The 69915-nt window shown below is 51.0% G+C and overlaps 2 protein-coding genes across 6 annotated transcripts; one reads left to right on the forward strand and one right to left on the reverse strand.

The window, feature by feature from the left end:
- Nucleotides 1-733: 733 nt before the first annotated feature.
- On the reverse strand, nt 734-21014 carry Taf5l (TATA-box binding protein associated factor 5 like). Of its 4 annotated transcripts, none has more exons than XM_076831757.1 (5): nt 20948-21014; nt 13738-13882; nt 12089-12193; nt 7742-8463; nt 734-2653 (listed from the first exon to the last, which is right to left on the reverse strand). In XM_076831757.1, the coding sequence occupies exons 2-5, from the start codon at nt 13877-13879 to the stop codon at nt 1856-1858; spliced, it is 1767 nt and encodes a 588-aa protein (XP_076687872.1). In that variant the 5' UTR covers nt 13880-13882; nt 20948-21014; the 3' UTR covers nt 734-1855. The 4 variants fall into 4 exon arrangements, with proteins under 4 accessions (XP_076687872.1, XP_076687873.1, XP_076687871.1 ...); XM_076831758.1 differs by lacking the exon at nt 20948-21014 and adding an exon at nt 20738-20786; XM_076831756.1 differs by lacking the exon at nt 20948-21014 and having other exon boundaries at nt 13738-15202.
- Nucleotides 21015-21253: 239 nt separating this feature from the next.
- Urb2 (URB2 ribosome biogenesis homolog) lies at nt 21254-43485 on the forward strand. Of its 2 annotated transcripts, XM_076873159.1 has the most exons (10): nt 21254-21273; nt 22756-22894; nt 24287-24463; nt 26250-29559; nt 32757-32917; nt 34412-34522; nt 35761-36003; nt 38102-38189; nt 40668-40807; nt 42917-43485. In XM_076873159.1, the coding sequence occupies exons 2-10, from the start codon at nt 22769-22771 to the stop codon at nt 43112-43114; spliced, it is 4554 nt and encodes a 1517-aa protein (XP_076729274.1). In that variant the 5' UTR covers nt 21254-21273; nt 22756-22768; the 3' UTR covers nt 43115-43485. The 2 variants fall into 2 exon arrangements, with proteins under 2 accessions (XP_076729274.1, XP_076729275.1); XM_076873160.1 differs by lacking the exons at nt 38102-38189; nt 40668-40807; nt 42917-43485 and having other exon boundaries at nt 32757-32921; nt 35761-35908.
- The last annotated feature ends 26430 nt before the right edge of the window (nt 43486-69915 follow it).

The following is a 69915-nucleotide window of genomic DNA, read 5'->3' on the forward strand; positions in this document are numbered from 1 at the left end:
TCCCCACAGAGCACATGAGGGTGGCCTGAGGGCTGGGTTGCACAGAATGCTCCTTATGTCTCAGACAGGCTTCAGGCATCACAGCACTCCCAGGTATTAGCAGTGCAGGTCAAGCTAAAAATCAGGAATAACATGCCCGTATTCCTATGAAATTTTTTGACAATTCTTGTGTTATTTCAAAGTACACTACTTTTTTAAAAACTGAAACTAGCCTTATGGTTTCACTTACCTGTACTATTTTATGAGAGTGTAAACATAGGAATCATGTCTCAAGGCACAGAGAAGGAACTACATCATTCTCTACCAAATGAGGCTGCTGATTTGAGACAACTCTAGGCAACAGGGCCTCCAGCCTCTGACCACAGGGCATCTACTCCATCAGGGCTTACTAGCATCAATTTCAATTTTGGCATCATTTAGAAACCTCTGAGTCCTTATCCAGAATTGTCTATAAGTTCAAGTTTATGAAATGACCTAGTTCTTATGCTCCTTACAGATCTTCAGAGGGTCTTTCAAGGAGCTGGAAGGAGGGCTTTCCCAACGACTCCACAGGTGGTAGAATATGTGCTTCCCAGGATGCGGACAGTGTGGAATGCCAACAGCAATCCAGGCGAAGGTCTAGAGCAACTGCACCTGAAGTGAACCCCACAGAACCCAAGAACAGATACGATGCCATGCCTGGGACTGTCCTGGCTGCCACCTGCCTTGCCACGGCCAAAAAGAGGAGACACTGTTTGTTGAAACTAAATACATTTTAATAGAAAACAAAATACAAAATAACTCTTTTCAGAAAACAGAAATATTTAACCCTTTTTCCACATGTCAGAACTTGCTTTACCCTCAGCATAGCTGGGATTGGCATGCCCTCGGGGCGGGCGCGACAAAACAGGGCAGGACAGCGCAGCGTGGCCGCCGCCAGAGGAAGACGCTGAGGGCTACCTTGACAAACAGTCCTTTGGAGACTCCATGTCTTGTGACTTATTCCAAATTGTTTTTTATCATAATTTTTTTATCTGGTGCTGGGGACTGAACCCGGGGCCTCACGCCTGCTAGGCAAGCGGTTTGCTGCCAAGTCACACCAGCCCACCATCATCTCTCTTTTTAGGGGAGAATTTCTGACAAAAGTGCAGCTGAGAAAAGGACTTTCCCTTCCCAGGGCCACTACAGAGCCAGCGCTCAGCGCCCTTACCTGCTTCTAGAAACAGGTCCCTGGTACCACCAGGCCACACAGAGACTTCCCTTCTCCCGACACACTGTGCTGCCAGCTTCTGAGAGTTCCCTGAACCTTAAAATTCCCAGGATCACAGCCAGTGCCAGGAGTCAAACCTGAAAGATTAAAGCAGAGAAGGGTCCCTCTGCCAGTGCTAGTTTCCTCTTCTCAATAATAATAATAATAATAATAATTATAATAACAAAATAAAAAAAATCCTGGTTCTCTGTCATGAAGGAAAAGGAAAGACTCTGCCAGGATGAGCCCTCCCCAGGCCCCACCCTAGCCTCCAACAGGAGCCCCCGAGAAGCGAGGGGTGGCCAAAGTGACACTGCGCTGCTGCTGTGGGCACTCTGCAGCCTGCGGACAGGAGAAGGCAGGTCAGTCGGGGAGGAGAGGGAGGCGCAGGAGGTCCCAGGGGTCCTCAAGGCCAGCAGCTGCCCTGGGAGTGGGCCAGTCCTCAGCCCATGCCCAGGCACCAATGCTCTGCTCACCCCACGAGCCCCATGGGCCTGCAGCGTGGTTGGGGCCCAGCAGGAAGGGAGGGGCTCTGTCATAGTCCATCAGTGATTCGGTCTCCACACGTCCACGGCTGCAGCCAGAGGCCTCTGCTACGGCTCAGTCCACCCTAACCAAGATAAAAGGCTAATGCTCCTGATTTTCCTGTGTGATCCCCGTCACTAGGAGGAGGTTGCAGGCCATGAACTGCACACCCAGGACGCTGCTCATGGGCCCCGTGTACACGCCCACCAGCTCGCTAGAGGAGCCATCGGCAGGCGCACTGCCGCAGGCACTCCTGATGTCCCAGACGCGCACAGAGTTGTCCATGGAGGCAGAGGCCACCAAGCCGCTGTCTGGGCTGAAGGCAAGGCTGGTGATGCTGTCTGTGTGGCCTCTCAGCTCCTTGAAGAGGGTCCCGGAGGCCAAGTCCCACAGCTTCAACCGCTGGTCCTCACCTGCGGAAGCCAAGTACTTCCCATTGGGAGAGAAGGCAACAGCCAGCACAGGCCCACGGTGGCCCGTGAAGAGCCGCACAGAGTTCCCCTGCTGGGCGCTCCACAGCCGGACAGTCTTATCGGTTGAGCCTGTAGCCAGGTAATTGGAGTTCGGGTGGAACTTGACACAGTCCACATCCGCCAGGTGACCTGCGTATATCCTCAGGGGGTACGTCCGATCCAGTGACCACAGCCTGGCGGTGCGGTCGTGGGACCCGCTGGCAAAGTACAGGCTATAGGGGCTGACGTCCAAGTCCCACACCGGGTAGGCGTGCCCCTGGTACAGCACAGTGTTGCTGAAAGTGCCCAGGTCCCAGTATCGGATGGACATATCTTCAGAGCAAGAGAGCAGCCCTGAGCCGTCTGCGAGGAAGCGTGTGCTGTACACAGGTCCGCAGTGGCCCCGCAGCGTCTTCATCTCCGTGCCCGTGCTGTCATCCTCAGTGTCCTGGGTGTGGGGGTGGCAGGAAAGAAAACACATACGAGAGAGCGGTTAGTGGTCTTGTAGGCGAGGATCAGGAGAGGGAAAGGCAACGTGCAGGGTTCCTGGGAGACGCAGCTGTGACCCTGAAGGGCAGTCAGGGACGGGACAACGAACCGCTCTCACCACTTACCAACTAACCAAGTAACTGGTCTTGTAGCCAGGGTACCGAGAGAGAGAGACAGAGACAGAGACAGAGACAGAGAGAGAGAGAGAGAGAGAGAGAGAAGCAGGGTCCCTGCCAAGAGCACTGAGCCCAGCCCACACCCAGGTGAGGGCAGCTACACATCTCAAAGCTTGATCCAGAGGCAGCCCTTAGGGCCCCCTCCACACACTATCTCCTCATCAGCCCTGGCTGCTTTATGCCCCCATGCCCTGCCGCCTCTGGGGGTCAGTGATGAGGAAGCACCGGGAGCACACAAGCCTCGCCTCAGGGCTCAGGCACAACTCAGGAGGCTTTAGCCAAAACAGAGCCTGGCTGTGTGAGGCAGCAAGGGCAGCTGTCAGCATCAGGATCCCCCCACCACTCTGGTCCAAGGATGGAAAGGAGATGGCCGCCCCGATGCTCAGAGGACAACCTGCTTCAAGGCTTTATGTGGTGCTGGGAATTGAAACCAGTGCTTCACACATGCTAGGCAAGTGCTCTACCACTGAGCCACAACCCTGAGAAGCATTTTTTAAGGATGCTCTTTTTCCTACTTGAAAGTGGAAATCAATGTCTCCACTGGGCATGTTTCTAGGAAGTTAAAAGAATCAACACTGGTGTCCAAGAATGCTCCAATGGCAACTGTAGACACTCCAGGTTAAAAACATGTCTGCTCTTGGGAGCTCAGCGTTTTACCAAGGGCTGCCCAGAATATCAGCAATTTCCTCTCTCAAGAGGTTACAGTAACACTTAGAAATTCCAAGCACGATTCACTGCCCTGCCATGGAAGTCGCTGAGGACTATGGAACCAAAGGAGACCCTGGGCACATGAGCAAAAACCCTTGGGAATGGACTGTGGGCTAAGGCATGAGGGTCTCCACCTCACCGAGCACTGAGCATATGCCTGAAGAAGAGACAATGCGCAGGCACTGGGCAGCCTGCCCCACAGATGTCCTCAACTGTCCCAGGCCTGGAGATGTGTCTGCCTGACTGCAGAGGCCAGGAACCAGGCACCAGAACATGCCTGTCAGCCATCACTGTCAGCCCTCTGCCAGGACCACGGCCCCCAGGCATGCCTCATACATACCCCAGTGCCGGGGCTCTGGCTCCCAACAGTGTTGACATAGCACCCCACAGTAAACAGGCATGCACCCCAAGCACAAGTGTCAGCTTGCAGTTTTTCATATAATAATCAGCTACACTATGTACACTGGCACCCCAAGCACAAGTGTCAGCTTGCAGTTTTTCATATAATAATCAGCTACACTATGTACACTGGGAACTTCGCAACAGATGGAGATCTAAAGGTTAAGGGACCAGGCATGGTAGATCCTCACATCATCTCAGGCACTGGGGGCTGTGGATTGCTGGCCCCTCCTAGGCCACAGCTGCCCAGGCTGCCTGCAACTGCACTGGCAATGGGGCAATGGCTCACACTCGTGTCTCCTGGGGCAGATGCATTCCTGGGGTCTGCACTGCAGCTGGCAGTGTCACCTGTGGCGGGGCCCGTGAGGAGTGAAATGGGGCAAGCCCACCAAACATGAATCTATGGCTGCCTGACCCGTGGCAGCATTGGCGCCTGCGTGTGATCATGGCTCATGGCTCCCGAGACTAGAATGGGAAGAGACCACCGTTTCACTGATGGCTTCATGATACCAACACGATTGGACCATGACATTTTGTCCATGCTGGATCAAATAAAACACACTGTTAAAATAGATTCTGACACTTTTAACCTTTTCTAAAGCAACTATTAGACCACTCAGGTATAGGGCTCATATCATGTGCCCACCGCAGACCTAAGGGACAGTTTCAGGTATATATTACAGGGCTGACTGAAACTCTGACCTCTTTATTTTTCAAATTCAAGGATGGAGGGGGGAGGGGGGAGGGCAGGGCAGGAGTCCCCAGGCCTAAAGGACTGTGCAGAGGTGCTATGCTGGCAACCCCAGCTTGGAGTCTGCAGCCCTGCCCTGTGGCCAGCAAGGGCCAGAGGCAGGCGTGGTTCTTCCTGGTGTCGCACGGAGCACAGGCAGAGAATGGAGGACTTGGAAAGCAGAGGTCTCACCCTGGGCACATGGCCCTGGGGGAGCAGGCCCTGCCTGGCCAATCGTACAATTTCACAGCCACGTGGGCATTGCCAAGTGGGGAACCGAGGAATGGGCTAGCGCTGCAGATCGTCATCAGACCCTTCTTGCCTAGAGACGATTGACACATGTGAGAGTTTTGGTTACTGTCTTATTATGATGATCGTTATTTAGAATTTTCTTGTGGTGCTAGGGGTTGAAGCCAGGGCCTTACGCTTGCTGAGCAAGCACCTGGCACCAGGCTGCACACCAGTCCTACTGTCAACCTCTAAGCTGAGAACCCACAGACTGTCAGATCCACATTTCTGAAAAATAGAGCACCAGGACTCTGTGCACATGTGGCCATTACCACTACCTGCCAAGACTGCCATGGCCTCATCTAGAAACCCTGCCTGGCATGGTCAACCGGTCCTCTGTGTGCCAGCAGTCCTGCACAATGTCTCCCATGTGACTGCCAAGCTCCACCCTCCGGGTCACGGGGAGATGGCAACATGCTTCTCCCCAATGGCCATTTCTTTCACACAGGACGAGTCTTCCAGGCTCATCTTGCCGGTGTGTGGTGACCTGGATTTCCCAGTGGGGTGGCCATGCCCTGTATCTGTCTGCTGAAGGACGTTTGGGCTGCAGCCTCCTTCTTTGGCTACCGTGAACAACGCTATGAAGGTTCTTATACCAGTTCTCAGAGGATTTACATCTTCACCTCCCCTGGTATACACATGGAAACGGGACTGCAAAGTTGGGACACTTTCAGCCTGCCGTCAAAACCTCAAGTCCACTAATTCATGCAACAACTGCGTCAGAAAGAGCAAAGCAGAGGCTGCGTGCTGGCCTTGTAACCTGGTTTCCATGGTTTTCTCTTGCTTCTTATCACCTGTCTCCAGCTTCAGGGCTTCATCTTGACTTTTACCTGTTGCCTTCCAAGGGCATGTGAGCTGGTGACCCCCACAGTACAAGTCTTACTTTTAACTATAAATTCTACAAGGAAAAAGCCAAGTCCAAGTTCTCACTGGAGAAACAACTACCAGAACAAAATCATTCTTGGCTTTTCCCAAGATGCTCCTTGTTAGAAATCAGACACTTCCCCAAACCACTATGACAAACGGGTGGAGTGCAGAAACTCAAGCAGGAAGCCCTCAGCATCAGCTCCTTGGCTAGAGGCACTTGAGCCTAGTGAAGCAGAGGCAGTGTCTGTAGCACCTTTGGTAAGAGTGGGCACGTGGGCAGCACACCCCAGTGTGTCCCACAGAGTGCCCTCCTGCTCCCCCACTTGCCTATCACCCTACAACTGGGCTCTGCCCCATACCACTTCTTTCCCACGGCTGCAGCCCCGGCTCAGCTACCAGGACTGGGGGAGGCACAGCTGCAGGCTTCTTGGCCCACCCCAGCTACAATCACCCATCATTCCTGTCTATTCCTGGAGTCCCTCCCGCTAGTCCTTAAACCTGGACCTTAAACACACCTCCTCTGACTCCTAAAAACCCCAAAGTCATCATCCTTTATGTTAATTTTGAACACCAGAATTGTCTGCAAAGCCAGCATCACCAAGCTCCACAGGAATGTTTTTCTTTTTCCTTTACAGAAAACTTAAGTCACGGGCTGGGGTTGTAGCTCAGTGGTGGAGTGCTTACCTAGCATGTGTGAGGCAGAGGGTTTAATCCTCTGCACCACATAAACACAAATAAATAAAGGCTAAATTCTTTTTTTTTTTAAAAATATTTATTTTTCAGTTATCGGCGGACACAACATCTTTGTTTGTATGTGGTGCTGAGGATCGAACCCGGGCTGCACGCATGCCAGGCGAGCACGCTACCGCTTGAGCCACATCCCCAGCCCCAAGGCTAAATTCTTAAAAAAAAAAATCAAGTGGCGGAGGGCAGTGGCACTCAGCTCTAGGTGAATAGCAGCTGGAACTGCTCCAATGGAGGAAAGTCTGAAAATTCAAATTCAAGAGCAGTAAAAAGCGTGCTAAGGGCACTGCAGACCAGGGAACAGCGTGGGGTCCAGTCCCTTCCTGGCGGGAGACCTTCCCTTCCTGGGTGCAGCGGGGAGACCGCTGCATTGCCTCAGAACCTCAGGGCCAGGGGCTCAAGGCAGAGCGGGAGCCAGCTCTCGAGGCGCTCAGGAGGTCCTGATGTCTTTGACAGCAACTTCCATGTGCCCAGAGTGACTTCCCTGCTAAGTGTCTCCACACTGTGCAGAGCTCCTACCCAGGTACTTTGAGGCCATGCCACCTGGGTCAGTGGTGACAGGACAACACCACCCTGTCCCATGCCCTCCTAAGGTAGTGATGATGGTGACCAGGACCTTGGCCCTGGGCATTTCACCACCAACTCAAAGCAGTAACAGGTTGACAAGAGCTGCTACACTGCTTGAGGGGCAGGGAGGCTCTGCCTGGGTCAGAGGGTGGATCCCTCCACACCAAGTTCTAGTGTGCTGCTGCGGTGTCTACAGCACTACTGCCTTGTGAGAGAAACACTACCCAGCACAAGCACAGACCTGGCCCCGCAGCCCACCTGCACTGCCACACACGCCCACACACGCCCAGGGTCACCCAGACGCAGCCTCATCCAGTTTTGGCAAGAGGTCTTCAATGCCGCTTTCGGAAGGGGTAGGTATTGACCTCTGGTTAACAGTGCTACATAATGCCGTGAGAAACGGCACCTAATCCTGGGCTGGGCATGGGCAGGACTCAGTGGCTAAGGCACGAGGCATGAGAACGGCTCTGTGCATGATAGGAGCAGGGGTGTCTGCTCTCTGGGAACTCCGTCAGATTTGGGCAGACACTAGCAGTCAGGAAGGATGTGTGGGGAGTGGTGCTCCTACCTCCTCCTCTAAAGTGTCACAAGCCAGGCGGATGCGTGATGTGTCCACCTGGTGGGGCTCCGCCTTCAACTTCTTGGACCGCAGACTCCAGAGCTTGATGCAGGAGTTGTCAAACCCGGCAGCCAGCAGCCTGCTGTCGGGGGAAACCTCGGCGGTGTTGAGCAGCTGCTCCGTGTTGTAGAAGGCGTAGAAGCAGATGGTGGTGAGGGAGGGAGGCCCGTCCTTTACGCGCTTGATGCTGTCCTGCAAGACCTCCAAGGCGGCCTCATTCTGTAAGAGAGGGCTGGGCACATCTGGGGGCTCCAGGCTACCGCTCTCACCACGGGGGCCGCCACTGGCATAGAGCTGGTAGTCTGTCCTCTTGGCAGGCTGCACGTCCAGGTGGATGTGGACAGCCAGCACCCTGCACAGTGCAGTGTTGTTGTCGCTCTGGAGGTAGCGCACCAGGTAGTTGTAGCTGTCCTCCGGCAGGCGGACCACGTACTTGTTGTCCAGGAATGCGCGGAGCCTGGAGTCGGACAGGACGTCTTGGACCGTTCGAGTGGTCTGCAGCTGCTCAATGACCTCTTTCTGGCCTGCATTCTGCAGGAACATCCCATGAAAACGGCTATAGAAACTCTCCACCGTGCTCTTGGGGCTGTTCTGGACCAGGTTGAGATGGAGGTAGACGAAGAGGGGGTAGAGGAGGGGCATCACTTCATGGCTGTGCTGGGAATCAGAATCTGCAATGAGAAACAGAGAGGGCTTTCAAGATGCAGCATGTGCAGACAAGGTAACCTGGCTGGGGAGCCCTGCCACACCGCTCCTCCTCCAACTGTGCCCTGATGTGGCAGCCCAATGGAACTCTGGACTTCAAAGTTTTTCTGATGGAGGAAGGAAAAGCAAGGGCCCTAGGGCCCAGCCTGGCCCTAAATGTATTTTTGGGAGAATGAATTCTAAATGGATGGCGATCACCTTAAAAACAATGAACACAAGTTCATTCAACACTCACATGGCCATGTGGCAAGAAGTTCTGGCAAGAGCAAATGGGTCTCCAGCTCCTCTTCCTCAAGCACTCTAGCTGCACACAGCTGGACTGAGGCTAGAGCACTACTCAATGGGCATCCAACATGCCCACTCTCCAGACTGAAGTGTCCTGACACTGAATCAACCTACACCCAAAACCACCCATCTGCATCCTCATATAGACATTGCTGGTTAAAATATAATTTTTTCTTTTCAGTTCTAGAAATTGAACCCTTTTTGTTTTGAGACTGGGTCTCACTGAGATGGTGAGGCTGGCTTTGAACTTTGATCCTCCTGCCCAGCCTCCTGGGTCACTGGGATGTGTGCCATAAAATCTAATACTTTTTCAGTGGTAATTTACAAAGGAGACATCCTGATGCCATTAGGACCACACTACTCACTTTACTACTGAGACACTGAGACTTCACTACTGGGACACTACATGACTAAGAAGGTGAAACACTAAGTGCTCATGCTGTCAGGCTGGGCAGCCAAGCGAGAAAGTAGGGCAGCAGTATGGCTACATGGCCACCAGGGCCACATGGACACGGGCACAGTGGCAGTAAAATCCAGTTGCTTGCTGTACTTCGAGCTCCGCTGACTACTTTGACTTTACTTGTCCTCATCTGCAGTGAGTTTGGGTTTGTACAGACACAGCAGGTATGAGGGTCACATGCAGCATAATGTCTGTTCCTATGAAGACAGGTCACACAGCACTCCAAGTCAGCACTGTGCTCTGCAGGCCTTTCCTTGGCACAAGCAGGCATGCTGAGTGGGAGAACCCGCCTGCCTCACCTGGCAACAGCAATCCCCACAGTTCCCTCTGAACGTCCACCTCCTGAGACAGGGAACAGTGCCAGGTATGGTGTAGGCAGCCATCCCCTCCTCCACAGAGAGACCACTGTCCACAGTGACAACAAACGCCCCCACTGCCTGGGGTGAGATGCCTGACTACTGTGCTGCTGGCACCTCTAGCCCCAGGTGAAGCTCAGAGCCTCTGGCTGGTCAGGGCACAGCACCACTGCCCAGGGGAGCTGGATGGCTTTTCCATGTAAGGCAAGGAAGACCACATGGCTGAAGTCACCTTCTATCTCTCAGCAAGGCTGTCCCATCAGCCCATGAAAACCACAGCCCAGTGCAGGTGGAGTGTGTTCGGCATAGCCCCTCCAGGCAATAGGCCTGGCTCAGCCTATAGGCTGTGGCCAGCTGCAGGTATGTGACTGTCCCTATCTCCTATTTTTCCTGTTTAGCTCCTGAAGGGTGCTTTTCTAGAGAGGGAGCATGCTGGAGGCCACACACGGCACGCAGGTGCAAGGTGGAGTGAATCTGTGTGTTCAGCTAGCTGAGCCACAGCACCGAACGTTTGGTCAGACGTTATTCTAGACTGCTTCTGTGGAGGCATTTTTTGCAAGCAAGTAGTTTCTAAGTCAGCTGACCTAACGGCTAAACAGACTTCAAGTAACAGACCTCCATAATGTGAGTGAGTCTCATTCAATCAGTTGAAGGCCTCAGTAGAAAAGAACCCAGGTGCTCCAGAAATGAATTCTGACCATAACCCCAGCTGTCCCTGGACCCATAGCACTGCCTGAGACAACTCCTCAAACTCCTCTCTGCATATCCTGTTAGTTCTGCTTCTCTGGGAACCCAGCTGATACAGATTCTGATGCTTCTTTAACTATTGCAATTTGCGATGAGCTTTATGTACCAACTATAGGAACAGAAGCCCCAATCCTGCCTAACCTCCAGCAAGTCCTGCAGAGATGCAGGTTGTTCTGACTCCTTAGGATCTTGATTTTAGGCTTACTTGCAAAACAAGAGGCATTTACTTTAGCTCAGCAAGCCCGGGGAAACCTAGTTACCACTGCTCAGCACCCACTGATATTGCTTCTGTTCCCTCTGCACGTGGCCACGTGCTCAGACAGGCCACTGGCAGGACCTGGGGATGGCGAGGCACTCCCACCATAGACCCTGCTCCTGCAGTGACGTTTTCTTACTCTGATGAGCTCCTCTCCATGGGGGCACTTGCCCTCCGACCAGCGTGTGCCTTCTTCCACCCGTCTCTCCCTGTGGAAGAGCAACAGCGCCAGCTCGTGCCAAGCAAGTATGACTGTGCTGAGGCGTGGGCCCTCTGCAGGGCATGTGGGCAGAATGTGCTTATTGGGGTCGTCAGAGGAGGCTGCCCAGGGCAGATGGTATTCATGACAGCACCCACTGAAGGTGTGGAGGAGGAGTGGGAGGCTTTGGCAAGTGACAGCCATGGGCCCGGCGACAGAGGTGGTGGCCAGATTTGTTGGTCCTAGGGTTTTTAGGGTGGACGTAAATTATGCAAAGAAAACTAGGATAATCTACTCGTGTATACGTCCAGGGGCATCATTTTATTTGTGGGTCTCCTCAAACGCATCGTTACCATTAAAAATTATTAACACGTGAATTGTTCAAATAAAAATAGAACAAGTGCCAGGTGTGGTGGCGCAAGCTGGTAATGCTCAGGAGGTTGAGGCAGGAGGATCATGAGTTCAAAGCCAGACTCAGCAAAATCGAGGCACTAAGCAATTCAGTGAGATCTGTCTCTAAATAAAATATAAAATAGAGCTGGGGATGTGGCTCAGTGGGCCAGTACCCCTGAGTTCAATCCCTAGCACTTAAAAAAAAAAAAAAAAGGCTCCAAGTTTTAAACCAAAGGTGGTTCAAGGGTGGGGCAGGCTCCCCACTTCCTACAAGGGGCTCTGCACAGAGGGCACACGACAGATGACACCAGCCGCTCACTGCTTTCTCTGCTGCCACCTCCTAGCACCACAAGGGCACCAGGCACCTAAGGCTGTAGGGACGGGTAGGTTCAGCCTTCGATTGCCGATGTCCCAGACAGGTTAAGTGGGACTTGTCTTTCAACAGTGGCTGCATTGAGTTGGCCTCATGGTGATAAAGGAGCAGATGGAATGCCCGTCTATCGACTTGCATTACAGAGATCACTTGTCCCTGTGCGTGTCCAGCCTCTGCTGATCCAGGAGGACTGCAATCTCCCACTTTTGGAAACACAGGACTGAGACCACCTCAAGACATGCTGTGACTGGCGCAATACCTAGGGGCATTCCCCATGCTGGACCTGCTTCGAGCTACTCAGCACACATCATACCCCTGTGCTGAGGGCTGTGGCAAGACAGAACAAGCACCTGAGCTCTCTTCTGGACTCTGTGAACTTTAGCCTCAAGAACTTCAACTCCCTTGCCAATTCCATGAGGCTTATCTGCACACAGTCTCAACACTGTGCCCACTATATGACAAGCTCTGAGAAAAATTTGCACTGCTCAATCTTAGGAAAGGTTCCCACAGCTGAGCACTCACCAGTGAGAAAATTCCGCAGCCGTCCGAACTGTACTTCATATTGCTGGGGCTCTGCCTGGCAAGGGGCTGCAGACACTATGTTGGCACAACCCGATTCAGACTGGACTGAGGAGGAAAAGAGAAAGGCAGGAAGGAGATTAATAGCAGGACAGGTGGAGGGCCAGGGGAGGTGTTGGGCTGTCCCAGCAGCGCAGGCAGTCCATAGGTGGCCGCCAGTGTGCTGCTGACCTGTCTGCCCCCGCTTTCCTAACAAACTACTGTGAGGGCAGAGGAATGGAAAGGCAGAGAGCATGGGACCCATGAAAGGGAAGAGGACAGCCTGTCACGTTGCTAAGGCACATCTGGAAATGCCAGGTCTGAGTTCCCCGTGCTACAGCATGCAGTGGTGCGGGGAGTGGGGGGTCTTATCACTTCCTTGGAGGCCTCCTTGACTTTCAGTCCTCTGCCAAGTTCTCCTTTCCACTTCCACGTGTTTGGTTCTCCTTCCCCAAACAGCACTCTCCTCTTATCTCAAGCTAGAATCAGGCTGCACTGTCTGCTCCCCATCACTGCACCACAGCCACAGGCGAGGTCAACTCAGGCTGCTCCAGGAGACCAGGCCCTTTAACCTGCACCACACTAGCACCTGGCTCCATCTTGTCCAGGATGACAGTCTAAAGATCCCTGGGCCCACGAGAGCCTCAGAGGGAGCCGGGAACCTGCCTGAGATGTCCTCGGGTTTCACCATCCCATCTTCTTCCTGTAGCAAAGTCAACCCACCCTTGAAGCAGGGAGGCCGGGTACTGACAGCAGAGTGAGGGGAGCAGGGATGGAAGATGGGGATGGGGTCTGCAAGAGCAGAAGTACAGGAATAGAGAGAGAAGGTGCTGCTCCTACTCCACCTCCACATAGCCACCAGGCCCTTGGCCCACACCCCAGCCCCAGCACTGGGCAGGGACTCAGCCGAGAAAGTCACATTACAGAGAAGCCTGAACTCAAAATGGCTGAGCAATCACCAGTTGCTATTCCAGGTAAAGGACAGGTTTTTCTACAAAACCTGATTTCAGAACAATAAGACCTTTTTAAAAATTTATTATTTACTTATCACTTTTGCAGTACCGATGACTGAGCCCATGGTCTTATATAGCATGCTAGGCAAGTGCTCTACCACTGAGCTACACCCCAGCCCTAATATTACAGAACAGCACTTGGTCCCCCATTAATATGCACAACTTTTATGGTTTTGTATATTAGTTAAGTTTGTTTTTTTGTACTGGGGATTTGGTATAGGGGCACTTAACCATGGAGCCACATCCCCAGCCTTTTATATATTTTACTTAGAGACAAGGTCTCACTAAGTTGCTTAGGGTCTCACTAAGTTGTTGAGGCTCATTTTTTGAAATTCGTTCTACTTAATTATACATGACTACAGATGCATTTCAATTCATTGTACACAAATAGAACACAACGTTCCAAGTCTCTGGTTGTACACAGAAAGATCTTTTAAAAAACACAGTCCTCAAAGTGCTCATTCGCCCTGCAAACTGCTTCTCACCAGTGAAGGGGACCTGCCCCTCAGGGTCTTGGGGGCAAAGAGGCTGTACAAACCATCAGGTACAGGTAAAGCAGAGGAGCCCAGCTCCAGGCCACCTGCAGGGGCCCAGCATCACCTGAGAGGTTGGCCGCCATCTCCTCTGCACTCTGTGATAGCCGCAGGCCTTGCTTCAAGGGGCCATCGGAGTCCACGTACTGCCGGCGTTTGAGGTAGCAGGACACTGCCGTCTGGAGCTGCTCCGTGCGCACACGTTTCATGACCTTCATGGGGGAAGTACAGGTGGGACTGTAAGGGCGACGGGCCACTGCACCAGAGATCGGCTGGGGCCAGGAAGACTGGCCATGCGGCCGCACGTGCAGCCTAAGCCAGCTGCCCACTGCATGCTCCTCCACTTCATCTGTTTCCCATGATCACATCGCCAACATCAGTCGTGGAAGTGGGAACAGCAGCACAACAGACTCATAGGCCACCCCAACACCATTACTTCAGTCAGCCCCTGGACCCCATATCAGAGCAGCTGACAGGCAGCGGGCCAGGCCTGTCTCTTCCCCGCCTGAGTGGTGTGAATCAGCAGCAAGACCACTAAACGTGGGCAGAGGCAGCAGAGAACCCAAGACACAAAACCCACAACTGGTCAGGAAGTCCTGCCAGCGCCACAGCGAGGGTCAAGACACTGTGCTTTCATGCGAAACAAATCACTTCTGTGCAAATTGTCTGAACCACAGGCACAGAAAAGCGCCACAGCTGCTAGAGGGCAAGTAAGTATGTGGAACGCCTCAGGTCTCTTCAGGCAAGAAGAAAAGTGGCAGGAAATGAGCTGAATGGGGCAAACTATGTTTTAATAATTTGTAATAATCTGAACTCATTCCAGGGTGTGTTTTCTCTCTCTCTCTCTCTCTCTCACACACACACACACACACACACACACAAAGGGAACGAGCAGAGGAATTATTTTCCTTCATTACTAAATTTACTTTCAAGAACTAAAGGAACCTCTAGCATTGCCATGGCCACAAATGCAACTTTGCAGGAATCTAAGACACTATCATGTGATGACCTTAGACAGTGGGACGAACAACACTTGGTCCCCCATTAATATGCACAGGGAGTAGCCTGCTTCCAGCATCGGGGCATGGGCCACCACTACAGTGCCCCACAGGTACCTCGACCCCAGTGGGCTCCTGAGAACCAGGGCTGCAGGGCGTGGAGCCTGCCTCTGACCCACACCACTGGGTCCACCTTCCAGATGGACCATGGCAGTCTTCTCCTGAGTGCTCTCATTATTTAAGAATGAAAAATTCTACCTTTTCCAGAAAATTGTCTTCCATCTGCAGTTTCTTAGAGCATGGCCTGTGGTGAGGAGCTCCCCTGGACCCCTGCGGCCAGCACAACCTTCCTCCATGCTGACTGGTGATGCTCTGCAGGCACCTGGCTCAACTCTCAGGGCCTCCTGGCAGGGAGGTGGGAGGCTGGACAGACATGCCCACACCCACATCCATGCAGCAGAGGACAGCACTCTGCTACACCACAAGCACTGAGACGGTGCCACCCAGAACTCCACTCCAGGGGACTGCAAGGAACACAAAGCACACCTGGAAAGGAGCAGCACTGAGGGTGCTGGATCGTGGCTTGGCAGTACAGGAAGAAGCCCGGATGACCTGCAGAGGCTGTCTCACCATGAAGCCCACCTTTCTTCCCTGGCTGACATTCCTAATTGCTGACATAGTTCTGATGCTTTGGAAGTGACCTTCCGCTCTCAGCATCACCCATCCACCTTGAGGACAGACCACTAGTCACCACATTAGGATGCACGAGGTCAGCGACTGTGCCTGTAGTTCTCCATGGTCCCTAACCTGTTGTGTGAGTCTCCTGGGGTGTGTGCACCAGTGACATCAGCCCTGGACTAGATTCTGACTCGGAGTCACACAGCACCTGCGGGAGATGCTTTCTTGCTGTCCACACCAGGACAACCTGCTTATGAGATGCAGGACCAACCAACCAGTGGGAGGCCAGATTCTGCAAAGACGCAGGTGGCCCGACACAGGGGATCTATAGAGGAGGGAAAAAGCCAGATGTTCTGAAAGGACAAACACAAGACTGCCATTGGTGCAGAATGGCTGCATTTGGGCAAGAAGCCAGTGTGCCAACACCTGGCCCAAGGGCACCCTGTCTGATCCATGCCAGAACTTGGGGCAAGGACCCCTCTGCAGGTGGGTATGGATCAACTGTGCGGTTGCAGATCTCAGGGTAGGCATTTGGTGTGACTCCTTTGGCCATGCAGACTGAAGCCAGGGCCAAGGTGCAACTGCCCCTGCTGGTGTGATCCCCAGGCCATACTTGGAGAGGAATAAATGAGAAGGTACCTCAGAGAAATCAGCCCCAGGCTGCGTTCCACAGGTCGATGCCCGCAGATAAGAACCTCCTTACGACACCCTCCACTCCAGGCTCAGAACCCGCCTAGCACTGCACTTTCCATTGCCCACCTCATGTTTCCTGGAGCTACAGAACCCCTTCAGTGGACACCAGGTCTGGACATAACTGTACACCCCTTGCTGAAATTTTAAATTTCCTGTATTTTCAACTTAAAGGCAAAACATAGGTCAAACACCTTTCTTTTTATGTGGTTTGTATTTCTAGAAATCAGAAAGAAGGTTCAGACAGTGTGTTTTTCTCCTATTGCTCCACCTACACTCCATGTTGCCCCAAGACCCCAGCATGATGACCTCAATTGAAGCAACGGGTGGCTCTGGACGACCACCTTGGAGATGTGGGCCAGAATCCTGGAGCCCTGACTCCTGCCCATGATGGGCCTCAGGCTTGGCCACACACTGCATGTGAACCCCTCCCACCTGGTGCACATATGAATGGCTGACAGGGGGTCTGGGAGCACCCCCAGGCCACCATGTCCCAGCTGAGCATCATGAATCACACAAAGCTGTCACATGGAGGCCAATCCTTCACAAGGTGGCAGTCTGAGCAGGGTGGTTCAGAATAAACCCTTGGCTCAGCTCCCAGGAGTCTCTGACCAATGGCTAGTGGGTGTAATTTCTGTTGTTGTCAAGTAAATATATTTTTCCCACTGTAAATTTATGCTTAAAACAGATGAGAAGTCACTTTGTACTTTGGCTGAATGAGGTCAAGTGCCCATGAGGTGCTTAACACTAGTTCTCCACTAAGTGGTATGTCGAAAGGTCATTCTAGGTAGGACCTCAACGCAGAGTGCTGCACTCATGGTTAGACAAGTGTGTTCACCTGGCTGAGAAACACCACTAGAGCTGAGAGTAAGGAACCGCCCCTGCTCGCTGAGCAAGGCTAATCCCACAACCATGCTGGCTTTCCCAGACCCTTCTGCCCAGCTGACAGCCACACCTGAACTATATAGGCTGTGCTCCTGCCCAAGGTGTCCACAGGCAAAGGCAGAGAACCACAGCAGATGCCACCAGAAACCGCAGGTAGTTGGAACAACCACAATGCTCTGCACCCCACCCTGGCTGCTTTCAACAGTCGCCAGTCTCCTCACCTGGCTTTATGGTCCCACCTGACTATGACCTTGACTACCCAACTCTTGGCCAACCCAAGTTGCCTCTCAGCACTGTGTTGTCCCTGGTGGGCTTGTGGCTGACAGGACTGTGCTGGGCGCACTTCCTCCCTCAGACTCTCCTTGGTCACTCACTGTGAGCAGGTCCTCTGCTGTCCCCCATTCTTCATTGTCCCAGCATCGAACCACCCTCAGGAGACTCAGTCTTCAGACAGGCCACCCTCCTGAGCAAGAGGCTGGCAAGACACTTGCATGTGGACGATGCAGATGCAAGACTCATGTGCACAGACTGAGTCTTACCTTCAGACCCTCCTTAACCAGCACTCCTGGAGAGCAAGAGGCCTGGCCTTCAGGCTCCCCTCCCCCTCCCTCATTTCCTGCCCTGCTCCCTGCCCACAGCACAGGTCCTTCTCCACTGGGCGGGGCACTCCCACCCAGATCACTCCTGGATACTGCCAGAGTAAACAACAGTTCCACCTTCATCCCACCCCTGGGGTCCCTGCTCCTCCCTCTCCCCAAGCAGGTGTAGCACCCTGGGGAAAATTCTTCTCACCTTTGGAGAAGAATTAATGGAGCACTGTCCAGCTTTTGCTGGAAATTCCTGATGGTTCCCTTTAGCTTGTGGTCTTTTGTGATTTCTATAAAATGAAAAGGCCACACATTTTATTCCTCCTTAAGTACTGATTCCATAACATAGAAAAGCTGACCCGTACACAGCCTTGTTACCATGGCAGATGGAGATGTCCACTTAGGGTATTTATATACCTCTGCCTATGTCTGCCACAGATGAAACGCTGGTGTGTGCTGTTACCAACGCAGGTAAGACACATAGTGCTCAGCGTGGGGAATAGGGTGAGTGCTTCCTGTGCTCACCACTGCTCCCAAGGTTGAATTAAATGCACATGAGATTTCAAATGCCTTAGTGACATTAGGACATCCACGTGAGTGAGCCTGGAACAGGACAGTCCTCAGGTGTCCATCCTCGGTCCACACAGGTTGTCACCGCAGACACGAGCCGTGCTAGTTCTGAGCATGTGTGGCCACTGCACCTGAGGAGCTGTGTCTGAACTCTAGCAGCCACATGTGCAGACCAAGGAGCTCCGGACACACTCACTCAGTGAAACAGAAGCATTGCACCTGAGCTGAAAATGCTGGCTCATGACACTTCTAATCACAAACTGTCCCTAAGCTGGCATTTTGATTGTAAAGACAGAGCTATCTTTACCACTGACAAACATCACATCACAGGGTAAGACACTTCAACACGTCTAAACAGGAAGGAAGGAAGGATGCTCAACCAAAAGGTAGGCTCAGCCTGCCTCACTCTTACAAATGGGAAGTGGAAAGAAATCTTTTTAGTCATCTTAAAACATGGAAATTAACAATAGTAAGAGCTGTATGCATTGTAGATGAAGGATAAATGTTTAATTTTAATCTCTATTAGTTTACCCATATTTAAAAATACTTACGACAACATGCTAATTAATGAAAAACTTTTACTCTATCCATTTGCGTACATCTCAAACACCAGTAACCATGACCAGTTAAACCACTCTGAACATCAAATTCCACTTTTCAGAGCACCTCACCTTCACAAGCACCAACTCATTTACTGTAGAAACATCCTGAATCCACATGATGCTCTTACTGGAAATCTTATCCCAAGCCATCAACCCATGCAAGTGGATGGCACTTTTTCCACTAATCACTTACTGTACTGACCCTGCCCCCCACCTGCACAAGCTGTTTCCAGTGGCACCTGACACTTTCACTATGAGGCACTAAGCAATAGTTGCTAAACCCTTCCTGGTTTTTCCTTCACACAATTGATTTGGTAAGACCGAAGAACTATTTGACTTAGTTCATCTTTCTTATACAGCGCCCTTTCAGGATGGTGACTTAGGTACCGTGCAGTAGGACAGCCCTCAAGCTGGGGTGGCATCCTCTATGGGCAGTCATCAGACATGCCAGAATGCACTCTTCAGGGGGAAGCTGCCTGGATAGCCCAGCAGCTGCTCTGTGTCTTCTGTCAGTGCTCTCTACACTTCCAGATGGTTTTGGAAGCCCATCTATGGAAGCCATCATTTCCTTTCAGACTCTAGATAGATGCAAAGTTACTAGAATAAGTAATCATGGTCTTTCCCACTTCCAAACCAAGGCCAAGAAGTAGCTAGGCACCATCTTCCTGAAAGGTTAATGTGAGGCTTAAAAGCCTCTACTGCTTCCATTGCTGTGGAGAATAAGAAATCCCATTCTGACTGAGTCATTTCAGGGTCTACTCACATGGACAGACCCTTAGCATCTAAGAGGCGCCCACACACCTCCCAATTCCAGAGGTTCTAGGCACCCTCACACTGGCACTCCAATCAAGTTTAGTTAAGTCCTACTGAGATGTACAACTCAACCTAGCCACCTCTTCTCTCTACCCACAGAACCCAGGAACACCATGCCACAAGTGTCTCCTACACCACCATTAGGAGCTCACACCTACTGACAACACAGCACTGGTGCTTCAGTATCTCCTCTAAGCTTGCAACCAGTCTATGAGGCAGGCAATCTTTTTCAGATGGGAAGCTGAGGCCCACAGAAGTCATAAAATTTGCCCAAGGTCACACAGTTTCTACATGGGAACTGAGGCTAACTGGCTGCAGGATCTGGGCCCCAGCTCTCTGCAGGACCTTGCAGCTCCACAGATCTCACATGGGCTTCCTGGGGGAGCAAGAACGAAGAATGCAGACCAGACACTAGCTAAGAGAGAGCAGCACAATCCCACAGGGGATGCTGATGGCTAGAGGAAGGGGCTGGAATGTGACAGCCAGTACTGCACACTGAATAGTACTAGCTTAACAACTGACTGACTCCTAGGACCCTCTCAGCTAACACCAATCAAGAAAAAATGACTTTTTCCTGAGATGTCTTTCATAGATAGAAATACACTGACTACAGAAACAAAAATAAGATCAGCTACCAAGTAGTCAGATGAAGCCTCTACCTAACTTCACAGTGACAGACCACACCCAAACCTCACAGTTAGAAGCAGGGACAGGGCAGGAACAAGGCCTTCCTGAGATATCCTAACCCAATCTTTGATGGCAAGGAAGACGCTCACACAAGCCCACAATTGGTGTCCTGGATAAACACTAACGTTTAAGGCAGAAAGGCTTTATAATAAACAGAAAAAAGAAAGTCAGCATGCATAACATTCAACACAAGAAAATTAGGCCTACCGGGAACCTAAAAGGTACTTAGCCCCAAAGAAAGTCACAGCAGCTCCTAAGAGTGCTTTCTGCACGCCAGGTTGCACCCTGATATGGATACCTTCGAAAAGGTCCAGGCGAGTTACCGTCCTGGCTTACAGATGAGGAAACCAGGACTGGGAAAGGCTACACCACAGCTAGCCGGCTACAAGGTTGCAATCGGGGTCCCGGGTCCCCGGGTTCCGTCCGCCGCCAGGGATTCCCCGGGCTTCCCGGCGTTGAGCGTGGACGGAGCTCGCCCACGGGCCCGCGCCCCTGCCCCGCGCACGTGTCGCCAGCCAAGCGCAGCGGCCACGGCCCTCGCCCGCCCCGGGACTCACCTCCCGCCGCCGGAACCTCCGCGCCCGCGAGGTCCGCGCCGCCGCCCACTTCCGCCGGCCGAGCGCGGCCCAGCGCGCAGCCGCCTCCCGCCGCGCCCCGGTGCCCGCCGCCCGCGCCGCGCAGGCGCCCCGCCGCCACGTGCGGCCCCCGCCGCGGGGACCCGGCCGCGCAGGTGCCGCCCCGGGAGCCCGCCCCCCGCCCGCGCTCACTGAGCATGCCAGGCGGCCGCGGCTGCCCCGCCGTCCGCGACCGGCCGCCTCCGCCGCAGTGCCTCGCTCCGCCGCCGCTAGCCCGGGCCCCGCGCCCCGCGCCCCGCCGCGCCCGCGGCTCTGCGCGGCCGCCCCATGACCGCCAGACGGAGCGGGCGCGCCGGGCTGGGCCGCCGACGCCGACGCCGCGGCCAGGGCGCACTCGGCGCTCGGCTGGCGATGCCTGCGCGCCAGCTCGCCCCGCCTCGCCCCGCCCTGTCGGCGTCGCGTCAGCGTCGGCCGGAAGCGCCCGCAGCGCATGGGGCGCGGAGCGGCGGAGCGGCCAGGTGAGTGCCTCGTGGCCGGCGTGCTCGGCCAGGGCTGTCCCTGCGGGTGGGGGCTGCAGGGCTGAGAGAGCCCCGCCCGCGGTGGGACCCCCAAAGGATGGACCTCTCCGGGACGAGGCCCCCGCGGGATGAGCCTCCGCCCGCGGGGCTACCCCGGCCTGTGATAACAGCCCAAGAGATGAACCTCCCCAGGAATGAGCACCCCAAGCAACGAACCGCCCCAGGAATAAGCTACCCCCCATAATGCCTCCAAGGGATGAGTTATCCACCCAGGAGCCCTCCAGGAATTGAGCCCCCGCCCACGGGGCGATCCCTGCCTGTGATGACACTCCCAAGGGATGGACCCTCCCAGGAATGGCCTCCCCGCAAGGGATGACAACCCCCCAATACCTCCCCAAGGAATGAACCACCCCCAAGAAATGAATCTCCTTCCTGGAATGAGACCCCCACCCCCATCCCCGGGATCCCCACAGCCCAGCGATAAGCCTTGCCTCCAACCAAGGGATGAGTGCCGGCGCCCCACCCCACCCCCGCGTTGAATCTCCCCCAAGGGGTGAGCCCCCTTCCCCCATTTTAGTCTTCTTCGCTCAGGGCTGGGCCCCACCAGAGGGAGAACCCACCAGAACTGAGCCTCACCTGCTCTCCTCTCTGGTGGCTCTGGGCCAGCTTGGGGGCTTGGAGGTGGCCACGCCCCCGGGAGGGATGCCCCTGCCAGGTGACTGCATTGCAGCAGCCCTCAAGGTAGAGGTTCCTTTGGTTTGACCGAAAGATAAAAATCACTGTGATGTTTTTTCAGTTCTTGAGTTAGTCTGTTTTGTTTTTATTTATGATAACTATTTGTATGTAGTGTATCAAAAAGTTTTTTCTCTTGAGCTAAATTGCTCATTTTTTATGATGAAAATAACATTTTACTTATGACTTAAATCCAAAGCTGCTTGCCTCAGTTTTATATAACTGTGGGTGTATCTGTTGTAGTCTTCTCTGCAGATATGTATGTTGGGGTGTGTGGGGTGTGTAAATTTCTTTGTGAGTACTGACTTTACAGTGGGGAGTTACTGTTGCAGCAGAGATAACAGTGTTTCTCTTGGGATGAGTTAATGCCCTCTCTTTTCCTTGGAGAAACATCTTTTTCTAATACTATATTGCATATTTATTTCTTTGCACTGCTTAACATAATTTATCTTAACAGGTGATACATAGTACACTTTAGAGGTTATGTGAAGAGTTGATGATTCTTTCCATTCCAGTGGTTTGGTTTTGCCTTGTTTGCACACTTACCTCTGGGCGTGTGTTCACAGCAGAAATATTTGTAACATGTCTTCTGCACAATTTTATTTGAATTTCCCCTAGGAAATTTGTCATTGATGTGTTTTAATTTGTTAAAATGTTTAATAGTACACAATAAGACCCCTGCTGTTTCTTTTCTGATGCCTGTTAAGTTTGATCTTGTTGTAATACAACTTTCTGTTGTTTTGATTATAGATAACTTGTGGCAATGGCTGCTGTATATTCTGGCATTTCCCTTAAGCTTAAGAGCAAGACGACTTCCTGGGAAGATAAACTAAAGCTTGCTCACTTTGCTTGGGTTTCCCACCAGTGCTTCCTTCCAAATAAAGAACAAGTAAGTTTAATGTGACACTTACATTTTTATGATATAAAATGATCACTATACAAATTGCATATTGGTATTTATTTAAAAGAAAAAAAGATTAGAAAAGTTGGGAAGGAAACTTTGCTGGAGATTGATTAAAGGTAACGTCAGTGAAAAAAGGAGTCAGATCTTCCTGACTTCTTTCAGGTTGAAGGTTGGGAAGTGGAAAAGTGTTAGTATTAATCTGTATAGAGAAGGGGTGGAGATATAGATTAGTGGCAGATCATTTGCCTAGCATTGGGTCTAATCCCCAGTATTGTGGGGTGCGTGGAGAAAGCCATGCTGGAAATAGGCTGGTCCCATGGACATTGCTCTTTGCTCAAGCTTATTTGGCTAAAAATGGGATAACAGTAGGATGGCAGACTAAAGACTCATGAGATTGGACTGACACACATCCTGATACTGGTATTAAAGGAGGCAGCATAAGACATTGGAGATGGATCATGTTGTGGAAGTGCTCAGGGGAAATCTGCTCACCTGGTTGCACATGGAGTCATCCTCGCAGTTTGGTGGTTGCCTGGCTGGTGCTGCTCAGGGTCGGATATGGGGAGCCTGACAGGCTGTGTGATCGGAATCTTCACCATCCTTACCTTGAGAGTTTTCCCCTTCTGCTTGACCCCTCTTCCTACTATTCCTGGCAGCTCTGGGATTTCTGGCACTCCAACCAGAGGCCTCACCACTTCTTGCAGCTCTCACATGGACAGTCATGGAGGGCACATGTGTGCATCCCCTCTTGTCCAGCCCTGTGCGTCAGTCCACACTGACTGTCTCCTGGCTGCGCTGAAGGTGGACTGGGGAAGCACCCAGGGTTCTGACTCTTTTTGCCTTTGCTTTCTGTGTGTGATTCACTTGTGGCCACCTTCCGAGCAGTCGAGCTTCTACCTCTTAAAACTCAGCACAGTGTGGGAAAGAGGATAAGATGTTAGCATTTCTTCTGGAATTTTTAATTGGTCCCAGATGAAGACAAAGTTGGCTGTTTTTCCCTTTCTTTTCCTTTTTGGGGTATTGAACCCAAGTGCACTTTATCATTGAGCTACATCCTCAAATCCTTTTGTTGTTGTTGTTGTTTTTGTTTTTGGTACTGTTTTGAGACTATCTTCAAATTTGGGATCTTCTTGCCTTAGCACCCTAGTTGATGAGATGACAGGCATGAGCCACCAGGCCTGACCCTTCTTATTCTTCTAAAAGCAAATGTGTTAAGATGCCCTGGCGTTGACATGATGTAATTTTACCACAAGTGAATTTTCCAGGAGAGTGTTCTCCTTGCAATTGGATTTGGTTGCATGTTCCTAGAGTGTTCAACATCTTTCTCTCTTGTAGAAGAAATTCATTTACTTAAGAGTATGTTTCCTTCAAATTCAGGTTTTACTTGATTGGGCAAGACAGTCGTTGGTTGCATTTTATAAGAAAAAACTTGAACTGACGGAAGATGTTGTTGAAAGGCTTTGGGCCTATATAGATAACATTCTACATAGCAGAAAATTGCAGAATCTTTTCAAGAATGGAAAGACAATCAATCTTCAGATCTCCCTCGTCAAGGTAACTTGTGAACATTCAGGAAATTTCAGGTGACTTATTGATTTATTTCAAGTGGTCTGGACTGTGCTAATAAGCTTTTTATAATATGTAATGTTAAAGAAGAGCTTAGACTGGCACAATTGTGCACACCTGTAATCCTAGAGGTTTGGGAGGTTGAGGCAGGAGGATCATGAATTCAAAGCCGGCCTTAGCAACTCAGCGAGATCCTATCTTTAAATAAAAATATTAAAAAGGACTGGGGATGTGGCTCAGTGGTTAAGTGCCCCTGGGTTCAGTCAATAAATAAGAGCTTAGAACTATTTCAGAACAGATTTTGATTACCTTTTTAATTGGAAAAAGTAGCCAGCAAATTATGCTAGTCTTAATTTTTACCTTCAATACAGAGGATTAAACTCAGGGGCACTTTACCACTTAGCTACATTCCAGCCCTTTTAATCTCTTATTTTGAGACACAGCCTCACTAAATTGCCCAGGCTGGCCTGGAACTTGTGATCTTCCTGCCTCGGCTCCTGGCTAGCTAAGATTACAGGTGTTTGCTACAACCCCTGGCCCTCAAAGGTTTTTGACTGAAAGTAATTTTGAAAGCTGAAGTCAGAGATGTGAATTTCATTGTCAGCATAGTACTTTGAAATGCCATGAGAATAGCTGATTACACAAGGACTACTACTAAGGAGTATTTTGTATGGGACAGGCTCAAAGAGGTTACATAACTTGCCTCCCATCACGTGGGTGGTATGAGGTAGAGTTGGAATTTGAACCAGCTGGAGCTGATCACAAAGCCTGCCGTCAGATCAAAGCCTCACCCTCATGGGTGCATGGGCAGAGGGGAAGTAAGTGGAGGAGAATGCCATGAGCTGCAGGTGGTTCTTGGGATGAGGCCCTCCACTGTGTGCTTTGAAGTAACAGACAGTGGGTCATTCTGAACCATCCTTTGGAGCATGGAAGGAATATTTAGAACATCTCAATGTTCAAGAAACCACACTTACTACACTTAAATTTTTAAAGTGGGAGATATTTTTACTGATGAGCCCATGGGGGTACATTGACTTCTAAGGACTCAGCATGTCTGCTGCAGCTTTCCAGAGCAGCCCTGAAGTTCGGAGTCAGCCTTGCTATGTGGAAGTCACGGTGCTTCTCGTAGGTAGCGTAGCATCCTGGACAGGTTGGATTCTTACCTCCCATAAGGAGCGAGTCACTCTGCCTATCAGTGAATTTAGGAATCTGCTTGGCTCTCATTTCTTTTGTCTTTGAATTTTGGAATTTTGAGAGCAGCAGATAGTGGGTCTGCTGTATAGTGATAAGCAGTGACTGGCAATTTGCTTTCCTTTATAGAGTATCTTTTTTTTTTTTTTTTTTTTTTTAAAGAAGGAAACATATAATTGACTATAAAAACATGTCAGATCACACGGTCATGATCCAAGTGCCACTGTCTACCTACCTGGTATTATCAGAGCTGAGTTAACAGATTCAGGGGCTGAGAAGAAGTGACTGCTGACATTTAAACCTTTTAAAGCCTAGCTTTTAAAAAATGGCGAGCAAACCTACAAAGGCACTAATCCTGTTTGGAGTTGATACTGGCAAAAGGTGGGTGTGTGAATGAATCAAAGCAGGCGCTTGGCTGCTTTTCAGTGCTCTAAGCAAATGTCAAGTTCACGTAGATATGATAGGCTGGACATCTCTTTCTTACCACATGTGGGAGAAGAACGAGCTGATTGGTTCTGTGGTACTATTTTGTGTAATTACGAATTTAGGGAAGTAATGAGCTTTCTTTCTCTCTTAATCTCAGATCATCAATGAGAGAATAGCTGAGTTCTCTCTTTCAGGATCCCAAAGAAACATCTCTGCTGTCCTGAGCAGCTGCCGGGGCATCCTCTCGACGCCTGCCCTGGCTGTCATCTACACGGCCAAACAAGAACTGCTGGTGGCCTTGCTGAGCCAGTTGTGCTGGTCAGCCTGTAGGCAGCCAGAGGGAGCTGTGGCAGTCCCACTACTTGAGGTCATTCACCTGGCCCTGGGCCACTACCTCTTGATTCAGCAGCAGCAGGCGAACCCAAGACGTGTCTTTGGGGAAGTGACCGGGCACCTGCTCCAGCCCTGCCTGATCCTGAGGCACCTTCTCTCTGGGGGCACCTGGACACAGGCTGGCCAGGGCCAGGTGCCCCAGGTGCTCAGCCGGGAAGTCAGGAGTAAGCTTGAGGCTGTGCTTCGAGGGGGAGTTTTTCAGCCTGATATGCTCTCTTCCTACACAGAGGAGCTCCTGGGCCAGCAGCAAAGAGACACAAAGATCGGGACCCCAAAGAGTCTTCTCACTCCCCTGGACACAGTGGTGACCGGACTGCTGGATGCTGGCCACTGTGAACTGCACCTTCATGCCACCGTTGTGGCCACCTCGGTCGCTGTGTTGTACAAGCTCTTTCTGGATTCTTACCTCAAGGAAGGAAACCAGTTTCTCTGCTTCCAGGCTCTCCCCAGGCTGTTTGGCTGCCTGCGAATTTCACACCTTCAAGAGGAGCCAGGGAAAGCCATGTCCATACCAGATTGGACCACAGAGCTTCTGGTAGTGGAGCAGCTGCTAAGCTCCGTGGCTAGCAGCAGCATCTACAATGTGGCTACTGACAGGATCCGACACGGGGAGGCGCAGTTCCACTTCTACCGTGGGGTGGCTGAGCTGTTGATAAACCACCCACAAGCACCTGTGCCAGCCTGGTTCCGCTGCCTCAAGATTTTGATATCTCTCAATCATTTGATTTTGGAGCCAGATCTAGATGACCTGTTGTCTTCAGCTTGGATTGATGCGGAAGTAACAGAGTTTCGAACCAAAAAAGCCCAGGAGGTGCTTATTCACACCCTCTTCCAGACATATGCCAAACTCCGACAGGTGCCACGGTTGTTTGAGGAACTTTTGGGAGTGATCTGCCGTCCAGCTGCAGAGGCACTGAGGCAGCCTGTGCTGGCTGCGGGCCCCTCTGCTGCACTCTGTGCATGCCTCCTGGAACTGCCACCAAGTCAGGTCCTGGACATGTGGTCCCTTGTGCTGGACAAGTTCCAGTCTTTAATCCTGCCCTGTTTGCAAAGTGATGTTGACATGGCCCTGAAGTCCTTGTCCCTCAGCTCACTGCTACACTGCGTCATGTTCAACATGCCCACCCTGGACAGTAGCACACCCCTGCCTGTCATCCGGCGGGCACAGTGTATGATGGAGAGGGTGCTGGGAGAGCTCGTGAAGCCCCTTCTGGCCTTTCTCCTGGACACCCCAGGCCCAGAGTCTGAGCTGTGGCTACAGAAGGTGAGTGACTCTGCACTCCTGCTGTCTTATACCTGGGCCCAGGTGGATGCCATGCTCAGTTTGAACTGTGGCCAGTATTGCTCTGTGGCTGGGACCCAGCTGGAGATCTCCAACTGCCCTTCGTTACTCCCAGGTGTGGAAACACGGCTTTGGAAGAAGGTCGAGAAGTTTACAGCCCAGTCCAAATCTCTTGGTAGATATTGCTTGGAACAGCTCTACCTGCAGAAAATGAGAAGGACACTAATGCAGACTAGCTCCCGGTCCGAGCAAGTCCTCCAGACTTTGAGGTGTGATGCTGCCTACATTCTTGGTTCTGGCAGGGGCAGCTTGAGTTTAAGGATGACAGCTTCCTGGGACGGGCAGGTAGGAACAGTGAGTGCATCTACATATCCTGCAGCACACTGGCACTTGTTAGTGTCAAACCTCCCAATATTAATATCCTACTTATGTCTGGATGATGTCAGATACCTGGCCAGGGTCCTGTTAAGAACTTTGCCAACCAGCCAAGCCCAGGGAGCCTCTGCAGATGAAGAGCCATCCATCACACTTGAGCGAGTGTCCACATCCCTCCTTCATAGCCCTCTCTTTCCAGAGGTGCAGTCCCTCCATTCTGCCTTCCTGAGGAGCGTAGCTACAAGGTGTTCCAGTATTCTGTGCTCTGGTTCCCAGAGTGGCCCGGGTTCTCTCAGCCAGCAGTTACCCTGGCTTTTGGAAAAGGACCACACAGTTATGGCTCACTGGGAATCCAGATTTGCAAAAGCTGGACCTGAAGGTGTAGAACCAAGAGGAGAAATTGCCCAGAACTTTCTGTCCCTGCTCAAGAGTGACTTTCCCATCCAGCTGGAGGATGAACAGTTAGGAGACCTCCTGGGGCTTCTGAACATTATTTCTGCTCTGCACCTGGACAGCCTCTTGCCACCCCATCATCTGCATTACTTTCTTTTGCTACTGACCATGGCTGTCAGCACACAGGGGCGTTCCTGTTCCTCCCTGGCCCTCCAGTTCCTGACGACCTGCTACCAGCTTCTTGGTTGCCTGCAGAGGGGAAGGAATGCCCGCTGTGTGTTCAGGGTCATGTACGTCAGTGATATTTTTGAGATTGTGCTAACCTCGTTGTTGCCAACCAGTGGTGGATTCTGCCTTGAAGTGGATGACCCCTCTTGGCTGCAGTTCCTCCAGGTGGTGGGGTCATTCTTGGAGCAGCTAATGCAGATGCTCATCCAGAGCAGACTGAGCTTGGTGCTCAATTTTGGGAAAATCACCACATTCCTCTCAAGGTGTAAATTGCATACTGAGGCAGCTTTCAGTGAGCAGTTGGGAAACCAGAGCCCTCTGAGCAGCCAGCTGCTTCTGGTGTGTCTAACCAAGTTGTGCCAAGTCCTGGGGCCTCTTGTCAAGGACCGGAGGCAGCTGCAGGAGGCACCAGCATCACTGCCCGAGTTGCTGCAGCAGGCTATGCTGCAGATGGCCACTGGTCTGCAGCCATGCTTGGTGCCAGGGACCAGGGGCCACTGCCTGCCCTTAGCCCTCCTCTCGGCTGTTGCCACGCTTTTGGAAGTGGACCTAAGCCAGCACCCAGATTGGGTTGGGATTGCACAAGGGATGGACAGAGTAGTGCCCACCAACGCTGCCCTCTACCGGAGTGTTTACTCCCGACTGCTGTTGGAGTTGCCAGCCCTGGCAAGGGACACTCTGTCTTTCCAGGCAGCTTTGCAGTTTCTAACTCTGTTCTTTTCGGCCCCTGTGCTCCATCCCCCAGAAGGACCTGTTTTTGTCTCTATACTTCATGCCGTGAGGACAGTTCTTGCAGGTAAGATGTCTTCTCCTGAGCAGGGGCTTGGGCAGCTGGAGCCCTGTCACCAGCATGCCTCTCCTTTTGGTCAAGGAGTGATACCTGCTGTCTTTGCAAGGTGCCCCACAGGGACAGTGGGAAGGGTGCCCTCCCAGTGCTGGCCCCAGGGTTTCCTTTTCTGTTTACACCGCAGGCAGGCATGAACAGTGGGTCTGTGGCTCTCCCACAGCACAGCACGGCCTGCAGGTGTGCCCCTTAGTGCCTTGTTCCTCACTGACTCTGGAGAAGGTCCTGTGTGTGTGTGTGTGTGGGGGGGGGGGTTTCCTTAGTACTGGGACTGAACCCAGGGCCTCACATCCACTGGGCAGATGCTTCACCGCTGCTCTGCTCTGCTGGCCCTTGTGTGTGTTTTGAAATCTAGCCCCCCTTTCTCTTTTGGCCTTTATCTGGCTATGGATGCCTGGCATTAGTTAATTTCACCCTCCCTAGACTCTCAGGGCTATACCTTGATTTTGTTTTTTGATTTTGTGTGTGTGTGGTGCTTGGGATTTAACTCAAGACCTTGTGTAGGTGAGGCAAGCACTCTACTAACTGAGCTATATCCCCAGCCCTTGATTTTTAATAGATGTAAAATCTGCCAACTCAAAAAATTGCAAATGGCTCAGTTTGTAGGGGCCTCCTATGGCTCCTTAATGACAGTGCCACCTTCCCAGCCCCACTCCTCATGCTGCCTGTGGCTCATTGCAGGATGTTAGTGGAGGTTGCCCTATGGACCAGCTAGCCAGGACCTCAAACAGCTCAGCGAGAAAGAGCTGGTGTCTCCCTCCATCTCAGGGCTGAGGTTAATGGGTCACTGAAACCCTACAATGATAACTACGGAGGCGCTTTAGAACTAGTGGGCAAGCATCAGTGTTAAGCCAGAATCCCACAACATAAAAGTGCTAAATGTGCTATCATTACAACTACAGAAAGTGTACATGTATGTATACAAGGGTTGGAAGCACATGCAGAACTTAGAACAGCCATGTGTTCAAGTGTTGTGGCAATGCCATGCTCTCTTCGTATACCATTTTCACACTGATGTAGTAATGGATAAACACTTTTCTTCTATGACTTAGTTTACTATAAGCAAGGATAGATTAGTGGTTTTGAGCGCCTCTTTCAAGCCTATGTAAAAACAAGTAGATAATGCAATAAGAAATCATGAAAATCTATTACAGTCACTAGTATATAAAAATAATATGGACCTTTAATTCTCTCCAAAGGCTAAGAAAGGTTAGTGGGTCCAGAGTCTGTCCTGTTTTAAGACAGCTCACCATGGTTGGCATAGGGCTTTGCTAAAGGACTGGGCTAGGACAGTCTTGTCTTTATAGTACTGGGGACTCAACCCAGGATGCTCTACCATTGAGCTACACCTACAGAACCTTTTTGTTTTGTTTTGAGACAGAGCCTTGCTAAGTTGCTGAGGCTGGCCTTGAGCCTGTGATCCTCCTGTCTCAGCCTCCTGAGTGTCTAAAATTGCAGTCATGGCCACCACACCCACCTAAGACAAGTCTTTTGAGGTGAAGCTGAGGATTTGGGCCCAGCCTGACCCTCAGTATGTGCTGAGCTCCCTTTTCCACAGAGAAGCTGTGAGGGTCAGTGGGGCCTTGGAAGTAAAGCCACCTGGTCTGCCTGGGTCTGTGCCAAATCTGAAGTTGGTCTGAACAAGGCTGCCATTGTCAGTGCCCTTCTTCTCCAGCTGGACTGTGGGTCAGCTGAAGGAGCTCAGCATGATGTTGTATCTTCCTGTCAGCTAGTCTTTCAAGGAGTGGTGTTCCCCTTCCTACAGGGGTTAACACTAAGCCTTTCACTCAGACCAGCAGTAGCCTCCTATGTGGGCTTCCCAGGCAACAGCAGCTGGGGTCTGGAGCTCTGGCCTCTTTGCCCTTTTGTTAACAGAATGTCTTATCCCCCATCCCCTGCAAGCCGTGGCAAGTTGAGGCAGTCTTTAAGCTCTGACTCTTGTGTCCTTGTGCAGGTAGTGCCTCTGACCTCAGGACAGAGCCTCAGCTATGGTGAGACCAGTGTGCTGCCTGTCCCTATTCCAGCCCTCACACCTGAGCCATGTGACTGTCCAAGGAAGTGCCAGAGTAGAGAGCCATCCGGAGAGATGCCATGCAAGGAGTGGCTCAAGGCACTAGCAAGGAACAGGGAATGTAAAGGTGGTCTCAGAGAACTGAAGAGTGGCCACACAGGTTACCTTGTGGAGATCCCTGTCTCCTTAGTGGCTCAGGTGTGGCTTTTGGCTTGGACACATGAGCCTTTATGAAGAATCCTTCCTGGCAGTGAACGACTTCCTCCCTGGGGTCACAGAAGCCAGCTTTACCGTTGGTCCTTCTGGGTGTAGAACTGTCTCCTGCTCTGAAGCAGTGAGCCGCTGGCTTTGGTCTGAGAAGTGACAGCGTCTTCGTGGATCCCAGGAGAGAGGCCATGAGATTCTAGACACCCAGCCAGGACTTGGGGACACCACGCAGCCAAGCCTAGCTGTGTGAAGGGTGGTGGGCGGGTGGAGGGGAGCATGCACGAGAGGGCTCACCATGGCATCCTCCTCTTTGCCAGCTGCAGGAGTATGCTGTAGTGCCTACTTCACTAATGAGGGGATTAAGGCTGAGTGGCCAGGAGTTAGGGTCTCACAGCTTGTAGGAGACTCAGACCTACCTCTGTCTCATAGAATTTCTGGTCCCTTGCCCCCAGCTCTGAGAGTAGTGGGCACACACTGGCCAGTGGAAGGCATTCTGGCAAGATGGGGTGGTCAGTCAGCTGGAGGATCAAGCTGGGGCCAGAGAAGGAAGGCTGGAGGACTCAGGTGGCATTCTTGGGGGTTAAGTTTCTCTTGCTCTTTCCAGTACTCCTGTCTAGTGAAAAGTACATTCCCACTCCTGCCCCTAACTGAATTTATATGACTCACCAAGGAAATAGGCACCAGTTGCCAGGCTGCCAAGGGCAGAGTGCACTGTTGCTGAGCCTGCTGTTGGTGACTGGCATGTGTACTGTGTGTGCACACTTCGCCTGGTGTAGCTCTATGTCAGTTGCACCGCCAGGGTTGTGTTCACCAGCACTTGAGTGTCCCAGGCCCCTCGAGCTGGGATTGCTAGTCTGCGTGGCTGCTCACAGCCTCCCACAGCCACTCTGGCTTTTGTCCCTTCTTTACACCTTGGATTCTTTTCCTACAGATCCTGCCATCCCTGCTCTGGCTGCCCAGGACATTGAGCCTCACTTGGGAGCCCTATTCACCCAGATGTTGGAGGCTGGGACGATGGAGGACTTTGGGCTGGTGGTCCAGTCTGTTCTCCAGGGACTGGACATCCGTCATATGTGGATGGCAGACCTGCAGGCAGGTACCCTCCCTCTGCCTGCATGGCAGGCTCACATATTGTCGGCCAGTGGGCTTGTTTAGGATTCCATTCATCCTTAAAGTAAGCAAGCACATCCCCGCTGAGAACAGAAGCTCAGCCATGGGAGGAACCCTTGATTTCAAAGGGGACTGTCCTAGGTTACAAACTGCCTTCTTACCCTACAGAAGCTAGGTGTGACACACACGCATACTGACTCACGGAATGCTTAAATTCCACCTGTTCGCTACACTTCCGTGAAGACAGCCTGACATGAGCACAGTCCACAGGCCAGCACTGCAGAAGCATGTAGTCCCACAGCCCAGTGCAGGTCCTAAGAAAGCCCTTGTGGCACGGCCTACTGGGAATGACTCACACACAGCACTGGGGTATTGGAATCAGCTCCTCTGGGTGGTCCCAGGCATTGACTGCAGAGAAACTTTGTCACATGGAGCTGACAGTTGGTGACCAGGACTATAGCCATGGCCTCTGGTCCAGCTGCCTTCACTCCTGGTCCTAGTTGATGCCTTGTGATCAGTTTTGATTGGGTGGGAGGGGAGCTAGGGAGGGTAATTTGGGAATTCTGGGGAAGAATGGGGGGGGTCCAGGGATAGCACAGTTTCTTGGTGGGCACAAGGGCTCTACCTAGCCACTCCCCTGCCTGCGCACTGACCCATCTCTGGAACTTGGACTGTGTTTCTGGAGCACACTTCGGCCTCTGGACTTTGGGGCTTCCTCTAGCAAATCGAGGCAATTTAGCTCCAGGTTTCTATGTGGATCAGCCAGTCAGAGGTCTTCAGGAGGAGGGAGGCTTGAACTGAGGGTTGAAGAATGGCAGGATTTGGGGGATAGGAGGAGAAGCACAGTGCAGGCAGTGTGCTGGTCTGCCAGAGCAGAGGGTGGGTGGGGGAGGAAGTGGCTAGGCATGAGGCCTTTAGGGGCAGGGGTGTGGGAGTACATGGGTTTGCGAGTGCACAGCCAGAGAGAGGTGAGTGGGGCTAGTGGCCAAGAGCAGCAGCAGGATGTGGACCAGGGGTGTGGGGCTGCACAGTATTAGGGAAGAAGAGGCTGTCATGAGGCCAAAACCCAAGGTGTGATGTGCTTGGTGGGCAGTAGGTGCCTGTTCACCCATGCTGTGGCTTGAGGCCAGCACCTGGGCCATGGCACTTCACCCAGTGTCTTCTTCCAGCCCCTCCTATCTGAAAACTGGTACTCCTGCTCTGAGGGACAGCCAGCGTCCTCCACAGAGTCTTGGTGAATGACTGAGTTCATTGTCCTGGCCCCTTTGTGAGCCTGGCTGAGAGGCTCCTGAAAGGCCCCACTTTGCCAGAGCTGTGCTCGCCTCCCTGCCTCTAGATCCTGGTGAGAACTCACCCTTAGGCCTTGTCACTGCCCTCGGCATGGCTCTCAGGGCTCTTGGGTCAAGGTATCAGCGGCAATGAAGGTTCCTCCCCCAGGTTGGGAGCTGTCCACGCTGAGTGCCCCCCTTGTTTCAGGCTGTTTTGTCTGCTGTTGGATTGCTCAAGCTGCTACTAAGCTGCCCACTCAGTGGAGAGAAAGCGAGCCTGTTGTGGCGTGCATGTCCCCAGATAGTCTCGGCTCTGACGGTGAGTGGCCTCTGGGGATGTGCTTTCCTGCTCTTCCCCTCTTCCCTGAAGACAGCCAGCATGGGGCTCTGGCTTGGGGTAGTGTTTTTGGGTGCTTCCTGCTGGTGGCTGTGAGCTGCAGCCCAGTTTGTGTTTCCCGTCTGCAGTCCTGGCATGGGGATGGGGAAGGAGGCATGAGAAGCACTGGGTGACGTGACTCAGGGAGGAGGGGCTGGGGCTTGCTTCATCCCCACAGATGTGCTCAATGCAGAATGTGTGTGCATTGGAGGGGGTGTAAGCCTGCGGCACTGTGAGGGAGATGCCCCTGGAGTGGCTGCTAGTGTCAGGGACAGGAGGGTCCTGTGTTGTCTTCCCCGGGACCTATGTCCAGCGGTCACTTGACTTTGTTTCACTTGAACAAAACCCTAGTTCAGTTTGGTCCAGGCTTGGCACTTCCACCCTGGGATGAGCCTGACCAGAACCTCCTGGCTATGGTGCCCAGGGCAGTGTCTGTTTCACCATTGTCCCCAGTGCTGCTTGGCCCTGCTATCTAAGGGATGTGCTCTGGGTCTAAGTACACCCTGAGAGAGGATATGGAGAGTGGCCCTCACCCACCATGTGTTTCCCGAGTCTGCACCATGGTTGAAGCAGGTGGTTCCCGCATGTGTGCTGCTCATCCCTAGTGGAAGGCCTGTGGGGGGTCGGGTGCTGATGGCGTGTGGTCATCTGCATGCCGCGCAGGTTGGAACCACTTCACTTTTTTCATGTGTGGCAAGCCCTCTGCATGGCCAGCACAGCAGGGGCCCTTAGTGTCAGAGACAAGGCGCAGGGTGTCCCTGGTGAACTTGGGGAGGGTTCAAGCTGTCCCTTTTCTCCAGTCTGTTCTCTTTATTTTCTGGAACAATGATTAGACATCTTTGATGGGATTTATAAGAAGTTTAAAAAGTCATGTTTGGTCCCAGACGTGGAACTGATGGCCTGTTTTGGGAAAATGCTATCATGTGTGTCTGATGTCTAGTTTTCTTGTGGGAACCTGGATTTGTCAACTCCTTTGTGAAAACAGCTTCTCTGTGCAGTAGATGAGTCCAGCAAGAAGTGTCTGCATTCACAGCAGGTGCCTTGGGTGTGACTGGCCTCCTTGACCCTTCACCAGTTCATTTAGAGCATGGACGGTTTCCTCTGCCTGCTAGTGCTCAGCATTCGTGTTGTTTCTTGGAGAATCAGTTTTGCTCTCTTCCTTTACCTCTCTCAACCTGTAGCTGCAAAGCCGAGAGGCTTGTCAGGAGCGGCCCGTGGTCCTCACAGTGGTTGAACCTGTTCTAGATGTCCTGGCTCTCCTGCTGCGGCAGGGCGAGGAGGCCATTAGCAACCCCCACCACGTCAACCTGGCCTTCAGTATCCTGCTGACAGTCCCTCTGGATCACCTGAGGCCACCAGAGTATGGCAGAGTCTTCTTGGGGCTACACAATGTGCTCTTCTCCATCCTGCAGTGTCATCCAAAGGTGAGGGGGCAAGGGTGCCAGCAGTCTCCACAGCATGGGCAGGGGACTCCAGCCTTCAGCAGGGCACACAGCCTGACCTGCAGGGTGCTCTGCTAAGCAAACTGGCTCCAGGAAGTTCCAGGCTTTAGACGAGCACTGGGCTCTGTGCGTTCTTTGCTGAGTCTAGCACATCAAATGGTGCTCGTTACTGATATTCAAGGGCTCATGTTTGAATAGACCCCTGCTATGCTGAAGTCTCTTAGGCTCAAGTTTGAGTGGGTGGAGTACTGAGGTCCCTGGCTCTGGTTTCAGAGTAGACTGACTGCTTTTGGTGCTTCACAACGCAGCAGAGCGCACTCACTGCCTACCTGCTGCCTCCCCAATTCCTGGCCTGCAAGGGAGGCAGTCACCCCTCTGGTGGTGAAGCAGTGGAGGTCAGCACTGGGATGTCCTGGGCCAGGGCTCTAAGGCTCACTGCATGCAGTGGGGACTCCCGAACATGAAGTACTTGCATCTTCACAAGCATCCAGGTATTCTCCAGGGTTCGGCAGTTCTGGGGAGACCTGCCAGCAGCACGGTTTTTCAGACAGATCATCTCTGGCAAGCTAAGCACTTACCAAGTTGGGCTTACTCCAGAGCCTTCCCCAGCCAGCCATCATCCGTGGCCCTGCCTCTCCTGTCAGGTCTTGTCAGTTGCACCTGCAGTGCCAGTCAGTCACAATCCAAGGCTGTGGAGTTTTGCAAGAGATGGAGGATTTCCTGAAGTGGTGACATGCGAAGAGGCTGTGTGGATCTATGAAACTACGATCACATGAGCATTCAGCAGACCTAGACAGGAACATGGGAGCGTTTTGTGATCCGAACATTAGGCAATGGGAGGACACACAGGTGACCACAGTGTGAGTCCACACTGGCACAGATGCCCACTATTCTCAGGGACACCTGAGGGTGCAGCGGAAGGCTGGCTGCCAGTGCCACGGTTGGCGGCCACGTGTCTTGTCTCAGTCCTTGTGAGAGCTCGTCATTGTCCTCGTTTGCTGAGGAGGAAGCTGAGACACACACACACAGAGGCCAGATGACTTGTTGCAGTCATGTGAGGAGGTGGTTTGGAGGGTCTGCTCCTGGATTTGTGGCTTTTCACCTTAAGATGACAGAGGGTCAGGAGAGGCTGGGGAGTGGCAGCTCTTGGGGATGCTGGCAGAGCCCGCCTTTCTGTGGCCGTGCAGTGACATGACCTGTGCAGTGCTGCTCAGAGTGTTGCTGGATACTCACAAAAGACACTAGTCAGTCCCACGCTTGAGTCACAGCAGGGCAATGCTGTCCAGTAAAGGGTTCAGTGGCTTCTGTATAGTCCAGCACAGTGACCACTGGCCTCCTAACAACATGGCCATGTGTGGTCTGCAGACTGGTCTGACTCAGAGATGCATACCTAGCTGTACTTAGCGTGTGCACTGGTTTAACCTGAGTATTACACTGCATGGTACTGCCTGGGGACGGCACATGTGTGCACATGTGGTGTGTGTGTGCACATCGTCCGGGGCTGCCTTGGCAGTGTGTGCGCCCATTGCCTGGGACTGCCTGGGAATGGTGTGGTCTGCTCCCCACGTGTGTGCACATCCCACGGGGCTGCTGGGGATGGCGCGTGGTCTGCTCCCAAAAGGGTTGAATGTGAGGAAGCATTTTGTCATTTTGGCACATGTTTAAAACAGTCCTAGTAGACTTTTTCATCCCTCTGGACAGAGGAGTTTTGCTCCCCATTCTACGTGGATTTGCTTGTGAGGCCCTTCCCTAGCACCAGTTCTATCTGAATGAGTCAGGTGTTGCTGTTTGTTTCCAGGAGTGTTAGAACCAGCTTAGGGGAAAGCACAGCTTCAGCAGACTGTAGGCCAAGCTTGTCCACCAGCTTCTAGAATTGTTCAGTGTGGAACCTCTACCACAGACTGGAAGCAAGGGAAGAGCCAAGTGCAGGGTGGGTGAGCAGTCACACCAGAGATGAGGCCAGAGGAGCCTCCTGGCAGCAGGGCACGCCGGTTGTGAGCACCCTGCAAGGCAAGGTGAAGAGAGAAGCAGGTGGACAGATGCTTGCACGCTCACTCTATTCTCTGATCTGCCATTGCAGGTGGTGCTGAAGGCCATCCCGTCTTTCCTGAACTCCTTCAACAGACTGGTGTTTTCAGTTATGCATGAAGGGCGGCAGAAAGACAAAGGTAATTCAGAATAGCAGCCTCAGAGGCAGTTCCAAGTATATTTATCATGTGGCCACAGATGTAACTAAGATAAATCTACTAAGCCGAGTTTAAGTCATCAAATAAACACTCAAGATATTAAAGAAAAAATAAAACTCATTTTATCCTATTCAAAACAAAGGACATGTTTGTCACCTCTAATTGAAACAATTCTTTTTCTGGAAAGAAAAGTATATAGATTTAGGAAATTTTTTTGACCACATAACTTATACAGGAGATATTTTTATGACTACATTTATAGTCATTTTTATGACTACAGCCAGCCAGTCACAGTGGCTTACAGGGGAGGCCAGCCTCAGCAACTTAGTGAGACCCTGTCTCAAAGTCAAAACGGATTAGGCTGTGGCTCATTGCTAAGGTGCCCCAACACCAAAAGAGACAGAGACAGATGGCACTGTGCTCCTGCCCTTGAGTGGGTGGTTTCTGGGAGGCAGAAGGAGCAGGGAGCAAGCTTCCCACTGACAACGCGGCTGAGGCAAGGCCCTGCACCTTCCCTCTCACCTGACCCGCAGGGTCGTGCCTCTCTCCCAGGGAAACTCACCCTGTCACAGGCAGTACCAGGGTCTGTGTCTGGGTCTTTTTCAGCTTTGAAGGTGTGAAAGCTCTTTGCTTTTCTGATTTGGGGAAGTTCTCATTATTGGGAAGGGTTGCACTGAAGTAGGACTTGCTGTTTTACATCACGATTTTGAAATTGAGACACGGTACTCAAGCATGGGGACCAGGTATTGCGGGATGCCCTGGTCAGATGGGAGGTTATGTTGGGGAGCCCAACCCAGCAGCCTGGGATGACAGGAGCAGGCTTCGACACCTCCCATAGGTGTCACAGGCTGCGGCAGTAAGCCAGGTCCTTGGCCTGCAATGGAGAGCAGAACACGGTGCTCAGCTGCTCTGCTGGAGACCACGCAGCGGCACAGTGAGCAGTTTAGCCTTCTGTGCTCAGGATGGAAGACTGCGTCTGCTGAAGAGCAGGGCTAGGGAACATTTCCTCTCACACCAGCCTGGGCCCACAGCTAATGGCTGCCTGCTGTCCTGTGCTGAGACCCGCAGATAGATCCCATCCGAGGCCTTAAGGGCACTGTTCTGATGGTGCTGTCTGCCTAGATGGGAGTTGGGCAGGCCTGGCCGAGGCCTGTGGTGTGGAGCACAGCCTGGCCTGCCCCCTTGAGTCCTTCGTCATTGTCTTGCCACGCGCCCACATTGTCTAGCCCAGTTACGTGCATCTGTTTGTTCTCTTTATCTGGTGCACTCTTAAGTGGCCATACATGAAGTCAGGGGCTGAAGTAGCCCCTGCCAGGTGCTCATTGGAAACAATAGGGTGAGCTTCTGAAAGGAGGAGGAGCGGTGGGCTGCCATGGGCTCTGGAGTGCCCCCTGGCGCTGCCATCTTGTAGCTTCACAGGAATCGCACTGAAAGACTACACCCCCTAGAGGTGGTCGTACACTCATTCAGGGTTTACAGAACATGTTGCCTGTCTGAGAATCAGCCTCACTGAGGTCCAGCATTTGTGTGACAGACCACCTCTGCTCAAAGTGCAGGGCCGCATGAGTCCCGACAGCCTGCAGCAGTGGGAAGCACAGCAGTCCCAGCGGGGGGCACCCCACCGCTGCTTCCTATGGGTGCCTTGGGCCCTGCCCTCTTGGCCCAGCCCCAGGCAGCTGTGGCTAATGTGCTCTGTGTCACTACATTTCCCTGCATTTTTTAAAAAATATTTTTTAGTTGTAGATAGACATACTTTTATTTATTTTTATGTGGTAAGGATGGAACCCAGGGCCTCACATGTGCTAGGCAAGTGCTCGCTCTACCACTGAGCCTCAGCCCCAGCCCCTCACCTGCGTTTTCTAGACTTACAGAACTGGGCTGCCACCAAGCTGAGCCAAGCAGGGAAGGCATAGGCTGTGTGAATTTTTGGAGTGAGTCGGGGCCTGGGGGCCATAGCACTACAGGAAAGTGGGTCCCAGAAGGCCGCAGGCTGCCTTGTGACAAGGTGAGGTCCATATTCACCTGTCCATCACACAGTTGTCCAACTCTCACCACGGCACAGATGCAATTTGGCATCTTATTTTTTTTGAATCATGTGATATTAGTGCACAGTTGTTTTTCTGTAAGACAACTTGCCATTTTTCCCGTTTTATCTACCTTGTAGACGCGCGTCTCCTGTTGAAACGCAGGAGTAGTTCTAGATGTCGTCCTGAAAGTCTTATTTTCCTGGTGGGACTCTTCAACATCCCACGTACTCCTGAGTGTTGTAGATGTTCTTTCTCCCCTGGGTGTCTAGGTAAATATTTGGACATATGTTTTTTCCTTTCTCTTTCCTTCAAAATAAGCCAATCAGAGAGCCTGGAAAATGTAGAGACTCAGGTGTCTGCTTGTGGTAGAGGACTGGAAGAGCTGGTCTGACTATGCTGTGTCTGGAGCTAACCCGTTTTCCCTTGTCTGTAGGATGTGCGGATGATCTGCCAGTGATCCTGGAGTGTGCACGCTTGGTGGAGCGGATGTATAGCCACATTGCCGTGCGGTCCGAGGAGTTCACCACGTCGTCCCCCTTCCTGGTGGCCCAGTACGTGACGGAGGCGCAAAAGGTAAAGTCCAGGTTGAGTGTCTTTCTAGGTTTTGTTTTTTTTTTATTTTATGGTACTGGGGATTGAACCCAGAGGCACTCAACCACTGAGCTACATCCCAAACCTATTTTATTTTGAGGCAAGTTCTTGCTGAGTTGCTCAGGGTCTCATTAAATTGCTGAGGCTGGCTTTGAATTTGGGATCCTCCTGCCTCAACCTCCTGAGCTTCTGGCATTGCAGGCACTGTGCCCTGCCCCAAGGTCTTCTTCCATAGCCCTTGAGTGGCTTCTTCCCTGAAAGGCGAGTGGGCCTGAGCCCACTGTCCTGTGCATGGCCAGGTGTGTGTGGCATCACTATGGGCTGGCCTGAGTGGAGCCTCACCTGGGAGGTGCCAGGGCTCCTCGGCTTGTTGTCACTCTAGCACAAACTCGGCACCTAGTTTGATCTATGCCCTGAGTGATCTGACAGGTGGCATGCCACTCAGAACTAAGAACGAGAACTGTTGTGGGACCAGGCTAGTGAGGAGGGACTGGTAGTCTGAGTCCTCTGCCGCGTGGCAGGGATCTTAACTCATGGGGCCGCTGTTGTGAGACTCAGCAGCCCCGGATGCTCAAAGCAGATAGCAAGGTGAAGAGGTAGGCAGAGTTGGTCAAATTAGTCCAACTTCCCAGCTCAGTGTTCTGGGTCATGAGTTTGTGGCCTGAGTCATCTCACATTGGGATGTCCTTGCTTATTTTTGGAAGCCTGTGGTATCCTCAGTACATTTGCCATAGGACTGAACTGGGCTGCACCAACCTGCTTGCTTAAGTGGCCCTAGGCAGGTCCAGAGGGCAGGCCACGTGGAGTGCTCTCGTGTGTCTGTCTGCTGTGTAGTGCATTCCTGTCTTACTGCTTCTGCCTCCCTGTGAAGGAGCCAGCCTCCCCTGCAGGCTGTGCATAGGAGCAAGCAGGGCATGGTGAGCGAATCAGGACACTGGGATGCTCACTGTGCATTGGGGACATGGGCCTCCTTCTCCAGGGTGTCTGGCTGAGTGGACTGCTTGGCACGCCTCCCTGTCCCTGCTTCAGGCAGGACTAAGACTGTTGGGTGATCTTATGACCTACCTGTGCTAGCCTTAGCTAGCAGCCCTGTCCACGTTCTGTGTGGGCAGGGGGCTGGGGACAGCCTGGCCACATGTTTGAGCAGCTGGGTCTTTGCCTGCTGGAGTGCAGACCACAGAGCGCCAGAGGCCCTGCATGGTCCTTGAGTGGCACATGCCCACACCCCTACTTTGGCAACTGCAACTGTGTAGCATTTGTGTGAATTGTGGTATTTCTAAGCACAGAGTCATTAATATGCAAACTTTGATGAAAGAAAAATCAGCATCGTATTCTTTTACTAAAGAATACAATGAGGCAGTAAGATCACTTTACTAAGGACGAGAGAGCAAGCAGTGATGGGAGCCCTGTGTCATGCGATTCTGACACTTGCCTTAGGAGAGGCCTCTGGTCTCCTGGCCTCGTTTTCAGGCCTAGTGTTCGCTTATAGATTGTGTTATATTAATCTTGAAATCCATTGGTTGCAGTGTATGTTGTAGCCTTCATCGTTTTTTAAATTCAGTAATGAGAAAAAGGCTCCCTATGCACTGGAAGCTTCTATCAAGAGCACTGTCAGTCTTTCCAGTCCAGTGCTTTTAGGTTTAAATAAGTTCTAGACAGCAGGTGCAGCTCGACAGACTGTACACCCTCTGCTTCCAGTGGGAGCACCTTCCTGATGGGCAGACCCAGGTGAGCACATGCCAGGCAGAACTCTCTGCAGCCCAGTTGTCTTGTCCCGCCTGTGGTCAGCAGCCACCATGGGAACAGGTGAGGACATTGCTGCAGCTTTCGTCTTCTCTGCCCCATCCCCTTTACCACCAGGGCTCTCTGTGGGTGACTTGGGGTGAGTGCTTTGAATTGCTCGTCTGTCCCGGGAACTGTGGCGCTGCTAGTGGTGTTCTGTATGTTGGCCAGCAGTCCTAGCACTGTACAGGTTGACTTTTTCTTGCCTTAAAAATCAGATATCCAAAGCCCCAAGGCTCTGTGGTGCCAGCCTGGTGCAGCCAGAGGTCTGTCCCAGGTGTCCTCATGGAGCTCTGCCTTGCTTCCCAGGTGACCTTGTACCCTGCTGTGAAGGACCTACTGCAGGAGGGCATCTACCTCATTCTGGACCTTTGCATTGAACCTGATGTCCAGTTCCTCCGAACCTCACTACAGCCAGGGGCCAGAGACGTCTTTAAAGAACTGCATAGTGACTACCTCCGGTACCACAAAGCCAAGAATGAAGGAGAGAAGAGGTACACTGCCTAGGCCTCGCAACACAGTGTCTACCTCAGGGACCACGAAGCCGAACATGCAGGAGATCAGATACACCACCTGGGTCACATGGCACAGCGCCCTCGGAGAGCCCAGGCAGCATGGCCTTGAAGCCTCAGCAGTGTGGAGGGTGAAGGCCCTGAATGTCCTGGTGCCATGTTGACCTGTGGAAACTCTGTATTTTTATATCATTTTTTAAAAAGTATATCTTCTGTGTGGTTCAGTCTGTCTTTTTGTCATCACTCCTTACCTTTGGTCTAAGATTGTATCCAGGGTCTTCACATGCTGAGCACATACTCACACCACGGACTACACCCTGGCCCAGTGTGTCTTTTTGTAAGTATGTGTTGCGTTAGAATTCTGAAAGCAGACCCTGGAATGAGATTGTTTCAGTAGAAGGGTTGCTGGTTCTCGTCCTGGCTCAGTGGGTTCTGCTCCCCCCACCCCCAGGTTAGCAGCTATAAGGAACTGGATTTTTGCTTCTGGTGCATGAGTTTGTAATTAAATCCTGTTTAAATACCTCTGCCTTTTAAATTCAAGCCAGAAATAATGGGGGAGAGATTCCTGAGATGCCATGCTTCTGCCTCCCCTCTGAGAACCTTCCTGATGTCCCTGGGAGACAGCACCCTGGCTCCAGGGAACTGTGTCTGCTGAGACAGCAGCAGGCACCTGGGAGGCTCCTGGCACCTGTCTGGAGGGTGGCTACTCCTAGCAAGGCACCAGGGCTCCTACGTGCTCTTTTTACTTTGCTCTATGTTCATTTTGGAATTAATTTTTTCCATTCAGTTTATTAAAATAATTTTGTTTTCATTGCCTAATTGATAACAGTTTGGGTATGAGGTGTTTCCTGAAAAGCACATGCATCAGGCAATGCAGGAATGTTCAGAAGGGAAACATTCGATTAGGAGAGCGGGGACCTCACTGGTGCAGTAATCCATTGGATGGATTAATGATGTGAGTGGAGCACTGTGTGGTAACTAGGCAGGTGGGGCACTGGAGTGTGCCTTGGGCATGGTGTGTCTTGTCCCTGGCTCCTTGGCTCTCTTTTACTGTGAAGCTGCCATGAATTGGGAGTTTCCTCTACCACACCCATGAGCTCTGCCTCACCTCAGGCCCAGAGCAATGGAGTCAGCCCACCACAGACTGAACTCTGAAACCATGAGCTGAAACCAACTCTCCCTCCCCTAAGTGGTTCTTTTTTTTTTTTTTTTTTTAACCAGGGATTGAACTCGGGGGCACTTGACCACTGAGCCACATCCCCACCCCTATTTTGTATTTTATTTAGGGACAGGTCTCACTGAGTTGCTTATTGCTCTGCTATTGCTGAGGCTGTCTTTGAACTTGAGATTCTCCTGCCTCAGCCTCCCGAGCTGCTGGGATTTCAGGTGTGCGCCACTGTTCTCGCCTCCCAAAGTGCTTCTTGCCCCATATTTCATCTTAGATGAAAAGCTGACTGACATACTAAGCACCATGTTTTCATTTGAGCAACTTGAGCAAAAGAAAAGGAAAGAAAGCTTGAAAACTCACTCATGGTGCCATGTGCCACCACGCCTGGAGTGCCTCGTTATCCTATGTGTGGACAAGGAGGGATGTGTGAGCACACCATAGTGAGGCTGATAAAAGTGCACTTGTAAAAGCTGCTTAGTGGCTTCATTTATAATCATTCAGTGTCATCTCGGGTCCGTAGAGACGGCTGATGTCATTCCCAATGCTGCACAGTGGTCCACTAAGCAGAGCCAGCTGCTGGGTTGACTGGCCCTGGTGATGTCGAGGTCTTTCCCATCTCCTTTTGTGGCTGGCTCCTGTGGCCAAGTCTTTGTGTAGGGCCAGCTCCTGTGAGCAGTCTGGAAACTGTGTCAGGCTATGAGACTTCTGTGTATGTTGCCAGATTGCCCTCTGGAAAGGTACAGGGGTACCTTTGCCCTGGTCAGTTGGCACTGTTGGCTTTGTCTCCCTGACAGGAATGTGCTGCATTTCTCTAAAAGATGAGGGTGGTGTCACAGTCACGTGTTTGCTTCTTGTGTGAGGGTCACGCAATGTCCTTGTCCGTCTCATTTGGGAGGTCTGCTTTTTGATCTCTGTCTTGTGGGAGTCTCCCAATGCCCCTTTTCAGTCAGCCGTGTGTACTTCTGCACCGTTGAGATGGTGGCTCTCAGAGGCCCAGTTTATTTTCTTACTGTTTTTGAAGTGTATGTGGCTGGAGTAGGCAAAGAGGAACACCTTTGAATACCTAAGAGAAAGAGCCAGAGCTTCCCATCCCCAGTCTAATGGTACATCCTGCGTTGGCTGCGTGTAGAAAGGACAGTCCCCTGCATCGGCCTGTTTGGTCCTTCCTGCCCGTTTCCCCCCTGCTTTTATGGTGCATTATAATTACACGTAATGGTAGGGTTCCTTGTTACCTATTCATACCTACACAGGTGCAATAGTGAAATCCAGTCAGCTTCATTCTCAGTGGGCCCAACCCATTCCTCTGCTGGCCTCCCTTCCATTTTCATGAGGACCCCGCTCCCCACACCTTTTCTCTGGTTCTTGCAGGGAAGAACACACGACCTCAGGTCTGACCTGCTTCACTTAATGCCCTCCAGTGCCTTTTGCTCGTGCTCCATGCTGCAGTTTGTTTCCCTGCTGAGTTTCCAGCGGGAACCTCCCAGGGTCACCTGAAGATGGAGCTGGCCACCTTTCAGGGTCCTAAACAATGGGAATTTGAACCTGCCTCCTGGGTTGGTCCTTGAGGCCAGGCTCAGGAACAGGAAGGACAGCTGGGCCTGGCCACGCTGGCCCCAGGATGGCCTACACCGGCACAGGTGGGGTGCAGCTGCGGCACTGGGGGGTGGAGTGGGCGGAGCAGAGCAGTGGGGCACAGGTAGGGTACAGGTTGTGACCCCTTCCAGCAGGGAACATCCAGGCTCAGGTGTGGCACTTCCATGCTTGTCCTGGCAGTGAGCTTGCTGCCTGCCTCGAGTCCCATCAGAGCTGCCATGGAGGCCTGGGCTGCAGCTCCATTCCTCCTTCCTCCTGCTCAGCCTGCACCCAGTGTGGCTACAAGCATCATTGCTGCTGTTGCCCTGGGCCCTGGTCTGCCTGTGCTCTGCTGCCCTTGGCTCTTCCACATGGGCTCCAGCCCTCAGCCTCTCCTTCCTATGGTCACTCTGCCACGCCCTGCCTCTCCTCCTGTTCCCCGTGGGTGTTCTTTGCAGCTTCGTGTCCACGTTGCCCAGGCCTCCATGGCAGCTCTGATGGGACTCTAGGCAGGCAGCAAGCTCACCAGACCAGAGATGCTGCCGCAGCCGAACCAGGTGTACAGGCCTTGTACCCAGCAACTTAGGAGGCCGAGGTAGGAGGTTCACAAGTTCAAAGTCAGCGTGGGACCTTAATGAGGCGCTGTCTCAAAATTTTAAAAATGAAAAAAGAATAAAAAGGGCTGCTGGTGAAGATCAATGGTGGAGTGCCCCCGGGTTCCATCCCCTATGGTGAAAAAGAAGGAAAGGCTGAGCATCTCTGCTAGTGACTAGCGGCCCCAGCAGCCCCTCCTGAGCATCTCTACTAGTGACTAATGGCCCCAGCAGCCCCTCCAGGCCTCCTCCCTCAGGTAGCAGCCAAATACAGGAAGAAGCTCAGTAAGGAGCTGGCAGGCAGGAGGCTGCTGTCTGTCCTCTTGGGTGCCACCTCATGTGCTACTATCCCAAGCCTAAGGCTGGGCCCCCAGTGCCCCAACTCCCACAGCTGCAAGTCTCCACTGAGCCAGGCCATGGCCTCCTGTGCAGTGTTAAGGCCCAGTACCCATGCCCATGGGCCTCCCCACAGGCATGGCTGTCTTGCCGCTCTGCCTCCACCCTGTGACACCTCTCGCTACTGTTAGCATTCCTGACTACAGCAAACTCCCCAGAACCAGGGCTGTGACCCCATGCCCGACCTCGTGCTAGCACAGAGGCGCCTAGAGTGCCAGCTGGGGGTAATAGAAGGTGGAGGGGTGGGCACAAGAGGGGCAGGTCTGAGGCCTGCCGCTGAGTGGGGTGGGGGCATCTGGGACTGAGCAGGCTGGAGCACTGCTGCACAGCCCTCCTGAGCCACCTGGAGATGGGATCCTGTGCCCTCCAACCACCTGAAAGCGACCCTCCCTATGGGGTCCAGAGCAACAGAAACTACAGCAGGGGGCCTCAGTGTCCACACAGCCAGCTGCTCCGGAACTGGGCCTCCAAGGCCAAGGTCACCTGATGCACCCTCTGAGGCCCCAAGGACCACATTTCTCCTGGAAGTATGGTTGGAGAGAGGGTGCTCATGCTGTCTGGTGAGGCAAATGGCCAGACCCCATTCACTCCACCCCTGCAGAGGCTCAGAAGAAGGAGGCTCATGGGAGATATGGCTGCAGATACCTCTGGCCCCTAGCCACCCTTACGTCAGAAGCTGGGTTCTAACAGCCAACATAGTAGAGCACCTGCCCACTGTGCCTTCTTACCACTGCCTTCTGGTCTGCCCAGATCCATATGCTTGAGTTGCTGTGTCTGGCTCCAGGCAGAGGGCTTTTGGGCACAAAAAAAGGAAGATGTTTTGAGTTCCCCATGTGGAACTGCCCCAGAGCTAGGCGGAAGCATCTCTTTCGTCTCTGCAAGATTTGCAGGTGTCCCCTCTTTCTTTGCCCCCTCTTGGAAATAGCTGTTTCTCAGAGGTGTGAGATCACTTCTGCTCTATTTTGTTTCAGAAACATCTGAAAAACAACGGGTAGAGATGAATTTTATGCCAACTCTGGGCTTTCCTCCATCCAAATTACACATTTATTGAGAAGAGCTATGTCTGTAATTTCCGCAGAACATGAAAAGATCATTTAAGAAAACTGAGAAGCAGGGTGCTCAGCTCCTCGTATTGTATTTGCAAAGCAGTTCTGATTTGGGCTTTTTGTGTTTGGGGACTTGATTCAGCTAGGCAGTTCCAGAGACTTCACTGTACCAGGAAACCCCACGTCAGCAAGGTCCTTGGGGCTAACTTGGGAAGCGTGGTCACCAAGCCACAGAATTGCCAAGGACAAGGCTTCCACAGGCTGTCGTGCCAGAGCCACTCACGGGGCACTGTTGTTCTACCCATTCGTCTCGGGACTTTGCTCACAGGGACGAAGTGTGCAGGGAGCTCATGGTCCTGTAAGGTGTCCTGCAGGACTTTTCACCACACTATCCTCACCTTTCCAGAGGTGCTACTTGAAGTTCTGCTCCTCTTCAAAGTGGAGCATGAGGAGAGATGAAGAACTGGAAACTGCAAACGCCATTTGCCAGCTTCAGGGATTTAGCTTTCATTGGTTCCAGAATCCCTGGACAATGCTCTTCAGATGACCCCAACACACTGCCACCAGTCCTCTGTGCTGTCCTAGAACCTGCCCTGCCCTTCCTCAGTGATAGTAATTTTACCCAGGGTGGCTACTGCACATGAAGACTACATTTCCTAGCCTGCTTTGCAGCTGGTGGCCCTCTGGCCAGTGGGGGTGAGCCCAAATGTGTGTATCCATAGGGCTGTGCCCTTAAAAGGAAGGAAATGTATGTGTTCCTGTTTCCTGGGGTGCAGCCATGTGGGGCCATGCAGCTGAGGCAGATGTCTTGGGGAGGATCAGTCAGCATAGGGAAAGAGTCTAGCCACCATGCCTGTGTGCTGCAGCTGGTAGGACAGAGACAGGGACCACAGTTCCCCAAGCACCCTGGAGCTCCCAGCTCCATCCATCCATCCATCCATCCACTCACTCACCCAGCCACTCATCTACTCACCCACCCACCCATCCATCCACCCATCTGCCCATCTACTCACTCTCTACCCAGCCATCCATCTATCTACTTACACACCCATCTGCTCATTCACTCATCCACCCTTTTACTGACTTACCCACCCACCCATCCATCCATCCATCCATCCATGCATCTATCTGCCCATCCATCCATCTGCTCACCTTCCCATCCAGCCAGCCATTCACCCATCTACTCACCTACCCATCCAGCCATCCACCCATCTACTCACCTACCTATTCACTCACTCTACCCTTCTACTCATCCATCTGTCCAAACAGGACAGGGGAAAAACTGCCCTCATGAAACTTATGCTTTTTTACTAGTAAGGAAGTCAGAAAAATAAAACATTATTCCCTATTTCCAAGGTCCCATTCTGTCATGTACCCAGTAATATGTAGAAAATCGGGCTTCTCTTTTCTAGGTTGCAGCCATGCTCATGTTGTGAGGCCCCAAAACTACACCATGTCTTGATTATTATCCAGGCCTCTCAGACCTCTGCATCTGCTCCCACAAAAGCGTCCAAGGGCATCTTGTTTTGCATCCAACAACATCTTTGTAGAAAATTCACTCATTGTTTTAACGAATCTTGTGCCACTGTTATGTCCCAGCTTTGCTAGGTGCTAGGCACAGTAGTGAAGCCCCAGGGGTTGCATCTGATGACACACCTAGGTTGATGAGCCACTCAGCTATGATCACAAAGGTGTCCTGCCAACAAGAAAGGACACCTTCCTAAGAAAAGGAAAAGTATTTGACCTAATTATTTATATTCTAGGCAAATCAAGGTATCTGCCTAAAATCGGATGACAGCTTAAACATCAATCCTTAACTTCTTACCATACATCACTGCAGAAAAAGACAGAGCTTGAAAGGTTGGTACAGGCCCACGTTTTTCTCAGTGAACCTGTTCTGGTTCCTCTGCCTGGTCTTATGAAGACAGCATCCTTCTCACTGGCCGCTGGCTTCTCCTGAGGGTGGCACCTTGTGCGCTCGGTGTCTGCAGAACCCAGTGGCCTTGGCCTACACCAGCTCCAGCTTGTTTCACCAGGACCATTCCCAAGCAAAACTGTGGAGAGGACGGAGGGTAGATTCAGTCTTGAACACTTTTTGGTGAGCCAATTGCATATTCTTCACTCTTCGGCAGTCAGCATATTCATTTTCCATCACATTTCCAACTTAAATATATATGATAGAACAGCTGTGTGTTTCTTCCTGCACTGTGAGCTCATGACAAACATCAGCCACTGGCGTCCGAGTCCTGCGATGCTCCGTGTGTTTTGGTGCACGTTTGCTGACTCCTCCTCACCAGGCCCACATCCCGTGTTTCTCTCTTGCTCACCTCCTTCCCTCCATGCCCCATGAACACCCTCATTCACAGGCATTTATTTCTACTATGAGGAAGAGAAGCAATCCTTTCAAAGCACACTGCTGTCCACATGCGTAAAGCTGACCCTCAGGGAATGCCTCACTTGCTCCTGCCTACTACAGCCGCAAGCCCTGGTCATTAGTTATTAGATTAAACTGTGTTTCTGTTTAAATTAAACATTTAAGAGTCACCATTTTATTTTCAAAATAATGGAAAGAATACCAAATAGCACTGGCATATAAATTTACATTTCACATGATCTTAAAGTAGGTTAGAATGGTGCAATTGTTTCAAAATGGGTTCCCTATGTCCCCAAAGGTTCTTGCACAGGGAGCTTGGTCCCTGTGTGGCTGTGGGAGGTGACTAGGTCATGGAGACACTTTCAGGAGAGAGTAATGTTGGTCTCATGGGAAGTCACAGTGAGTGAATTCCATGACAAGGCAGTCAGCGGCCCTCAGAGAGAGCTGGTGCTAGAACTGTGCCTTTGTGCCTCCAGAACTGTGGCTCAAAGAGGTACAGTTTATACAGAATCCTTCTCTTCTGTATAAATCATCCAGCCTCAGGCATTTTGTTATAGCAACAGAAAATAAGCTGAGACAAATGGTTTAGAATTTTGCTTATTGATAATTTAAAATAACTTTTATGAGATATTTATTGGAATATAAAATAATTATAAAAAGAATCTCATTAATGAAAGCCAAATTATTCCATTTGGTATAATCTGACTGGATCTTGGTTAGGTCCTCAATTTTAACCTCCATTTCTCTATGGGGTTCTGTTTTCAAGCAGCTACATAAATCTCTCCATACTCCAGGTTCAACTCAGAAATCATAGTGGAACTCTGTATAATTCTTAAAATAGCTGATAAGACTAAGTCTGTAAATTCTTACACACACACACTGACACAGTCAAAATAGGCTCTCCAGGTAGCTGTGAATTAGTCTTCGATGTCCATACAGAGTGTCCTCAACCGACATGCCATTTGCTTCATGCTGCCTGCAATTGAGTGTGTGAATCATGGTGGTTAATATAAAGATGTCAAGGACATTATCTCTGACACCACATAGAATTCTTCTTATATTCCAATAAATGGGAAAACCAGAAGAAATGGATACATTTCTAGACACATGTGACCTGCCAAAATTGAATCAAGAAGACATAGAAAACCTAAACAGACCAACAACTAGCAATGAAGTAGGAGTAGAAATCAAAAGCCTTCCAATAAAGTAAAGGCCAAGACCAGGTCAATTCTAAGTAGAATTCCACTAATCTTTAGAGCAGAACTGATGCCTATTCTCCTTAAATTATTCCACAAGATAAAAAGGGATGGAACACATCCAGGTTTGTATGAGACCAGTGTCATACCCATACCAAAATCAGATGAGGACACATCAAGGAAAGAGAATGAGCCCAAAGCCCCTGATGAACTTAGATGCAAAAATCCTTCATAAACTTAGCAAGTCGTGCTTAGCAACACATTAGAAAGATCATAGCCCACCATGAGGTGGGTCTAGTCCAGAGATGCAAGGATGGCTGAACAGATGCAAATCATAAACATACTTCATCTCACAAACAGACTGATGGGCAAGTCGCTCAGTCATCTCAGTAGATGCAGAGAAGAGGTTTGACAAAATCCAGCACCTGTTCAAGATAACAGGGGTAATAGGGGTAGAGGGAATCTACCACAACACCATAAAGGCTATATATAAAAAACCCAAAGCAAACCTCATAGTAAACAGAGGAAAACTGAAACATTTCCTTTAAAATCTAGGACAAGACCAGGATGTTCACTCTTACCACTCCACTGAGTGCAGTGCCAGAAATTCTAGCCAGAGCAATTAGGCACGAGAAGGAAATAAAAGGGATAAAAATAGGAAAGGAAGAAGTCAAATTATATCTGTTTACAGATGATATGGTTCTATACCTGAAAGATCCAAAACACTCCACCAGAAGACTGCCAGAGCTGATAAACAAACCCAGCAAAGCAGCAGGTTACATCAACATACAAAAAATCAATAGCTTTGTTATACACCAATATGAATCTGCTGAGGAAGAACTCAGAAAAACAATTCCATTCATAATAGCCTAAAAAATACCCAGGAATAAATCTAACCAATGGGGTTAAAGACCTCTACAATTAAAACTATAGAACATTGAAGAAAGAAATTGAAGAAGGCTGGGCATGGTGGCACCTACCTGTAATCCCAGCAACTTGGGTAACTGAGGCAGGAGGATCACAAGTTCAAGCCAGCATCAACTTGGTGAGGCCCTAGGCAACTTAGTTACACCCTTTCTCAAAGAAAAAAAATTAAAAGGGTTGGGGATGTGGCTCCTGGGTTCAATTCCCAATACCAAAATAGGCAAATAAATAAATCAAAATAAAAAAAAAAAAACTAAGAAGAAGATGGAAAGACCTCCTATGTTCATGGACAGGGAGAATTGGTATGGTTAAAATGGCCATAATACCAAAAGATTCAATGCAATTCTTACCAAAATACCAATGACATTCTTCACAGAACTAGAACAAACAGTCCTAAAATCTATTTGGAAAAATAAAAGACCCAGAATAGCTAAAGTAATTCTAAGCAAAAAAAGCAATGCTGGAGGCATCACAATATCTGACTTCCCATTATACTACTGAGGTATATAACAAAATCTGCATGATATTAGCATAAAACAGACACATAGCCCAAGGAAAAGAATAGAAGGCACAGAGACAAACCCTACAGATATAGCCACCTGGTCCTTGACATTGGAGGAAAGAGACTTTTTAACAAATGGTGCTGGGAAAACTGGTTATCTGTATGGAGAAGAACAAGACTAGTTATTTATCTCTTATCTCTTACCATGTACAAAAGTCAGGTCAATGAATCAAAGGAATTAGACCAGAAGCTATGCAACTCCTAGAAGGAAATGCAGGGTCAACATTCCAGCACCACAGGTTCAGGCATCAGTTTTCCCAGTAGGACCCCTAAAGCTCAGGAAGTAGTATCAAGAGTTAATAAGTGGGATGGCATCAGATTAAAAAGTTTTTGCACAGCAAAGAAACAATTCAGAATGTGAACAGAGAACCCACAGAATGGGAGAAAATCTTTGCTAGCTTCTTTTCTGGCAGAGAATTGATATCCAAAATACATAAAAAACACAAAAAGCTTAACACCAAAAACAACAACAACAACAAAAACCCAAATAACCCAATTAACAAATAGACAAATGAACTAAACACACACTTCTCAAAAGAAGAAATGGCCAACAAATACATGAAAAAGTATTCAATATCATTAGAGAGATGCAAATCAAAACTACACTGAGATTTCAACTCACACCAATCAGAATGGCAGTCATGATGAATATACACAATCACCAATGCTGGAGAGGATATGGAGAAAAAGGACCACTTTACACTGTTGGTGGGACTGCAAATTAGTATGGCCACTATGGAAATCAGTATGGAGACTCCTCAATAGACTAGGCATGGGACCACCATGTGACCCAGCTATGCCATTCCTGGGTATTCATCCTGGAGAAGTAAAGCCCTCTTACTCCAGTGACACACACATATCTGTGTTTACAGCAGCACAATTCACAATAGCCAAACTGGAACCAGTCCAGGTGTCCATCAATGGATGAATGCATAAAAGAAATATGGTATATACACACAATGGAGTTTTACTCAGCCATGAAGAAAAATGAAATCCTGTTATTTGCAGGAAAATAGATGGAACTGGAGAACGTTATATTAAGGAAATAAACAAAATACAGAAGGCCAAGGGTCACATGTTGTTTTCATATGTGAAAGCTAGAGAAGAAAAGGAAAGAGAGTTGGGGGGAAACTCATGAAAATCAAAGGGAGACCTGTAGAGTAGGAGGGAGGAGGTCAGGGTTAGGGCAAGTATGAATACGCAATACTAACAAGTGCCACCATTGTGCACAACTGTAATGCACCAACCAGACCATGGGGAAAAAGACTTATGTGATACAGTGAGATTTCAGAAAAATTGGGACTGTACTAAATTCATTTTTATCTTGAAGATATTTTAATTCTTACTACTTTTCTCCATTTTTGTATTGACTAGGGATCTTTAATTTTTTTTTTCATTCTTGGTTTCCAATCAGGACAATATGGGATATGATTCTACATAATGCCCAGGCTACAAGTTCTTTTCCGCTTTCTTTTTTTTCCTCTCAGTGTTGGGGATCAAACCCAGGGCCTCATGCATGCCAGGCAGGTGCTCTGCCACCAAACCACTCCCAGCCCAGGCTGCAAGTGCTTGGACACATTTCCTTTACCTTGGTCTCTCAGCTCCTGAGCTGAGGCTCTGGGCTCAGACCTGATGCTCTGTCCTGGCCGCTGGCTGGCCACCTCACTCTGTGAAGGGGTTGAAGTTCTAGGTTCTGTGTTGGTGCTCAGCTGCACTTGGGGCCACTCTCGTGTGGGGTGGGGCAGGGTCTGCCTCTTCCTTCCACATGGCAAACACATTCCAAGTGCACATGTTGCAGAGACCATGCTTCCATGTGTCCCTGGCACCCTCATCAAGATTATCTGTCCTTATGCAAAGGGGTTATTTCTGACTCCCTATTCTGTTACATTGGTGCACCTGTCTGTCTTTTTTTTTTCTTTTTCTTCTTTTTTTGGCACTGGGTTTTGAATTCAGAGGCACTTTTACCACTGAGCCACATCCCCAGCCCTTTTAATTTTTTTCTTTTTGTTTTGAGGCGTGGTCTCACTTAGTCACTTATGGCCTTCACTAGGTTGCTGAGGCTGGCCTCCAACTCTCTATCCTCTTGCTTCAGCCTCTGGAAGTGCTGGATTCCAGGCTGTACATACCACCACACCTGGCTACTTTAGCTCTGTAATGTCTATTGAAGTCAGAGTGTGAGTTCTCCAGCTTTATCTCCTTTCTTAATATTGTTTTGGCTATTCAGGGTTCTTTGAGATTCCACATGGGTTTTCTGTTTCTGCAAAATCATCATCATCATCATCATCCCATAATGATTTCATAGGGAATGCAGTAGATCTATAGATTGCTTTGACTGTTATATTCTAAATACTATTATGTGTCTAATCCATGAACATGGTTGGGATGTCTCTCCATCTATTTGTGTGTTTTAATCCCCTTCAGCCATATTTTACAGTTTTCAGTGTACAAGTATTTACCTCATTGGTTAAATTTATTCCTAAGCATTTTTTCTTTTTGATGAAATTGCAAAAGGAATTGTTTTCTTACTTTCCTTTTTGGATTATTAATTTTGAATATATAGAAATGCAATTGATTGGGCTGGGGATGTGGCTCAAGCGGTAGCACGCTCGCCTGGCATGTGCGGGGCGCTAAGTTCGATCCTCAGCACCACTTAAAAATAAAATAAAGATGTTGTGTCCACTGAAAACTAAAAAATAAATATTAAAAAATTCTCTCTCTCTTTAAAAAAAAGAAATGCAACTGACTTTTAAAAAAATTTTTTTAGATGTTGATGAAACTTTATTTTATTTATTTATATGCAGTGCTGAGACTCGAACCCACTTCCTCACACATGATAGGCAAGTGCTCTACCACTTGAGCCCCAGCCCCAGCCCCAATGCAACTGATTTTTTAGTATTGATTTTGTATCCTGTACTTTACTAGATTCACTTATTATTCGTTTTCCTTTTTTATTTTTAAAATTGATTTTATTATTATTTTTAAACACATGACAACAGTGGAATGCATTACAATCCTTAGAATACATATAGAACATAATTTTTCGTATCTCTGTATATAAAGTATGTTGATGTCAATTTATGCCATTATGCATGTACTTTTTTTGCATTACAATTCTTAATACACATATATACCACAATTTTTCATATCTCTGTTTGTATATAAGGTATGTTGACACCCAATTCAAGTCTTCATACATGTAATTTTCCCCAGGGACGAGAACAGACTTTCCACAGCATAAAGAGTCTGTTCCTAAAGAAGATGTAACAATCCTAACATGTACACACCTACAAACATCTCCAAAATACACAAAGCAAAAAATGACAGAGCCAAGAGGGGAAGACAGGTCCACACTATGGCTGAAGAGACCTGCCTTCCTTTCAGTCAGTGACAGAACAAGATGACAAGGAGATTCAGTAAGGGAACAGTAGATGCCAACAGGCCAGCAGGAGCCTACCACTGCCTCTGGAGCTGATGCCTGTGTGCAGGGCCCTCAGAGTTAAATTTGACCTTTCAAGCCACCTCTTTTTGTGGTATTGGGTGTTCTACCCCACTGAAACATACCCTCAGTTCTTTTTATTATTTTTATTTTGAGACTGGCTCTTGCTAAGTTTCTTGGGCTGGCCTCGAATTTGGGATCCTCCTGCCTCAGCCTTCTGAGTGGCTAGGATGACAGGTGTGGCCATCACTCTCTCCTTGTTTCTCTGTTTCATTCTATAGCACTTTCTTCAGATTCATCATCCATTCAACTGGTTGTTCCCACATCTGCAGCTCAGCTGCTTCTAAACCCAACTCTGAGCTCTAAATTCAAATATTATGTTTTTGTTTTTCAGATCTTGATCATGACAAATTTTTATTCTTTGAACATTTTACATATGTTCTTTTAAATGCTGCTTCTAATCCAGATTTCAGTGGTTTTGTGACTCTTATTCTAGCATATGCTGCTTTTCCTGGACCTATTTTTTTCCTTGATGTTAAATGAAGTGTTTTTACTTTTGACTTTGACTTCATGTTTGTTGGAAGTGTATCTGTGGGAAGCATTTAGGCTTCTCTTGGAAGGTGGTTTTCTCCTGGAAGGTCTTGGGGTGTGCCCCTTCTGGGAGCACTGTTGACGCAGCACCTGCTGTCTTCTTTTCAGGAGACAGGTCTGGGCTGTTGCCCAGGCTGCCTAGACCTCCTGGGCTCGAGGGGTCCTCCTGCCTCAGGCTCCTGAGCAGCTGGACTGCAGGTGCACCCAGCTGCTCCCAGCTTCAGGGCCTGGCTTCTAGAAAGACTGTCTAGTGACTCCCCTGCAGGAAGCTGTCAGGCCCTCGCTCTTCTAATGAGTGGCCATTGAAGTCTCTGCTTGCCTAGCCTGGTGGCCAGCCGAGGGTCAGGCAGGGAAATCCCTAGGTGCTGTTTTCTCCTCTCGATGACTCCGTGTGTGTAATATTCCATTGTGTATATAAGCCACATTTTTTTTATCCATTCATTTATTGAAGGGCATCTAGGTTGGTTCCACAGTTTAGCTATTGTGAATTCAGCTAAACATTGATGTGGCTGTGTCCCTGTAGTATGCTGTTTTTAAGTTCTTTGGGTATAGATGGAGGAAAGGGATAGCTGGGTCAAATTGTGGTTCCATTCCCAATTTTCCAAGAAATTTCCATACTGCCTTCCATATTGCCTGCACCAATTTGCAGTCCCACCAGCAAGGTATGAGTGTACCTCAGCTGTTTTCTTGAATAAATATTTCTTGTTCTCCGAAAGTCCCTAATTTCCTGGGTTCTGAAGCATTGATTTTGCTAAGTGCTGCAAGTTGGTGTTCAGTTGCTTCTACAGGAGAAGAGTGAGGACCTTTGCGGTCACCTTTGAAAGTTAACTTGACACGAGAAAGGAGACATAAACCAGACCCTTGTTCTTCCATAAAGGTGCCAATGACTCTTCACGGCCCAGGATTTCCCGGCAGGAAGCCAGGCAGAGACCTGGGATGCAGGTGTACAGGTCCGATCTTATAGAGAAGCCCTGGGAACTTGCAGCAGTGACAGGTGGCTTTGGGAACTGGATCCGGGCCGACTGGTCACAGCCAGTAGCCTGGCTGCCTTTGGCCCTCGGCTCTATGGGCACTGTGATTATTTCCTTGGTCTCTCCCAGACTGGGTGGAACAACCACAGAGCTCCAGCTTAGTCTCCTGGGGCCCTCAGATAACAGGCTGGTGAGGGTGTCTGAGCAGCCTGATGGGTGTTTCTGTCTGTATAAGGCCTGCCCCTGTCCCACTGCCCCAATGCCTGCATCCCCTCCCTGGGCTACTCTGCAGTGGTCTTATAGGGAGGGAGCCCAGTCTCCTGGGGTCTTGGTGATGTGACTTGCCCCCAGGACCTCAGCATCCTCAGACGCTCCAGCTGGACTAGCCTGCCGACCTCTCTCTGGTCTAATCACAACCTTGAGGACTCTGAGCTCTCAATAGTGGACTACAGAGCAGACACTGGGAGATGCAGCCCAGCTCTTCTGGAAACAGTAGTTTGTTTGCAAGTATCCAGGCCAATAAAGAAGGGTGCCCACTGGGCAGTTGCAAGCTACTGCCTCCATCGCCAGGACGCAAGCACACTGCCCTTGTGGGAGGTGACGTGCCCAGGGTGCTCTGCGTTTTCTCATAACATGCACTCTATTGGTGAGGGCTTTGGTGCCTCTGGGTTCCTTGCTTGGGTCTCCAGGGCTGCTCCTCACCTTAATCGGCTATGATGTGCTTCTGAGCAAAAGAAGTTACCTCTACAGGAGCAGATGTTAGCTCCCCAGCAGGGCCTGCACTCCCTCTGACATGCTCATCTGCATCTGTGCAGCGGCAGGCTGGTGCTCACAGTGAAAGTTAGGAGCTGTGGGAGTGCAAGGGAGTGCTGGGCTCTTAGGAGCTCCTGAACCCAAGTAGGGCTGACACTTTCCCAGCTTCGCCACTCTCCTCTGGAGCATGGCGGAGGGTGGCTCCTGGGCAGCCACCTGACCTAATCTTGCAACACGAGGGCATGGCCCACTGTTCCCAGGCGGGGACCTGAACACACATGCACACATGCTCACACACACCCTGAACACAGGAAAGCAGCATGGCCGGCCGCGTCAAGTGCAAAGGCCCAGCTGGGACACCTGGTGGGCTGTGCCACGGTGCAGCCTCGGGAAGTCCTCTGAGGTGCTCCTTGACATTGCTATTCCCGTAACCTGAAGGTGCTGTCCCAGCGTCCTCCTGATACCTGTCTTGGAGATGAGGAATAGGTCCTTGTTCCTGGGTGTTGAAGATCAAACACCCAAGAAACACTGGGGCAAGTTTTATTTAAGAAAGAGACAGGGACAGCACACTTCTCCAAGAGAAAGGGCTGGAGCTGGGAGTCTCCTCAGGGGTGTGTCTTGCTCTCTTATAGGCCCCAGAACCCCTCTTGCAGTCAATGCCTCCTCCTCTTTCTCTGGGTAGGGACGTGGGGCTGTCGGCAGCTCAGAGTGCCCAGGAGCAGCTTGGGGAGGTGAAGGTCCCACTGCTCTGTTTGATAACCAGTGACAGCCAGTCCTCATCCTCTCTCTACCCCCATCACTCATTACCTACCCCGGCCACTGACCTTCACCCTGCCTCAGTTTGCTGAGGAATGTGACATGTCCTATCCCCTCAGGCCACACCTGGCTCCAGGCAGATTGCATTTGGGCAAAGAAGGCCTGTGGGGTCAGCACAGCCCTGCTGGGCTCTTGTGTAGAATGACTCTTGACCTCATGCCCCCACCACCCTGTCTGCCTGTCCCTTATACTCCTGGGGACAGCACCCTGCCCTGGGGCCCCTCCAGGAGGGGAAGCAGGGGCCAGAGCAAGGGCAGGGCCTGGACTGGGCGGTGGCACCTGCAGTGGCTGTGGTCCAGGGCAGTGCCTGTGTAGTTTTCAGTCTGCCTGTGGACATTGGTTCCTGCCCCTCCCCTCTGCCTCTGGGGTTGGGGTTCGCTCTCCAGCAACCCCACCCAGAGCCTACAGTGGAGTTTGGGCACAGGGCCGCCTGGGAGATGCTGGTCAGGAGGTGTTTGGTCCCAGAGGTGAGGGATATGCAGAAGGGCAGGATGGCAAGTGAGGAAGTCCCAGACAGAGCCAATGCAAAGGCACATGGAGAGGGTCTTCTGATGAAGTCCATGTCCTGCTTGACAAAGGGCTCGTGGACCAAGCAGGGGACTCAATCAGACACTTCTGTACTGGTGCTCCTAAGTGAGGGACCTGATAGAAAAACTAAGCAGACACGTGGACACAGCAGGCACCAATCAACAATAGTGAGGAGCACGTGGACAGGGGAGGAGATAAGGAAAGGAGGAATTCCAAGAACCACAAAAGGAACAGGCCAAAACTCCCCCACTGAACTCCCAGCTCTGGGGCCCCTTTGGAGAAATCTGTTACTGTCACCTCTGCAATAAAACTGCTGCTTGCTTGCTGTCTCTGTGTTCTGCTGAATGGAGACAAGAACCCCAGCACCCCTAGATGGTAGCAGAGGCTCCTGGGGTTGGCCCTGAAGAGGTGGCAGATCTTGAACTCCTTGACTGTGTCTGAACTGTTTGCTTCTCAAGTTGAGCTGATGTGTGCAGAAACTTCCTCCAAAAACAAACCCTCCCTACACTGTGCAAATGACTTACAGACCATGTCCCAGTTCACATCTAGCCTCCCTGGTGTCCCGCGCGTGTTGTGACCACAGCTCATGCTCAGGAATGTGGAGAGGGAGGTGGTTGGAGAGAGTTGGCAGGAGAACCAAGGAGCCCACCTGCCATAGCACCGCGAGGCTCCCTGTGCTGTGTCCGGGCTTTGGGGAGAGCAGGGCAGCCAGGGTTGTGGGGGTGCACCCCTCAGCCTCAAGCCCTAGCCAGATCTTCTGCTCCTCCCGCCAGTTGCTCTGCTGCGCCTGGACAGGGAAGGCCTTTGCAGCTGACCCTGGCAATGGGAGAAGATGTCAAGGCTTCAAGGTGGGGGAGGCGGGGCTGCTCCCAGCTGCAGGACTGGAGAAGACAGGTGGATGACAGGCTCACACACCACAGGGAAGGGCACACATAGGCCCAAAGACACCATGCACACATGCACACACCCCTGACATGGAGGCATTACTGTGTCCGGGAACATGAGTTCTTGGGCAGGAGTCAAACCAAAGCCCTGATACCAGAACACAGCGCACCTTCTCCCTGTCTTTTCTATTGGCTGGCAATTACTCCCCGACCTTCTCAGTGCAGAGGAACACAGATCCCGCTCAGAGGGGCCAGGAGGTAAGTGACTTCTCCGAGGGCCCATCACCACTAGAGAGCGTGCAAAGCTGGTGCTCTGGTAGGAAAGCTGGAGGACCCAGCAGGAGTCTCTGTACAGCCACCCTCCCAGCCCGTGTGCACTGTGGAACATGGGTGGGGTGAGATGGAGATGTCCTGGGCCTCCACTCACCAAGGTGAAGTACATGTTCTCTGCAAATAGCACAGGCTTGGGGCAACATGAAGGCACTTGGGGGTGTTTACACACCACGGAAATGTTAAGGACGGAATGGTATTTGGGTGTGAGGCTAAATCAAACTTTGAAGGTGGGTGGAGCCAGTGCGGAGCCAAGCGCTGGGAGGCCTTTACCCAATGTGAAGGGAGCTGGAGAGTCGGCCTGTTACTCGGCCTGCTGAAGTGCAGGTCACTCACCCTAAGCCCCTCCCTTCACCGTGGACAGCGAACCTGCAGGTTTCTTTGTCCATCTGTTGATGACAGGCGAAGACCTGCTCCTTGGAGGACGGCTCCCTTGTGAGTTTCCAAACTGTTCCTGCATAGACCACATCTGTGATCCATCCCGTGGGAGAGCCAGGGCCACTCAGAACGGAGCAAGAGTCAACTGGTGGGCATGGGTTGGGGGTGGGTCCAGATGCCCCCTCCCGGACCTGCTGCACTTGCCTCCTGGGCTGGGCGTCTGATCCAATGCAGATGCCTTCTGACAACCTGGCTTTATGCCAGAGCATCAAGTTGTCATTTGTAGTTTATTGATCCCACTACTCGGGAGGCTGAGGCCAGAGGATGGCTTGAGCCCACAAGGCCAAAACCAGCCTGGGCCACCTAGGGGATCCCCTCTCAACAAAACAAAACATTTTAACATTTTTTTTTTGGAGGTGGTGCTGGGGATTGAACTCAGGGGCACGCAACCACTGAGCCACATCCCCAGTCCTTTTTATATTTTATTCATGTCTCACTGAGTTGCTTAGCTCCTTGCTGTTGCTGTGGCTGGCTTTGAACCTGTGATCTTCTTGCCTCAGGCTCCCAAGCTGTTGCAATTATAGGCATGGGCTACCATGCCCAGCCATTTTAACCATTTTAAATGAACTATTTGGTGGTATTAGGGCATCCATGAGGGTGTGTGACCCTTGCTGCCCCCATCTGCTCTGTGCAGGGCTCCCCCCCATACTTTCCTGCCCCCCTGGAGTTCCCCTCTGCTCTCTGGGTCCTGGAGGCTAACTGCCAGTAGACCTGTGGCTCTGCCTTCTGGTGTGGACGCTTCCTCTGGAACAGCACCGTGTCATGGCTGATTTCATCTACATTACTGAATTTGCAGTATTTTCCTGGTAATCCCTATTTCTCCTCTGAAGGAAGAGTGACATTCCTTCTTTTATTTCTGGTTCTGGTAATTTGAATCATCTTTCTTTCTGGCAAATATGGTTGAAACCTGTCAATCTGTGGATCTTTCCACACTATCTGACTGGTTCTGCTGCCTCCTCTGCTGCTTTGCTGTCTGTACTTCATGACATGAGTCCCCCCTGCGACCTCCTGTCCTTCCTCCTTCGGTGCCGAGTCTGGCTTTCTTTCTCTATTTTGTTCCGGATGCATGTTGAGGCCACTGATTGGAGGTCTTTCTTCCTAAATATGTGCATCCTTAGCCATAAATTTTTCTGGTAGCACTGTTTCTGCTGCAGCCCATACATTTTGGTAGTGTGCTTTCATTTCCATTCATCTCCAGGTGTTTGCTAAATTCCTTTGTGATTTCTTCTTTGGCCTGTTGGTTGTTCAAGAGTGCAATCCTGAAATTCCATGTTTGTGAATTTCCCACTTTTATTATTGATTTGTAGCTTTATTCCATTATGGTCAGAAAAGACACTGTGTATAATTTCAGCCTTGGGTAACCTGGGGTGTGCTCCGCCAGGAGCAGGCTCCCTGCTCTGGGGAGGGCGCTCTCTTCCATCAGCCTCCTTGCTTATTGTGCTGCCAGGTGCTTGGCTGTTTTTCTGACCTTCTGTCTGGTTGCTCTGTCTGCTCTTGGCTGTGGGTGTTGAAGTATCCAACCATTGTAGAAGTCTCACTTTGTTTTTATAAATTTTTTTGTAGTTGTATTTAGACACAATACCTTTATTTATCGAACCCAGTGCCTCACACATGCTAGGCAAGTGCTCTGCCACTGAGTCATTACCTAGCTCTCATTTTAGATGTTTACAATGTCCTATCTTCTTGACATAGCAGAACTTTTATTGATATTAATTGACCTTCTTTGTTTCCTGTAACTTTTTAAATTTAGACTACTTCGGCAACAATAAAGCCACCCCACTAACATGCTATTACTACTCACATGAAGTGTTTTTTCCATCCTTTAACTTTCAACTGTTCGCACCCTTTTATCTAAAGTGACTCTCAGGAATAGCAGATCAATGAAAACTATTTTTAAATTTTTTAGGCAATCTCTAATCCCTGTCTCTTAACCAGAGAGTTTAACCCAGTTATATTTAATATGATTACTGACATGGAAGAATTTACTTTGGAAATTTATCTGTTTTCTGTATGACATATTTTTTTAAAGAAGTGTTTAAAGTTTTTTTGTTGTTGTTGTCGTTTTTTTTTAAAGAGAGAGAGAAGAGAGAAAAATTTTTTAATATTTTTCAGTTTTCAGTGGACACAACATCTTTATTTTATTATTTTTTTATGTGGTGCTAAGGATGGAACTCAGCACCCCGCGCATGCCAGGCGACCGTGTTACCGCTTGAGCCACATCCCCAGCCCCTGTATGACATATTTTTGTTCCTTATTGTTCCATTACTGACACATAAAAATTTTGTTGTTATTCAGAGTTGTAGCATTTCAATCCCCATTTTTTCATTCTGTATGTTTTAGTTATTTTCTTAGTGGCTGGGAATTACAATTAACCTCTTAAGCTTATAAAAACTGAGTAATGCTGCTGGGTTTCACGGTCTGCAGTTTGCTTCCACACATCTCCATCTCTCTCTATGTTGCTGTCACAGGTTACATTTAGAGACTGGAGCCTATGAAACAGGTCTATAATCACTACTATAATGCATCTGTGAGGTGAAAGGGAGGAGTTTAGGAACAGCCCAAGGTACCTGGTCCTGGTCCTCCACTCACCCACACGGTCGCCTGTGCAGTATTGTGTTTCTTCTCAGGCTTTGGGCCACTGTCCATGCCCCTTCCCTTAGGGGTCTGAAGGCCTGTCCTCAGGATTCCTGCAGGGCAGGGCCACTGGAACTGAACTCCTCAGTTTTGCTGGACATGTTTTAATTTCTCTTTCATTCTTGAGAGAGAGTTTTGCTGCTCATGTTTTTTGTTGGAAGTTCTTTTCTTTGGAGTTGAACGTGTCCTTCTTACTGATTCTGGCCTTTGCGACTCCTGAGAAGCCAGCTGCCAGTCCTGCTGACTGAGGACTGCTTGTTTGCCACTATTGTTTTTCTCGTGCTCTTTTTAAGATTCTCTCTTCCTCCCTGGCTCTCGATGGTTGTCTAGGCAGACCTAGTTAAGTCCCTCTGAGTCCAAGTGGCCTTTGATGAGAGCCATCCTGGAATGAGCCAGAGGCATCTGTGCACTGTGCTTGCTGTGTCCCCCCATTTTGATTCATGCTGTGTGCCTTTTCTCCATCACACTTTAAGTAGCACCTCTGCTTCATCTTCTCCTATGAATCCACCCCACCCCAGACTTCTCACGCAGCTGGCTCAGTAAAGATAGAAGTCATGGGATGAACACTGTCTTTGGAAACCCATTTTGGAAAATTTGGCTTTTGTATGCCTGACTTTCAAGCACCTCACAACTCCTAAAGGGACCCTGAAGCCCCTTGGTTCCCTCAGATGACCAGCTGTGCTGATGGGCCAGCTTTGTGAAGGAAGGCCCATGGCTCTGCCTGGTGGCCACAACAGCCCCAGGCGGAGGTCTGACTCTAGTTGAGTGACAGTGTATTATGTGTATTTGTGTCAGTGTATTTGCTTGCATTTCTCCCTATGATTTTACAAAAACAAAAGCAAAATGAAAACACCAATAATCGTGATAAAAATCTAGGTGTCATAGACTTGGTGTGGCTGCAGGAGCCATGCAAGGCTTTAAGCTGCCCACAGTTGGATATTCTTTGGCACTCAGCCAGTCGGGCGAGGATTCAGTCCTGGAAGAAAAGCTCAAAGTTGAAGAATGCTGAGAATATACTGAGAGAGCAGTCAAAAGGCCTGGCACAGGGAGCATCCTCAGCTTTGCCGCTCTTTGGAAAATAACCCTCCCCTCTGGTACTGTGGAAAGATGCTTTAAATTCTCTCCTCTTCTACCTGAACCGTTTTTCAGGGAGGAGGAACATGAGACTAGAGGCCTTGGACCGTCACACCACGTTCCTTCACATTTCTCAAGAAATTAAGGGAAGATCTTTTCACCTGCCCCTGTTCAGCCATGGGCTTAGTGATGGTCGAGTGTCTGCGATGGACGTCTGCTGAGCAAAAGCCTACACTGCACTGAGTTCTGAAGTGTGAGAGGGACGACAACTCAATCACCACTGTGCTTGGGGTGGAGGCCACGCAAGGAGGGCTGGCAGGCCTGGGCTGCAGGCGGGCCTGGGCTGTGGGCGAGGCCTGGGCAGGAGGGAGGAGTCTAGCTGGACGGGGTCTGGACTGGAGGGTGGAGCCTGGGATAAGGTGTGGGGCCTGGGTCAGAGAGTGAGGCCGGGGTGGGACCAGAGGGAGGAGCCTAATTGAAGGGCGGGGCCTGAAACTGGGGGAGGAGCCTAGCCAGAGGGACGGGCGGGGCTGGGACGGGGCGTGGAAGGGGCGGGGCCGGGCCCTCTTGGGAGCCGGGCTGGCTCAGCGTCTGCTCCCATCTGGACACCTGGCCTGTCTGACTGCTGTGGGGTGTCGGGATTCCACTGGTCTCCACTATTGATTTATGAGCTCTTGGATGGTTTTGTTGGGGTGACCACCCAGACTCCCCGGCGGGTTCAGCATATCAGCCTTCCGTTCAGGCTATGCTGCAGTGCTTCAGGGGCATCGCGGGGCATGTGCAGTACAGCGTGCTCTACACCCAGGTCCCTGAGGCACGGCCACCATTTGCTTTGCGTGGTTATCCTTTAAGGAATTTAAAATAAGGAAGTGGTCTCATCTCGAGCTCAGGCTTAGCGTGGGTGGCGTTTCTCATTACTGGGTGGATCCATCAGGTGTGCCTTCCCTCTGAGGAAGGGTGTCCTGAGGAAGGGCATGTCTAGTCAGTAGACCCTTCTGAACTTGTGGTACAGAAGTTCTGGTGGCTCCTCGATGGAGGAAAGCACGGCCTCAGACACCAGCTGATGTCACACCTCTTGAGTTGCTTCTTGGACGTCACTGTGGTAAAAGCAGATAGATCCCTTGGAAGCTGGCTATAAAGCTGAGGCCTGTGGTGAGCGTCTCTCTCTAACCCCAAGAGCAAAAAAGAGCTCTCTGTCACAGGATGGAAACGGGGAAAAACTGGACACCCTCAATCACTGTTTCAGTGGGCCTGAAATGGGCAGACCTTCCCACACATGCCCATCAATGTCCAGTGCTGGCCATCTGTGATCCATACCCCATTAGGACTGACGTGCCCCCAGGGGACCCCCAGGATGGCCAGCAACGTTCCATGGGCTGTGCAGTCCACACTGACCTCAGGTGCTGGCCCTGGGGTGGGCAGGCCCATGCTTGCTGGGCAGTAACCCTGTGAAGGAAGCCTGGAGCTTTTCTTCCCACACAGCCACGAGCAGAGCCTAGACCTGGAACAGGCTGAGGTCAGAGCTTCTGGTCTGGCTCAAGTCCCAGCATTGGGAGGCTGAACCTCAGCCTTCCTATTCTCCCCCAATGTCAGCGAAGCTGTCCTTGCAAGGGAGGGTGTGACAGCTTACCCCATGTCTTCCCAGCACCGTGGCCACCACATGATTCAGTACTGATGTCCTCTGAGCCAGCCTGGAATTCCCTCAAGAGAAGGCCCCCTGTAGGACTCCTGGTTCTGCAGCACTGGGCACACACCACAGGCAGGGGAACACTGGGGGAGAAGGGAGAGACCTTCCTTTTCCTCTCAGGAAGCTGCCTTCCCTGACCTCCCACCTGGTACTGTGCTGTGACCTAGGACAGAACACTCTGGTGCCCACAAGTACCACAGCAGAGGCCTGGAGGGGCTGCACCAAGGCTGACCTGCAGCAAGAGCTGACCTGCTCAGACCCTTGGTAATCAGGCCCAGTCTGCAGGCCTCAGGTCCTTACAGGATGGTGTGAGTAGTCTATAGTGATTTGGACCCCAAAGGCTGTGCTGCTCAGGAGCTTGCCTATGTCGGCCTCCTCAGGCTGCAGTGGTGGCACAGGAGGGCGGGTGGAGGCTGTGTTCCATCTGCTTTGCATCTGAAGCTGTTGTCACAATGGGGCCCAGGTGAGGCCAGCCCCTAGCAGCCTAATGGCACTGCAGTTCCCCAGAGGACAGATCGGCCCACCCAGGATGGCTGGCTGCTGCGATAAGCACAAGCTGCACCCGCTAGTGGAGAGCAGGCCCCCGCCTGCAGGCACTGTGTCCTAGCGGTGGCCGAAACTGAAGCTGTGTGTCTCCTGCCTAGCATCAGGCTCTTTCTTCCCGTGTCTGTGGTGGCTTCAGAGGGCATTGCGTTTGCCTTTACTGGCTCTGGGTTCCTGTCCTTTGCACAGGGGCCACTCAGAGGAAAACCACGCTCTCATCTACCTTTAGAACTCAAGCTTGGTCTCCCAGTGGGGGCTCTGTGTGTCTTGTGTGCAGAGTGGGGACAGGAGAATTGAGGCAAATTCCTGGCCACAGCCTGGTGGCCCTGTGCTTCCTGTGTGGCCTGGGAGGGCGCCTCTCACATTCCCACAAGTCTCATCCCCCACAATCATCTCTAACTGACTGTGTGCTCTGACCATGTGCTCATGACAAGAGAAGGTTGGGTTCTGGTGAACAGCTGGGATTCCGGCCTTTGGGACAGAGATATGCCAACTGGGGGTGAAAGAGGCCTACTCACTGTAATGTGAATAAGCTGGAGGCTCACTCTTCTCTTGTATAAAAGAGACTTGGGATTCTGCTCTCCAGATCTGGTCAGGTGATTCCACAGCCCCTGGGACCTGGACTCCTACTGATCACATCTTCTACCATCTGTTCCATCACCCTAGCATCTGTCCTCACAATGCAAAGTAGCTGCTGAAGTAATAGACACCACACTCCCATTCCAGGAAACAGGAAAGAGGAATAAGAAGGGTGTGTCCTAATACCTCTTCAGCAGACTCCCCTGGAGTACCTCTCAACCCTCCACTGCACATTATTGGCCAGAGTTTAGTTCTTATCCTGGGGCCAGTATGCTATGCTGGATTTGGTCACAAAGGAGGAAAGGGAGCCTGGCCATGGCAGCGCACCTCCCATCCTGTGCTTAGTGGGATGCCTATGGCCTCTTCCTGCCTGTGGAGAGTACAGGGCAGGTCTCAAGAAGCACTGTCCCTGCACACCCCTAGCCCTCATTGGACCCTGAGGGCTGTGCTGCTCAGGAGTTTCCCTGTGTCGGCCTCCTCAGCTGCAGAGGTGGCACAGGAGGGCAGGTGGAGGCTGTGTTCCAGCTGCTTTGCATCTGAAGCTGTTGTCACAGAGGGCCCAGGGTGAGGCCAGCCCCTTCCCCACTGAGGCTGGGCCCTCCCTCCACAAAAGGACCTGAGCCCAGACCCGAAGGAGTTGACTGCATAGGCTGCAGCCTGGGACCTTCTACAGTGCCACTGTCCTGGGTGGACATCCTAGAACTTGCTGCACTTGAGGTCTGTGGGTCTGCCACTGCGCCAATCAGCTGCTCCTGGAAGAGCACAGAAGCTGCCAGTGGGGGCAGTGAGGACACAGCCAACAAGGACAGCAGGGAGCAGCGTTCATCAGCCACATTCAGAACAGAAGCCACTGAAGAAGGCAAAGTTTATGTTGAGATGGGGCAGGCGGCTGGAATCCACCTGCCCCGGGCTCTGCTGCAGGTTTCCAGGCGCCTGTGCGGAGCGCCTGGCTCCCAGGGCCTGGTCAGGGTCTTCCAGGCCCTCCTTGCTGACAGGCCTGAGGAGGATCCTGCCGCTCAGCACCTAGGGCCACCGTTAGACCCTCCCCACATTCTCTTGACCATACAGGTATGCAATCTGAGAGTGGCAGGTAAAGAGGTTTCTTAAAATCCTACTGTCAGCCCACAGCAGAGCCTGGTCTGGTGCTAAAGTCAGAGTCAGGAGGCTTGGCTCTTTGAACACAGGTGATTTTTTTCACACTGTTCTTAGTCTGTAGCCATAGCAAGTATTATCTGCGTGGGGAAAAGGCTTTGACAGCAGGGCTCAGCAAAAATTTTCTTTTAGGATGGAAAATTGGGCTGTTATTGATGTAGTGGTGCAGAGGAGCCTTGGTGTGGGTGTTGGAGGAGACATAACAAAGGAAAGGTGGCCCAGTCCTCGGCCTGGGGAAGCAGAAAACCAGGGCAACGTGAGGGCCGGGGAGTGCGAGCCTGGCACCTGGTGTGTTAGATCCCCATCCCACCCCAGCAGCCTGGCCCTTTGCCCCCCCCAGGGGAGTGAGGGCAATCTCTAGGAAGGCCCACTGGGGACAGATGGCCCTGGAAAGCTGGTTGGGCTGAGTGTGGGCATAGCTCCAGGGGCAGAACCTCACACGGCCCTTCTGGAAGGCCTCAGAGCTGCAGCTGCTCCCCATGCCTGTCCCTCCAGAAGGACCTCTCTCTCCACTTGGGGAGTCCTGACCTCTGGGCCCTCCCCAATGGA

This window comes from Callospermophilus lateralis, chromosome 13, assembly GCF_048772815.1.
Source record: "Callospermophilus lateralis isolate mCalLat2 chromosome 13, mCalLat2.hap1, whole genome shotgun sequence".
Classification (NCBI taxonomy): Eukaryota; Metazoa; Chordata; class Mammalia; order Rodentia; family Sciuridae; genus Callospermophilus; species Callospermophilus lateralis.

Excerpts from the sequence above, each read along its gene's own strand:
- Taf5l (XM_076831755.1), bottom strand. The coding sequence starts at position 12,389 with ATGGGTCCCATGCTCTCTGCCTTTCCATTCCTCTGCCCTCACAGTAGT. Across the intron at positions 8,464-12,088 it reads GCTGCGGAATTTTCTCACTG|ATTCTGATTCCCAGCACAGC; the intron begins GTGAGTGCTCAG and ends TTCTCATTGCAG. Across the intron at positions 2,654-7,741 it reads GTGACACTTTAGAGGAGGAG|GACACTGAGGATGACAGCAC; the intron begins GTAGGAGCACCA and ends CCCCACACCCAG.
- Urb2 (XM_076873159.1), top strand. The coding sequence starts at position 22,769 with ATGGCTGCTGTATATTCTGGCATTTCCCTTAAGCTTAAGAGCAAGACG. Across the intron at positions 24,464-26,249 it reads TTCAGATCTCCCTCGTCAAG|ATCATCAATGAGAGAATAGC; the intron begins GTAACTTGTGAA and ends TCTTAATCTCAG. Across the intron at positions 32,918-34,411 it reads TGTGGATGGCAGACCTGCAG|GCTGTTTTGTCTGCTGTTGG; the intron begins GCAGGTACCCTC and ends CCCTTGTTTCAG.